The sequence below is a fragment of the Mesocricetus auratus genome, unplaced genomic scaffold (genome assembly GCF_017639785.1).
Source record: "Mesocricetus auratus isolate SY011 unplaced genomic scaffold, BCM_Maur_2.0 Super-Scaffold_4256, whole genome shotgun sequence".
Classification (NCBI taxonomy): domain Eukaryota; kingdom Metazoa; phylum Chordata; class Mammalia; order Rodentia; family Cricetidae; genus Mesocricetus; species Mesocricetus auratus.
The window spans coordinates 109213629-109285717 of record NW_024429182.1 but is presented as its reverse complement, the minus strand read 5'-3'; the positions used below and the strand labels follow the sequence as shown (position 1 = coordinate 109285717).

Sequence of the window (72089 nt, the reverse complement as noted above, 5' to 3'; positions counted from 1 at the left end):
TGATCCCTGACCTTTTGTTCTGGAACTAATAAAAATTTCAGTAAGCAGGTATCTCTTTATATATATTCTAATTCTAATATTCTAATTTAAATTAGAAACAAGGTTGCTTCACATGTCAATTCCAGGTCCCTCTCCCTTTCTCTCCCCTCCTTCTCTCCCCTCCCACCAACCCCTCTAATTTCCCCTCATTTCCCCAGGGAGGGTGAGGCCCTCCATGGGGTTGTCCATAATCTGTCATTTCACCCAGGGCAGGGCCTAGACCCTCCCCCAGGAGTGAGAGTGCATCTCTCATTGTTGGATGGGTGCCTAAAGTCCATTTGTACACCCAGGATAAATACTGATCTACTACCCAATGCTCAGTAGATTACCTAGGCCTCCTCACTGACACCCACATTCAGGGGGTCTTGATCAATCCCATGCTGGATTCCCAGGCAGCAGTCTGGGATTTAAGAGCTACCCCTTGTCAGGTCAGCTGTTTCTGGGGGTTAAACCAGCCCAGTCTTAAACCCTTTGCTAATCAGTCCTCCCTCTCTGTCACTGGATTCCTTGAGTTCAGCTCAGTGCTTAGCTGTAGGAGTCTCCCTCTGCTTCCATCAGCCATTGAATGAAGGTTCTGTTTCCCAGACTCTCTGGCCATGGGATTATAGGCTGCCACTCCCCAGATCTATGTCTAAAATCCATATATGAGAGAGTACATGCCATGTTTCTCTTTTTGTGACTGGGTTACCTCACTCAGGATGGTTTCTTCTAGTGCCATCCATTTGCCTGCAAATTCCAGGATTCCATTGTTTTTTTTCCTGCTGAATGGTACTCCATTGTGTAAATGTACCACATTTTCTCTATCCACTCTTTGGTTGAAGGGCATCTAGGTTGCTTCCAATTTCTGGCTATTACAAATAATGCTCCTATGAACATAGTAGAACAGACATCCTTGTTGTATGAATGGGTATCTTTCGGATATATGCCTAAGAGTGGAGTTGCTGGGGCTTGTGGTAGGTTTATTCCCATTTTTCTGAGGAAATTCCATACTGGTTTCCAAAGCAGCTTGTACAACTTGGCACTCCCACCAGCAGTGGAGGAATGTTCCCCTTTCACCACAACCTCTCCAGCATAAATTGTCGTTGGTGTTTTTGATTTTAGCCATTCTGACAGGAGTGAGATGGTTTTGGTTTGCATTTTCTGGATGGATAAGGATGTTGAGCACTATCTCAAGTGCCTCTCAGCCATTTTAGACTCCTTTATTGAGAATTCTCTATTTAGTTCTGTAGACCACTTTTTAATTGGATCATTTGGTATTTTGGAGACTTGGATCAAAGACCTCAACATAAATCTAGCCACACTGAATCTCTTAGAAAAGAAAGTTGGTGCTACCCTTGAAAGAATTGGTACAGGAGACAGCTTCCTGAACATAACACCAGTAGCACAGACAGTGAGGTCAACAATTAATAAATGTGACCTCCTGAAACTGAGAAGCTTCTGTAAGGCAAAGGACACAGTCAGCCAGACAAAAAGGCAGCCCACAGAATGGGAAAAGATATTCACTAACCCCATATCTGACAGAGGGCTAATCTCCAAAATTTACAAGGCCCCTATCTCTTAGAGATACCTGTTGACAGGCCATAAACAATTACGTTTGACTCAATAACAAACTACTTTTTTCTGGAATGCTATACGTATGTATATGTTCCTCTGTGGCCACGTGTGCATTTAGGGGGTCTTCAGTTAATACTATTTTCCTCAATCTGTTTCCACATTATAATTAAGACAGGGTCTCCCCTGAAGCTGGAGCTCCCCAATTTGGCTGGTTTGGCTGGCCAGTAGGTTTTAAGAATCTGTTTGTCTCTGCCTTCCCAGCCCAAGAATTACAGGCTTGTATCAACACGCTCAGCTAAAACGATGATTGCCAGAGACTTAATATTGGATCTTCATGCTTATGTAACATGCACCTTACCAACCTAGCCATCTCTCATTCCAGGAACACACTGTCTCTCATTGCCTTTCAGTTGAAATCTGTACTTGCAATTGCCATACTTAACATAGAATCTAGAATTCAACAAATATTTGTGGAAATAATAAATTAGGATAATGAACACTCTGTCATTTACCTTCTATATCTTTTGCCTGCCACCTTAGACAACCATGAGCATTGGAGGTTAGGATTGGGGTTAAATTCTGGGACAGGCATCTCTGCCACTTACCACCTGAACAGTTTGCTAAAGGACCTTTGTGACCTCTCTGTTCCCTGGGTTACTCGATGATAATAATTGAACTAATTTGAACACACAAAACATGTTTAAAGGTGTGTGGAACATCATAACCACCTGATAACTGATAGCTATTGTTACACTGACTCATAAAGCAGTTATGGGTTTTAGGCCTCTACACAATCAGATCATCAAGTGCTCTCCAGTTATATAAATGGTAAATATTTCTTAGAAATTCTCCTCCCCTTTTCACCTGTGGCTTTTCTTCCCCGTCTTTCTCAGTTCAGCCTAGATTGCCTTTCATGCATCTAAAAATGTTCCTTGCTTACACTCCACAGTAGCTATACCTACCTTCTGCCAGTGCCTATAGAATAAAACTGTTCCTCCAAGCTTCTGAACCTTTACATACATTCTTTCCTTCATCTTTACTCCCTCTGCTAAGCCAACGCAACATCCATAAAAGTCTTCCCTGACCTTTAAAAATAAATTAATTGCTCTTGTTATACATGGTTAGGCTATGTCTTTGTGATCCTTTCTGCTCTATAGAAGTGATACACCTAAAATGGCTTCCTGTTATCCATCACTTGGAAAGCACTATCCATGGTACATTTTACTGCTCATATTGTAAGTTCAGTCAGAGCATTCCTTTTTTGCTATTTGCAAGCTGTACATACTGTAACAAATTTCTTTGGAAGTATTTTTTCCTTTTCTGGTTTTTTTTGATGAGTTTAAAATGGATTGAATTATTCTTTTCAATGCTTCATACAATTTGCCTGAAGCTATAAAATCTTGTGCTTTCCTTTGTCAGGATTTATTTAAGACATTCTATTTGTTTATGGTTTTACTAGGGTGTGGTGTCATTGTGGGCTTGTAGAGCTCAGAAGATAACTTGGGAGCCAGTTTTCTCCCTCCACCATGTAGGTACCAAAAGAACAACCTCATTTCATTAGGCTGGGTAACATCCAGCCCCACCAACACCATTCAGGCCATCCTACCAACCCAAATAATGAGTTCATTTTGGATACTTTTGGTTTCACATATTTTTAAACAGGATATTTTTTTCTGTGGTTCTGGGGATTGAACAAGGCAGACAAAGTATTTTGCCTCTGAGTGCTGTACACTCAGCCTGTTAGACTTTTGAATGCTGATTTGATTTAACTTCTTGGGATTGGTGTGTTCACCTTTCTATTTTCATAATTCAGTATTGACAAATTATGTTTCCTGGGTATTTATCTGTATCTTATCCAAAAATTGAAGCTCAGCAAGAGATGACTACCATTAAATCATGAGGAATACTCATTATTCAGATTCACGAAGGACCATAAATATGCCCCCAATAGTAACCAGCCTTACAGATTTTACATTTAGAAATGTTTGATACATCAGTAGTAGAGAGTTTTGTGAAATGCTTGGGAGTTCCGAGCCTTACTGGCCCCATGAGTAAAACGTGGAAGATACAGGCTTAAGGAAGCTGTGCTCCAGTTTAATTGTTGCTTCACAAGTGTAGCACCACCATCCATTAAGTGTGCTAGCTGAGCAGCAGAACTGCTGAAGAAAATAGACCCAAGACTTACAGTTCCTCAGGTGCAGCTGACACTTTTTCTTGCTCACTTACCCAACCAGAGAACTGAATAGATGCTTGTGTTTCATGCAGACATCAGTGAACAAGAACAAAGGAAGTAATTCCTGGAACAACCCAAAGGGATCATGACTCTGAAATCCTCAACTGCATGACTCCAAAGTCTTTTTGCATACTGTTTCCATTCAAGCAGCTCTAATAAGAAGAGACACAAAGACCTGTAGAACATACATATTTTGCTAAAAACTATGTAATTCATATATAGTTAAAATGGAGCTTATACTTTCTGCAGAATTCCTACGTTCCATTCTGCTAAGTAAAACTTAAATTCAGACCCATGTGTTTATTAAAAATAAGTTATGAAATGTAGTTCAACCATTTTCTAAAAAGGAAATATAAGTTTTGCAAGAAATTATAGAAAATAGTGCTTCTTGGGTTTATTATACATTGAAATATGCTCAAGTATTAGTGTAAAAGTCAAAACAGTTAGATACAGTTGGATGTGTCTATGATTGTAGCACTCAAGAGAACAAGGCAAGAGGTTTACTGTGATTTGGAGGCTCAACTGGGCTACACAGAAAAAACCTAACCAGATAAATTCATAGCAGACCTGCCTCAAAATTAATTAATTAGTTAGTTAGTTAGTTAGTTAGTTAAAACAAAAACAAGTCTGATGGGGGATGTCCTTCTGTGTGCTGTTTCTATTATTGGTTAGTGAATAAAGCTGTTCGGCCAATGGATATGCAGGTATGCAGGATGTAGCTAGCCAGGAAGTACAGACAGTGCTACTAGACAAGGAGAATTCTGGGAAGAAGAAGGCATAAGTGAGGCTCCAAGAGATGCCATGTAGCTACGGAGGAAGCTGGAAGTCCAGACATCAGCGGTAAGAGAAGACCACATGAAAATGCATAGATTAATAGTTATGGTTTAGTAATTAAGAGAGAGCTAGCCACTTAGAAGCCTAAGTCATGGGCCAAACTGTTTATAATTAATATAAACCTCAGTGTGTTTATTTGGGACTAAACAGCTGCAGGTCCAGACAGGACAGAAACTTCTGTCTATATAAGTCAGACAGAGCAGTTCCAAATCCTTCGGAATCTTGGTCCTCAGAACCTTCTAGAACCATGTTAACAGTACTTTGCTGCAGATAATAGCACAAACACACTTTGAGTAATTTGGCCATCAAACTATCAGGGGACTAATCAAGCAGTGTGAGACTGGAATTCCAGGTAAGTCTGCTAGACTTTTCATCACCATAGAAAAGTAATCACATTTTCCCAGACTGTTGGCTGGACTGACCTAGAGCATCAAACTTAAGAGCAAAAGTCAGACATCCAGCAAAACAAGTTCAGCACAAGTTCTTCCACTTAGAACAAGTCTGTGGTAGAATACAAAAGTAAAATAGCAAAATGACAGTGAAACCATGACAATGCTGGCATCATTAATCAAAGTCAGACAGCACCAAGTCAGCCTTCTTCCTCTGTGCTTTGTCCAACCTCCAGGGCAAGCAGCAAATCCATGTAGACTCTAATTAGCTGTCACTTAGGAGTGATTTAACCAAAAAAAAGCTAACTATCTTCATGGGCAGTTTATAGAGCTCCAGAACAATTTTTAGAAATTCTCTTGTAATGGCCTTAATTCCAGAAATCATTGATATTCATTTTGGAAGCTGGCACCCATAACTCACAGTGCTGATAATAAAATTGACAGTGTGTTAGAGTGGAATTCACGCAGGTATAATTAACTTCCACAGAATTGATTACAACAAGATCACTGTCAGAGCTGCTGAGGTAACAATTGATTTTTCCAGCTTATGAGAGAACTCCCTGCTTCCTTATTTTCATTTCACCAAAGACATTTTTCCTTTTGCTCGAAGGTTTATGGAAGCCTTTCTTCCTTCTTGCTTTCTCATTTCAATTTGTAAATTGTGTACTTGCAAGCACAATATTTGGGGAGGAATAGAAATGCAACTTAGTAGCTTCAAAACAACTCATCCGTGCTCAGAAATTTGGCAGCTGTAGAAGATGCTTAAATAAGCACCGAGAAAGGACATGTTGGCTGTGAGCAAGTTGTGCTGTCTCAACTGAGTGTGCCCACTGTTAGGCATGGAGTTTGTCTACCACCCAAATATTTCACTTAATCTTTGCCAAAAGGTCAAGAAGCTATATCCCACCTCCCAAATTTTTATGCTGACCTTTAACCTCCAACGTGAACTTATTTGGAGGTGAAAATCACAAGAGTGGCCTCTAATCCAATACAGCTAATGTCCTCGGTAGGGAAGGGACAAGGTGTGAGGTGTGCACAGCCATAGAGAAAAGGCCAGTGCAGACTTAGAGAGAGAGCAACCATCTACAAACCAAGGAGAGGGATCATAGCCCAAACCTAACCTGCAAACACCTTAACCTCAGACTTTTTTGCCTGGAGCTGTGAGAGTGAGCAGGCATTCTGTAACAACCTGAGCTTATCAATGTGTGCACCTGCCCAGTGCCTTGTCTGGAGTCGGGTGCGAGTGTTTTGTAAAAGGACTGAACAGAATACTACACATCTTGCATCAGAACAAGCTGAATCTGGGCACCAAGATGCTTGTTGTAGGCATGCACACATGCTTCCTACAACCTGTCCTTTGCACGTGCCTCCCTTCCTGCACACACTCCTTTGAGGGGGGGTGCATGCAGAAACAGGTTTGAAAGGGAAGGATGGAATTGGCAGCTATGATCTTGCTGTCTGGAGTCCTAAACTTTCTAGTGTCTTGTACTTGGGCTCTGTAACATTTGGCAGTGAGGCTCCTTAGACACTAGTGTTATTGTCTGCAAAACACAAATAACTGAGGGTTGTCCAAAGGATCCAACACAGTAATATATATGAATCGCCGAAAGAGCAGCTGACAACAAATACAGCAGGTTCTGATAACAGATTATAAAATGCACTCTATTTATTACCTTATACAAAATGTCAGCAGTTCATTTGAATCTGCTGAACATCTCAAGTAAAAAAAAAAAGAAACATGAAAACAAATCTGTCCTTCTACTAACTAGAAGTTATACTTATTTGTATAAAAACAGTGAAATAATGATAATGTGACAAGATGAATAAACATAGACTCAAGAGATACTGTGCATATACAAATGTCATAATAAAGCCAATTACTTTGCATAATTAATATATGCAATAATAAAGATAACTCATGAAGAAATATAAGAATATTCTCTAAAGTAGTGCTATGGGCTCAAGAAAGCCTAAGTCTGAACCTTGTTTTTTTTCTCCTTACAAAGTGTTTATTATAAGCAAGTTACTCAGTCTTTCCAACCCATTGAAGTCTGTCAAGGATTAAACAAAATAATGTGTGTACATATGAATGTAATGATGCTTTCTTTGTATAAGAAATGGATGTTACCTCTTCAAGTCCCGGTTTCACCAATAATTCATTGCATGACCTTGATTTGCTCTTTCTGAACCATTGTGTTCTCACCTGAAAGCCAGAACTTCCTGGCTATGATTTTAAAATAATGAACATGGTGGCTCCCTTACAAGGCTGATAAATAATTCAGGTTTCTTACATAACTGTGAAATAAAACTTACAAGTCAAGACTGAAAAATGTGAATTGAAAACATCTCACCATAAAAATATTATACAGGATCATAAATGGAAAAAGAATCATGTCTCCTGGATCTTTTCCTTTCAAACTGTTTGGTCAATCAAAAAATGTTTACAGCCAGGGAAACAGACTATCTAGTCAATTTGTTCACTGCCACATCTGAGAACAGATCAGCCTCTGGAACCTACAGGGTAGAAGGAGAGAACCAGCTCCTGCAAGTTGTTCTCTGACTACATACCAACACACCCACAAAGACACACACACGTGCATACAGAGCAAATAAATAAAGAAACAAAAATAGTCTACTGTTTATATAGTCTGAACAAAGTTGGTGGACTAGGCAACAGTGGAGAACATGTATGGTAGAATTTCAAAGAGCTGAAAATGTTAACTGTTGTATAGGAGAGGGGACTGAAATATCACTGGTAAACTAAGTAAAGTGTGGAGGGCAGGTTACAGGCTGAATACTACATGTTGGCATCTGCTTGCAGTATCAGGACCAAGTCTCAAAGGACTCATCTCCACTCTACTCTTACCTGTAATTGTAAGAAATGGAGCCAAAGCCAGATACTGGTGACAGGCACGTATTCCTAAATCAAAGACACAGAAAGTTATAAGCTTGTCTTAGGCTGAGAATGGGAATCAGTAGTAGAGCACTTGCCTAGCATGCAGAAGCCCTAGGATCAAGTGCACACACACACTTTGAAGTTACTACAAGGACAGGACACCAGAGTCAATGAAATTAACCCCTTTGAATTTATTTTATCTCATCTATGAAATGAGATACATTGCAGGTTTGTTTGGGTTTTTGGTTTCCTAAAAACAAAATTAGGTGGCATATACTAAACCTCTGTTTGACATTACACAAGCATGAACTCTCTTTGCTGCCACAATTTGACTCAAAGGGGTCTGTACAAAGTGAGAACCCCTTTCGGTAGGTTTTATAGCAAATGGATGCTGTAAATATCAATAGCAGCAATTTTTCTACTCATTCTTCAAAGTCTGCTTAGTGTTCATTATCACTTTCATTGACACAGCCCAGCTGTGGCCACCAGCCCAGCTCCATCATTCTGTCGTGGAGACTCTGCTGGGTAATTTGTGGTTTACAAAAGAGGCAAAGTGCTGGGACAAACACAGGAGATGGCACATTGGTTCTCTTTGAGATGGGAACTCAGACAAAAGGCTCCCTCCAATCCTGGGAGCAGGAAGGTTAATCCTTCTGCTGATTGTCTGTCAATGTGAGAGGAGATCTTAAGCAGAGCAGTCATTGCTCCTCACAGATGGGCAGACTCAGAGATGATGTTATACATAGGATTTGCAATAAGAATTATGCCGTATACTGCAGGAAGCTGTGTGGGTGGACTCTATCGATGTTTTACAGATGCCCTTGGTTTGAATGCTGGTTTTTAATTATCAAATATAAGAAAATGGGTTCTGTTGACCCACACATCCTGCCCTTATAACCTCCCTGTCATTCTCTGTCATCCCCAGATTATTTGAATCCATTTCAGGTTTGACTAAGGCAGACACAGGTGGCAGCTGACAGGGCAGGGCACAGGTGGCAAAACAACTCGTGTTATCTAGCGGCTAGCTGGCCCACCAACACTAAGCATTCATGAGCATGGTCGGGAATGCAGGAAACTCCAAATGTAGGTAAGGAGGCCTGGCATACACCCTTGTAGGAGAATCCTCTCTGCTGCATTCCCGACTGGATGCTTTGCCATTGTGAAGAGTAGACCTACCAGGTGGTCTCATGCACAGAAATGTTCCCAAGACCAGAGCAGTGTGACAGGTCCAGCACTGGCCTTTCTGTTGAGGATGCAAACAGATAGACAAAGCCAGGTTTGCCATTCCTAGTTACATAGCTATGTGGCCTTGAGAATTTTACTGAGCCCATCTCTGCCTCCATTTCTCCCTCTGTAAAATGTTTCACTTTTGGGGATACTGTATTTCATAAATATATAACTTAAGATGTATGTAAATGTAAAATATAAACACATAAGGCAAAAAGTTTTACATAAAATGTGTGCCATATGAAACGTACGTGTATATACACACAAGCACAGGGTACCATGAGGACAACTTGGGAATAAGAAGGGAGAGGAGAGAAACAGAGAAGGAAGTGAGGGCCGAGTGACTAAGAGCATTATTATACATGTATAAAATTGTAAAATAATTACAAACAGAAAACTCATTAATTACCAGGTTCTTTATTGTCCCTGATGGTCATTAGACTTCACAATCTGTCAGCTGACTGCTCCTCCAGGGGACTGCAGAAGAAAGTCTGTTCCTTTATTTTTTCCAGCTTCTAGATGTCCCTCCATGCCTTGGCTCATGGCCTCTATCTTGCATTATTTCAGTCTCCAATTCCAGCACTCCATCTCTGTTTATCTTCTTTCATAAAGACTCTTGTGATTACATCAGACTAAACAGAATTACCATTAATATTCTTCACATCTTGAGATCCTAGACTTAATCACATCTGCAAAGACCCTTTTGTCTTGTAGGGTGATATCTTGACAGGTTCTGGTGGTAAATATATTGGTAACTGAGACTCAGAGGAGCTATGAAAAGCTTAATATGTTAGATAGGAGATACAAATTTCAGTTAAAATTATAAAACCTATGTAATTTTTACCAACGGCCTTGAAGATATAGAAATAGAGGCTAAGGACCTTCCTTCTCAGCTCTGCTATAAAACTACGCCCCCCACAAGATGTTCCAGTAAGAAGATGACTATAACATGTCTTTAAATGACATTTCATAGGTCTAATGCATCCTTGCCCCATCTATGGGTGTCCAAATGAAGAAAACAGGGTTGGGGAGTGAAAAGGCTTGTTGAAGTAATGCACTAATTAAATAATAGAAGAAGACTTCACTGAAGGTCTGCTTGGCTTGAGAATGATAATATGTTTATTTGGTGAACGGATTAAAGTGTCCCTGTAAAAGAAACATAGTAAACTTGAAGATGAATCTGTAAGATATAACCTTTTACCAATCTCAGGCACATAACCTTTCAAGTAAAGAATGCAAAGAGCATCTGTTCAGTCTTGTACTTACTTTGTAAACTGCAGTCTTTATACAATCTAAATTAACAGGAATTGGGTTGGAAACCTTAGACTGACATGTGAGGACACAAGAAAAGGTTATAGTTCTTCAGTAAGGCAAGGAAAGGTCAGCTAAGATCATGTATAAAATCTTCAGTACTGTAACTATCATGCTCAAACAGAATCCTCATAGCTTCCACAGTTCTGACAGAAAAAGACAAATAGACCCTTTAGGTGAGTAAGAGGAATGGGTTTATGGCCAGCCAAAGTGGAGCTTTTCCAAGGAAACGTAGTATGTGGCAGGTTTAATGACTGCATTTTCCTTTGGCAGGGGATGCTGCATAGTGAAAATATAAATATATCCTAAGGAAGGAGGATGGACAAAATGGATGTGTACTGTTAGTGAGCTGCTAAGACAATCTGATCACTTGCCTCTGGCATCAGCAGAATCTGGAAGGTGATAGTTTAGAGCATGTATCATAGACCTTAGAAACAAGACCAAATCTCCACATTACTGATTTGCTGCTCTTGGGTAGTTCATAGTCTCTCTATCCTAACTTCTTAATTTCATTAGAGCTATGTTGCATGCACCTCATCAATTGTTGGGAACAGTAAATGGAAAGTCACACATAAGCCATTTATCACATATCCTACTATTCATAGAAGTTATAAAAGCTTGTATTAATTGACATCCTCTTACATTATGAGCTGAGGGTACTTGGGACTAACCCCTCCATTCCTATTACAAGAGGTCAATCCTGTAAAGTAAAATTTGAGTGTTTTTCTTTAACACCACTGGGGTAACAGAACAAAAGTGAGATAAATAAGAATCATAGCTTATTAAACATATGTGGTGTTTCAGATATCATGTTATGTTTTCATAAATTACCGACTTAATCTGTACACAATCCTAAAGGCAGACTTAGTGTTTTAACTCATATGGAAAGTAGCAGAACTAAAGAACAGAGTGCTTGCCCCAGGTTCATATCACCACAGCAGGGGGATTAGCTCAAGAAGTGTGGTAACCAAAGAAAACTATGCAATTGAGCATTCAAACCATGACACTTCAGAACAAAGAAAATGAACAGAAAGCCCAACTGTTCCCAAACAAACCAAGATATATGATCAGCTTAGTTTTATTCCCTTTATGATATTTAAATGTAAAAGTCACTCATAGAAATTATTCTCCGACTAGATAAGTAAATTGATGTATTTCCATCCAAAACTATCTGTTGATGATATACTCCCAGACTCCTTAGCACAACCTTCAAGGTCCTGCAGACTAGCCCTACCTATTTTTCAGTCTCCTGGCCCCATTGTCACACTCACTGTCACCCTCTTCCTTTTAATAATGCACTGGTTTATCTGCCAATCCCTAGATGTCCAAACATCAATCAGGCCAGACTCTTCATAAGTGTCCTTTCTTGTGCCAAGTAACAGTATTTTTTGCTTCCCCATTTTGTCGATTTTTAGTTCTTGCTTTCTTAACAGATAGATAACTAGGAAGGTATATATCCTTAGGATGCAGAAAACTTTAGTTCACAATTATACTTTTACTTATTGTTTTGTAACCTGTTCCCAGAAAAGACTCATCACACTGAAAAGAACCTAAGTTCACAAGGCTAATGTATCTTTGGGGAGACTGACATATCAATGACATATGCACAGTGTATTATATTTCACTTCCTGAATACGACTGAAGCAGAGGCTTCCAATTTTCATTTACCTATTGTACCCAAATGAAGTATATCCTCTCCTACTATTGTTTGTGCCACAAAATCACATGACATAATCATTTGTGAGCATAGACTGCTTTCCAGGCACTTCTTCCTGAATCATGCTCCCAGAGCTCTCTGCTCATATATGTGTTCAACTTTCAGAGCAAAGGAAACTTTTGTCATAACCACACTTGTATCAAGAGGAGAAGGAAGTCCTGTTCATAAGCATTTGCTGTGATCAGTGTGCCAGAGAAACCCTGCACTGGAATGTACTTATGTGTGTGTTCAGAAGCTGACAGAACTGGCACTTGTGATGGTTAATCTTTGTCAAGTTGACTGGACTTGGAATCTCCAAGGAGACGCACCTCTGTGGGCATCCCTGGAGTCTCAGGTGGTTCAATTGAGACAGGAAGATACACCCTTAATGTGGTAGACACCGCCCTATGGGCTGATGTCCCAGGATGAATATGAAAGAAAAAGTTAGTAGAACGTTAACTCTCATCCCCCTCAAGTTCCTGACTATGGATCAATGTGGCCATCTTCCTCATGCACCTGTTGCGATGTCACCCCTGTCATGATTCCTTATGTGATCAACCAAAACAAAATCTCTCTTAAGTTGCTTTTGTCAAGAATTTTGTCACAGCAACAAGAATAATAAGTAATGTAACACCATTTCCCATTCAGGTACTGCTTCTTATAAGCACAGATCTGTCAGTAGAAAAGCCCAAAGGAGTAGATGAAGTACACTCTCCATTCATCTTAGACACCAGGATCAGAGTTATTTGGTTCAGCGTTCAAGGTAAAGGTTGCAGAATTCCACTATGCCTATGTCTTCAGATAATATTCATTCATTATATTGCTCCTGTCAGCTCTTATTCTAAATTGTGATCATGTATTATCTTGAAAATATTTCATCAGTGTTTTACTTCCTCGATTCTGTAACCTATTGAGAAGATGACAACATCTTTCCTCCCACCTGTTTTGCATTCACAGATGACACTTCTGTAACAAAAGAGAGCTGAAAAAATCACACAACTTAATTTAATATATGACTTAAATACCATGGGATTCTTTGCTAAGACATGAAAGTAAATGAAACAGTTGACTCACTATTTTTAAAGCAAGCTCCGTGAAGAGTAGATAGTAGTGAAGGACTATGATAGGACTGACATGATGTAACACTAATAATCTTGGGAAAGCTGGCAAGGCCTGTTTAGTGATGTCTTCTCTACACCCTGTCTTCTCACAAACCAGTCTTCTTGCTGGTTTAGGGGGGAAAGCCTCTCCTGAGGTTTTTATGACCTACTTAAGGGAATGTTTAGGTAAGTTCAAGGTGACTTTTCTGCTTCTTCTATTTTTCAACTCATTCAGCTCAAAATATTTAATATGCAAAGGTGTGTTGGCATGTTAGATATCTCCATAAGTGCATTCTGAACCCTGTAAACTTCATAGAAGTGAGACAGTGTTTCTTTGCTTGGTCATGTATCTCTGGCTCCCACATGTTAAGTGCTTCACAATCACATGTGGAATGGATGGGTTTATTAATGCATGGGCTGACTAGCTTGTCAGAAAACTGAAATATAATTTTCTACTATATTTATACTATAATTACTGAGCCTGGCAATGTCTGAACTGAAGTCACCTGAGAATTTTCCTAGAATTTCTTTCATTTGAAAGATAGCTCACTACTAACAGGTCCAAGATTAATTCAAGAGGTTAAAACAACTTTGTGAAGTGAATAGAGGAGTGGTCAGAAGAAAACACCAAGTGATTGGATAAACTCTGGAAATACTTTCTTCCTAGGAAAAAAGACAACAACTGACCTCCAGCTGCAGTGCAGTCCCTACCAGCCTGAAAATAGGAGAGAGAGCTATGCCTGCAACCCCCACCATGCACTGGACGCTGTCCTTCCAAAATCCACTCTGCTGTCCAGCCCCATACACCTGAACATTCTCCCCATGGCCAGCCTTCCCACACAACCCCAGGAGACTACATAGACACAAGCACTAACCACACCAGTTGAAAAAACAGCAGAATAGCTGGAAGAAAAGGTATGGGCATAAACCACACCAGTTGGAAGAAAAGATGAGGAAATGCTGGTGTAAGAATATATTCAACAACTGAAAGAGAAATATGGCACCACCAGAACCCAGTGATCCTACAACGGCAAGACCTGAACATTTCAGTGCAGCTGAAACACAAGAAAATGAACTTCAAAATTACTTTATGACGATTACAGAGGTTCTTATAGAGGAAACAAAAAACTCCCTTAAAGATTTTGAAGAAAAGACAAACCAAAAATTGGAAGATATCAAAAAGAAAACCTAGAAAAAACAGTTGAAGGTAATGGTTCAAGACTTAATAACTGAAATAAAAACAAGGGAATTCTGGAAATGGGAAATCTGAGGAGGGGAACAGTAACTATAGATGCAAGCATCACCAAGAGAATACAAGAGATGGAAGATAAAATCTCACTGAAGATACGATAGATGAAATAGTTTCATCAGTCAAAGAAAATGTTAAATCCAATATGTAGCATGAGTTCTAATTGGTCTTAATAATAAAAACCTAGAGTCAGATATAGGGGTAAATACTGAAAAATCAGAGAGATAAAGGAGCAAGTCATAGCAACACCTTACCTCAATAACTTCTCAGGCAAAAGGAGAGCGAACTTCTATCTCCCTGCACCTTGTATCCTGATGAGTTCAAAAGGTTATATCTAATTCACTTTCTATTCTAAGTTGCATTACCAAACTGTCTTGTAATGTCTTTTAACCTTATACATGCTACACCTCTTTAGTGAATTTTTTCTCAAGCTAGTAAAAAGGAAAACTGTAAATGTAAGAATAAAGTCTTCAACTCCATCAGAGACCTGAGAAGGAAATGATACTACTTGAGTAAACAGCAAGTGAAAGCTAGTGACTTACAAAATATGTGAGAATGACAGAAACAGTTGGCTTCCTGAAAAGTCACCCAAGGTTCCTCTGCAACATTGGGGCATCAATCCTTGGTCTACAGGCCTAGCATCTCTGACAGACTTTTCTGTGAAGCAGGATATTCTGTAGGGCTGTGCTTGTCTTAGTAAAGTTCAGCAGTCATTTCTTTTGTGTCTGTTTGTCCAAATTGGACATCATACTGTCAGAAATCAAGGCAAGAGGACTTTCTTTTCCAGTGGCTTATTTTTGTCACAAAGAAATTAAACTCAGTGTGGAGTTTCTTCAGTGCCCATCATCTTCTCTAAAGTAGATTCCTGCTGCCAGGAACAGACACGTCTTGTCATAAAAAAAGAAAAGATCTGCCACATTCTGCAGATCTCTGAAGTGTTTGAAGACAACTTTTCTATCTAAAATGTAACTTTGTTTGACCTTGTGCATACCTAATGTAACTACAATTTCGATTTTAATAGGTGATTAATTGTTAACCTGCATTTTCTTATTATCCTAAATAGTTGGCATTAATTTACACTAAATCGTTGGCTAAAATTTTACACTACATTGTTAAATGAGTTACATAGGTACAATATCTTGAGCAATATTGGAAATGTATGTACAGTATATTCTAACAAAAATGATCTTAAATGTATATCAATATACAAAAATCTATATTAACATAAAATATTTAAGACTAGTACTTGTTCTTTTGGTTTAAAAGTAGGCTCAATAACATAACTTTTTATCAATTTCTATAACCCCCTTTTTCTTTTCAGAGTAGATTCAATAATCTACCCTTATATCCTATCATATCTACACCCCTTTTTTCTTTTCAAAACAAGAACTCTGAACTTAATCTATTTTGTTCAACTTTTTCTTGACCATTGCCAATAGCAATTCGTAATCAACTCCCCAATGACAAATACCATTGAACAACCAAAAACCACCCACCCCACCTCTTGGGAATGTGGGTGTCATGTTCTTAAATTTACTTCCTGTTGTCTTGGGGCAACAGTATCTTTAGGGGATTCTGAAAGGAAAATGTCGGTTAATTGTCAAGTTCTGGGAAAGATAGCTATATCATTTATTGTTCAGTCTCTGAATATTGGGAAAGTGCAGAACTTTCCTGGTTAGAGGTGTTTTTGTCCTGGTGATGTTTTTCAATTTAGTGGTGTTTTTCAGCTTAGTGGTTTTACCATAGTCCTGGTGGAATCATTATTGTGGAGCTCCATCATCCTTTTGGAGACTTCAAAGATCCCTTTTAGGCAAGGTCATGATTCACTGCAGTAACTTAAACATTTTAAATGTCATATGCCACAGATCTCAAAGAGGATAAAAGATAAATATTTGTGATATATATATATATATATATGTATATCCAGAGTACAAAAACTTAATTCCTAGTTACCTGATAACGACTAAAACCCAAAAATCATGTACAGAAAGCTAGATGACGCCTTTTTTATATACTCTATATGACCACTACTATCATGACAAAAACTTTAAATTACATATATTAATCATATAAGTTTTAAGAATATTTATACATTAAGAAAAACTTTAAACAGTCAAAATAAAACCAAAGGATTATGAAATTAGTGGCAATGCAATAGTTTGTTAATTTTTGTTTTTCTTCTGTCCCATATCAGGTGGCTTTTCTGACATGAGTCAGAAATTTTGGATTTTACTAACAAACATTCTTGGGTTTAGAGAAGGAGAGAACCACACTATAATTCCAAATCCAGCTTTAATTTTTAATTGGACTGGGCCTACAAAAACACCATTTGCATTGTAATCTGTATAGAAAAGCAGAAATAAACATTTGGGAATACTAATAGGTCAAATTACTCTTTTTCTTGGAACACCTTTTTTCTGGACAACTTGTAATTTTTCTTCACCTGTCTTATTTGTCCAATGGTCTTCATATTACTTAGCTGGATGCCTTCATCCCCCTCCCAAAAAAAAGCCCTTCCCCAACCTTAATCTTGGAGAAGTTTCCTTATGGCAAATTATATCTGATCAAATGAAAAGCATTTGTTAGTTTTAGTGTTAGTTTAAATTGAACAGCCATACTGTTTGATGAACTATCACCTCTTCTAATCAAGTGGTATCTCTTGATCAAACCCACTCCATAACTTTTCTTCTCCTATGGAAACAAAATCAAAACCAAATTCCCCAACTTAATAAATATTCTGGTTTCAATTCTAAGGTCAGCACTTCTTTAAAGTATACTGGCTGATTTAATTCTGTAGTTTTTTTCTATTATCCAATGTCTCTCGGCTGCTGCTTTTCCTTTCCCATTAACATTTAGAAAATTCAAAGTTAATAAAACATTATTCAGCCTATTTCTGGGGGTCTTTATTATCCCTTTTTGTTTATTTAGTGTGTCTTTTAGAGTTTGATTTGATCTTCCTGTAACTGCTTACCCTGTAGGATTGTGTATTATATTTGTAATATTCTTTATATTGTAATAAACAAAAGACTGCTTCATTTTACTAGAGAGATATGCTAAAGCATTGTCAGTCTTAATTTGTACAGGTATACCCATGATGGACATGGCTTCTAGCAAATGTATAATTACCAAATCAGCCCTTTCTGAACTCAAAGAAGTTGCTTATTAAATCTTGAATAGGTATCAATGGTGTGGTGTACATATTTTAATTTTACAAATTGTACAAAATGAAACACATCCATGTGTCAGGTTTCATTCCTTTGAATACCCTTTGGGTTATTTCCTTCAGGTAGTAGAGTTTGGTTATATAAAGAACAAGTAGGACATTTCTTTATAATATCCTTGACTTGTTGCCAAGGATGGAAAAGTCTTTTTTCAAACATTTGCTATTAACATAGTTTGTTTTTTTATGAAATTCTGAGGCCTCTAGCACATTTCCTATCAATAGTTGATCAATTTCATCATTACCTTTTGCTCTAGTGCCTGGCAGACTCGTATGGGATCTGATGTGTGTTTGTATATATGGGATGATTCAATTGTTGATTATGTCTTGTAACTGAAAAAATAATTATGTCAATTCTGCAGTTTCAATATACAAAATAACTCTTTCTGTATATTGCAAATAAGTAACTATGCTGAGAGGTTCTGTAAAATCCACTTATAACAGGTTAATAATATATAATTCTGATTTTTGGACAGAATCATAAAAGCTTTGAGCCACTTTACTTTTGTGATTTGTAACCTGCCTTTCCTGATTTATTTGCATCTGTATAGAATGTAGGTGCTCCAGATATTGGTGTTCCCCATACAATGACAGGAAGGATCAAGTAAGTTATCTTTGTAACTTGAATTCTCTTGCTTTGGAACATTTGTTGTTAACCTCTTCCAAAAGAATTACCTCAAGCTCTTTGCCAGGGTTCACTTTATTCCCATAATTTGTGAATTTCACCATTAGTAAAAGGTACTACAATTTCTGCTGGGTCTACTCCTACTATTTGACAAAGTCTCAATTTTCCCTTTAGAGTCAACAAAGAGACCTTTAAACATAAGTTTTTTTAACTCTGTTTATGTGGTAAAAAGATCTATTCTAAGATAATGCCTTCCTTCGACATTTTTCCTTAAAGGATAAAATAACCAGAATGAAATCAAGCTTTGGATTCAAATGATTCACATGTGCCTCCTGTAACTTATTTCCCACCAAAGCCAATTGTCTTTCAGCTTGAGCTGATGATTCCCTTGCACTATTAAGTTTTTTTCACCATCTAAGGTTTTGAACAAATTACTCATTTCATCACTGTATACCCCAATAGTGAGTCATAGATAGGAAATATGTCCTAGCAATATTTGAAAGTCATTAAGAGTCAACAATCGACCTCTCCTAATTTGCACCTTTTAGATCTAGTTTTTTGTAAACCTATTTTATACCCTAAGTAATTACAAGAATCTCCTCTTTGTATATTTTCAGGAGCAATTTGCAATCCCCAACAAGGCAAAATTCTCTTTACCATTTCAAGCATTCTCTCTAAAGTATCAACATTTGAATAAGATAGTAAGATGTCATCCATGTAATGGTAAACTATAGATTGAGTACATTGTTTGCATATCATTTCCAACAACTATTATACAAAATATTGTCATAGAGTTGGGCTATTTAGCATCCCCTGTGGGACATCCTTCTATTGATATCTCTTAGAAGGCTAAGAATTGTTGTTAAGGAGACACCACGAAGGCAAATTTTTCTCTGTCTTCTTGTAAAGGTATAGTGAAGAAATATGCTTTTAAATCAATAACTATAACAGGCCTTCTTTTAGGTAATAAAGAAAGCAAAGTAATTCCAGAGTGTAGAAAGCTCATTGGCTGAATCACCTTATTAACAGCTCTTAGATATGTTACCATTGTCATTTTGCAGATTTCTTTTTAATAACAAATCCAGAAGAATTCCAAGGGCTGCTTGATTCTTCAATATGCAGAGCATTTATCTGCTCCTGTACCAGCCATTCTAAAGCCTGCAGTTTCTGTTGTTAAAGACCATTGCTCAACTCATACAGGTTTGTTCATCAACAGTTTTAAAGGTAAGGCTGTTGGTGCCTTTGAAAGATCAGCAGTTGTGCCCTGTTCTTTTACAGCTTGAATTGCCAGTGACTGCCCTTTATAATACTTTCCAATATTTTTCCCAGAAACATATGTTAATTTTTGATTTGTTTCTAAAGTTGGAATGATGTTAATCTGAGTATGCCATTGCTGTAACAAATCATGTCCCCATAAATTCATTGCTATGCTTGCCACGTATGGCTTTAATTTTCCTCTCTGTCCTTATGGCCCTATACATTCAACCCATTACGTGCTCTTGTATTAGCTGAGACAAAGTTACAATGCCAAAAAGCTCAACATTTATGTATTGAGGAGGCCAATTTAGATGCCAAGATTCTCATGCAATTATTGTTTCATCGACGTGTGTCTACAAGACCTTCAACGACAAGGTCATTTGTATTTTTTAAATTTTGGTCTTTATTCACTTATAGAAGTTTGCCAAAGTATTTGCATTATGGTGTCTCCCAAATTTTTGTTCTCTCTTCTATAGCAAATCAAAAGACTCTAAGGTACCATCTAACACCAGTCAGAATGGCTAAGATCCAAAACACTAGTGATAGCCTATGTAGGAGAGGCTGTGGAGTAAGGTGAACAATCCTCTACTGTTGGTGGGAATGCAAACTTGTACAGCCACTTTGGAAATCAGTATGGTGATTTCTCAGAAAATTGAGAATCAATTTACCTCAAGACCCAGTGATACCACTCTTTGGCATAAACAGAAAACATGCTCAAACATTCCACAGGACATTAGCTCAACTATGATCATAGCAGCATTATTCTTAATAGCCAGAACCTGGAAACAATATAGAGACCCTTCAACCAAGAATGGATAAAGAAAATGTGGTACATCTACACAATGAAGTATTACTCAATGGAAATAAACAATGACATCATGAAATTTGCAGATAAATAGATGGTATTAGAAAAAATCATCCTGAGTGAGCTAACCCAGACACAGAAAGACAAACATAACCAGGCTACAATACTCAGTCCTAGAGAAGCTAGGTAGCAAGAAGATCCCTAAGAAGGATGCATGGATCTCCTTGGAAAGGGACAATACATGAGGTGTCCTGGGTAAACTGGGGACAGGAGGTAAAAGGGAAGAGATTAGGGGTGGAAATGTGAGGGATCAGGATAGTTGGGTTGGGGGCAGAACCAAAGGGAGAGTAATGGAAGATATATATTCATGGTGGTGCATTATGGGGTTAGGGAGAAGTCTGGTTCAAGGGAATTTCCCAGGAACCCACAAGATTGTCCCCAGGTAAGATTCCTGCAGTAATAGAGAGGGTGGCTGAACTGGCCTTCCCCTGTAATCAGATTGGTGTCTACCCTAATTGTCATCACAGAGCCTTCATCCAGTAACCAATAGAAGCAGATACAGAGATCCACAGCCAAACACTGGGCTGAACTCTAGGAGTCCAGCTGACAAGAGGGAGGAAAGATAAGTAAGGGGTGTCAAGATCATGACTGGGAAAACCATAGAGATAGCTGACCTGAGCTTATGTGAGCTCAAGGACTCTAGACCAACAGCAAATGAGTTGGCATGGGACCGATCTGGGTCCTCTGCATGTGGGTGACAGTTGTGTAGCTTGGTCTTTTGTGACTGGAACCCCTAGCAGGACCAGGACCTGTCCCTGATGCATGAGGTGGCTCTTTGGAACCTATTGTCTATGATGGGATACCTTTCCCAGGCTTGATTCAAGGGGGGAGGAGCTTGTTCCTACTTTACCTTATTATGCTATGCTTTGTTTACTCCCATGGGAGGCCTCACTCCTTCTGAATGAAGATAGAAGAGGAGTGGGTGGAGGGATAAAGTGGAGAAGGAACAGGAAGAAGAAAAGAATCATGTCTGGTCCCTCAACATTCAACATTACTCTGTTATGGTGAGGAATGTATTAAAACATTTTTACTCGTGTATTATCAGCAGAAAACTTTGGGAAATAAAATGACACCTAATTAATAAAACACTATTCCCCAGTCAGTTTATATACATGATGTTTTATTGCACCCTTATATGTAGATATTATTATAACCAATTTATAAAAGAGGAACTAAAACATGGTTAACAGTTCACACGACTTGGAATTAAAGTCAGAAGTTGTTAGTTTACTAACTCATGCCCTTGACTATTCTGATGTGTTGTCTCTTATGGTTTATATAAAAGCATAAATTTTGTTATGATAAATATCCTATCAAAAGCTATATTCAAAGGAGAAGAAAGAAGAAAAAGTACACTGAAGAAGGGGAGAGCCTCCAAGAAAGGAAAATAGAGTTAATGAGTGGAAAGAAGTTACCAACTATTTGGGTTAGTTTTGGAGAGAAAAAAAATGACATGGTAAGAGATTGGGAACAGGAAAACTAGGGGAAGAACTGTGCTTAGTTGTAGCAATTTAAGAGTTTCAATAAAAAATATCATCAAGACCTTCTCCATGTTTGGAAGATATACTTTACTACAACCTGAAGTCTTAGAGGTCAATTTTGAGGTATAAAGAAAAATGTTTGAATTTATTTAAACTGTTTTACAATGCAGGTTCATATAAATTGGCAGTCATCTAACTAGTCTATTTCCTTTGGGTTTCATATCACTTTCCCAGTTTTATTCACACAGTAGAACTATGGGGTAAATACTACTGTCTTCATGTTGTAGACAAGAAGATTTTGAAACAGAAAACCTAGTAATGTGATAAAATTCACACAAAAATTAGATACCAAAGCTGGGATTGAACTTGGGTCTGAGAACTCTGCTCTCAGTAGGTATGTTAAATGCATAGAAATTAGCATACAGTTCCTCCGACAAGAATAAATTCACATAAATAAGGGTCTGGAACACCAGCCTCCCAAGTTTACTTCTTGTCACCTCACAATTTTCTTAGTGATACTTTTTGTAAATGAATATTAAATGCATTTTTAGGATATTTGACAACAGTAAGAGAAAGAAGAGAGATTCATGAAGTGGTAGTTTTCCTATTAGTTTATTTATAATGTTACTGAAACTGAGCATGAACCTGGCATTCTTCAGAAACAAGGATATATGTATGCAAAGAGATGCATGCATTTCTTTTAGACATTCTTTGAACTTGTCATAGAATGGAAAGCCATACACTATAATTGATTAACAGCCTTAACTTAGAAGGAAGCAACTTAGGTACAAGATCCTGCCTCCTTCTCAGCCTTTGTATGATCACTAATACCTAATGCCACCACTATGACCTTCAATTTTATTGTTTGTGATATTTCTTCCTAACTGGTGTATACTGAGAAGTTAATCATGCAATAATTTAACACAGTCTTGAGATTATGTGACTACAAAAGAAAAAAATTAATTCCGTTTCTTATAGGTTAGCTTCCAGAACTTTTCTTTCATCAATAAAAGCACCATCCATTTTAACAGCATGATTAAATAAAGCATTTCCCTCTTTGGATCTTTTTGTTTTTAATATATAGTAGAATATGATCATAGGCCAACAAAATGCCTCAGTGAGTAAACACGCTTGCTGACAAACCTAGTGATCAGAGTTCAATTCCCTGAACCCTCACAAAGGTAGATGGAGAATATTGACTCTACAGATTTGTCTTTTGAATGTCATATGCATTCCATGGCATGCACATTAACATATTATTCATGTATTCATTACACACTAAATAATAAACATTTTAGAAATATAATTGTTAATTTAGCATTGTGTGCTATGTACACATTTAACATGTCAGTTACCACCCATAGTGAATGTTAACATCACCCTCTCTTGTCCTGATCACAGAGCCCTTCATGAGGAATCCTGAATACAGTTGTTGACAGGAAATATTCTATCTAAGTGAGTAATTAGGGGTCTGTTAAAAGTTGAAACATCGGCATTTTACTAAGATGAAACACTTCAGTCTACATCCTGAGAGAAGGAGAACTATTTCTAATCTGGGAAAACAATTAGACTTACCTCTGATTTCCTCCACTGAGAAGCTACTAAAGAAGTGGTAGAGCAATTAGGTAAAGCCTGCTCTGGGGATAAAGATACACACTAATTATCCTTAGGGTTGTTCCAGACACTGTAACATAGTCCAAAAATACTTCAACTGAGTGACCACAATGTTTAATAACATAAAGCACAAAAGCTTCATACATAAGTGATTGACAAGATCATTAATTTATCTATGAAGTAAATTCCTGCAGTGAATGTTACCAACAATCTTGATGAATATATATATAAACATATATATATATATATATCAGAAATCAAAGTATAATTTTCTTCTAAGTCTGAATAAAGACTCAGAAGGCCCGCTGTTAGAAGTGTTTACCCCGCAGTCACAAAATAAAACCAACCTCTTCAGTGGATCACAGTTGAATCAATAAGTAGTGGAGCTTTAAGACATCCCAGAAGCTTTTACAAACATGACCTCAGTTTAAAAACACAAAGCCAAACTTTTCCTGTTTGACATGATTATTCAAGGATATTAATGAAGGAAATTTAACTTATTTGTTTGGAGATTAATTCCTTCTCTTATAAACTGTAAAGGAAACTGAGACCTTTTGTTTGACGAGTACATTTTTATTAGACATACATCTTTCAGAACAATGCATGTATGGGATCATGATGAAATAATACAAAATAAAAATACTTACTGTGCATAGTCAAAGAACTTGAGAAACACTAGGATTAGGTTGGATTCTTCATGCAGGACTACTCGGAGCCTTTATTCTAAACTTTTTGTCAGATTACTTAAGTTTTTGGTGTGATAAAATACCCATCCCAAAAAAAGCAAGATAGGAAGAAAGGATTTGTTTGAGCTTACAGTTCCAGAGGCAATATAGTCCATTACAACTGTGAAGGCATGACAGCAAGAGCATGAGTTTGGCATGCCAGTCAGCAGACTGAGAGCATTTCATCTGTACTCAAGAAGTAAACAGAGAGAATAGGCACTGAGGTCAGGCTATAACACCTCAAAGATGCCCCCATGTCTGCCAACAAATTTCTTCAGTCAATGTTCTACCTATTAATAATTCAGACCCTTCTTAAGCAGTACCCAGCAAGGGACTCAGGTATTTAACTACATAGGCCTGCAGGGTTAGTTCTTCTTCAAACCACAACATGTGTCAATGTGCAAAGTACTTCAAATATGTTAACTCATTTTTCATCTAATTTGTGTGATAGATATGATAATCAGTTGAATCTTTCTAAAGGAGAAATGCAGATATAGATAACTTAGTCAGGATCATGATTCCAATGAGCAATGAACCCAAACTTTCTTGAGTCAAGAGTCTGTGCTCTTATTCGCTGTCTCATCCTCTTCAAACATGGTGACTCCCTGGCAATGGGACACACTATTCACTAGTTCCTGGATATGCTTGAGGACTAACATTCTTTTGAACATCCTTTTTGTTGTCCTAGTATTCAACAAATGTTTCTTCTGTACTATACCATGGCATTCTGACACTGTGTTTTGTAGATTCAGAACAAAAACAAGCAAAGGAAATACTATTGGGCGATTTTAAATTGTGGTGCCACTATATGAAAATGAGTAATGTAGGGACAGAAAGTAAGAGTAAACAGTGTTACTTATAGTGTGGGAAAGTTCATTTCTGTTCCAGGAGCATCACAAACCATAAGTATAAGCTTGCATATGTTATTTCATTTCAGCCTTATCTGCAAGTAACTATGGTACATAAAAACATCTTTTAGTTCCTTAGTGATGGAGTGAATCTGCCATGGACATCTCTTTACATCTCTTGTTGTGTAGGTAAAATTACAAACTATGAGCCACTTTCTTCTATGAAAGAACAAGTCATTGGTTGGCCCCTCCCACAAGTTCTGTACCACAATTTTCTCAACACATCTTGAAAGCAAGACAGATAGTGGATAGAAGATTTTGTGCCTGGGTTGATGTCCCAGTTCCCTTGCAATAGCCTTGCCTGGCATTGAAGATGGTCAGCTCTGGCTCCATATCCTCCATTACTAGGAGAATTTAGAAGCATCACTTTTATATATTCCAGAGGGTTTCCATTCCACTAAGTTTCCAAGTCACACACCAAATGCCCCCCAATTCCTGTCATCTCTCCTAGTACTCTTGTCCTCCATCCTTCCCACCTCCTGTCTGATCCTAGCTGTTTGTATCCCCACTGTCCTCAGTCTACTCACAAAATCTATTCTATTTACCCTTCCCAGGGAGATCTGGGTGTCCCTCTATGAGCCCTCCTTGTCACTTAGCCTCTCTGGATTTATGTATTGTAGCATGATTATTCCTTACTTAACTGTTAATGTTCCCTTATAAATAAGTATATGCCATTTGTGTCTTTCTGGGTCTGGATTACCTCACTAAAGATGATCTTTTCTAGTTCCATCAACTTGCCTGCAAATTTCATGATGTCATTTCTTAACAACTGAGTAATAATCTGTTGTGTAAATGTGCCACTTTTTCTTTATTCTTTGGTTGAGGGACACCTAGGTTGTTCCCAGTTGTGGTTATTATAAATAAAGCTAAAATGTATATGGTTGAGCAAGTTTCCTTGTGGTAGGATGAAATCTCCTTTGGTTATATGCTTAAGAGTTAGGTATAGCTTGGTCTTGATGCAAATCAATTCCCAATTTTCTGAGGAACAGCCATATTGATTCTTTAGTGAAACCTACATATAACTCAAAGTAGCCATTATATGCTCTGTGTATTTCTAGTCTACTTTCCTTCCTCTTCCCAAGGATACTGCACAACCCAGAGGAGGCCAAATTCAAGGAAAATACTTCATATAAAAACACATATAAAAAAGAATCTAGTTTAACATACATACAATGTCAGTGTCTTTCCTCTTCTATAAATTAACTGAACTTTATGCAAATTTTCAAAATTGAATTTCACTTTGTTGTTATGTAAGCCTATTTAGGAACACACTTATTATTTAGCAATTGCTTAGCTCCGTATTATATAAGAGTTTGCTTTTTATAAATACCTTGCTTAAAACCTATTGGGGTTTAATATCTGACAAAATCATTGACTCAACATGTGCTTTCTGTGAGAGTTAATAAGAAAATAATATAAGAGAACAATTACATTGCATACTTCTTGTTTCTCATTATTCTACTGAATTTAGACAGTATCAGTTGATTCCTTAAGATACCTATTATAATTTTAACCTATTTAAATGGGTGTGATAGTGTACAACAAGTATAGAAGTAACAGGACTTTGTAAGCCAACAAGCTAGTTTTTAATAGTTTCTTGGGTTCTAACAGAAGATGCAAGACTGCTGCGTCAGAAATGACATGTCTTATACAGTAGAAAATCACTAGCCCCAGTGTCAGCATAGCTATAGTGTTCTAGAAGGCCTGCATCGTAGGACAACAAAAAGGACCAGGTGGAATCTGTACGTTCAGGGGGTATACCACAAAAGAGGAGCCCTTGCCTTTTAGCAAGCATCATCTTGGTTTGTGAATGGAAAGAAAGCACATCACGGTACAGGCCTATGGACCATATTCACCGTGAGTTACTAGACATGATACTTTAAACTAGTTACTCTATCTGGACAGATTCTATAAAATGGTGATAAACACAGGTTCACATCCCATGCAATCTGATTTTAAAAATCCAGCTCTTTATTTACCACCTTCCTACCCAGAAAAGCTCAACACTTATAAAATTTTTAGAGAAGGGTGCCTACAAAGCAATCCATCTTTTGCCATTTTTACATCAAATGCATTCATTAGTATTTGCTTCCTTTGTTACTGTGCTAAAAAAGGCTCCTGTTGACCACAGTCACAAATAAGGATAAGAAGAACATCTGGTTCTATCTTACTATATATAGAAAGCATTAAACATCACTCTCAGAAAATTTTAGCACTTTCTATACATCATGCCCTTAGGAAATAATATTATCAATGTAGGCTGATCTCAACTGGATACAACAGTGAAGAGGCTGTATTAAGTGTAGTAGAGTCATCAAACTTCCCGTTGGTCTCTCTAAAAATGGAGAATGATTACTAACATCAAGAGTTATAACCAAGTGATCCTGGCAGAATATGATATTATCCACAGATATGCTGCCGCTGCTTCATCTGCCTCCTGTTGATCCTACATCCTTTTCTTGTCATCCCTCTTCATGCTTCACTTTCACTTTCACTCAGACACCTTCCCAAATTGTGCTTTGTTCAGCTGTCAGCAAAGAACTCAGAATTGCTCCAGACAAAAATATATGTGGATGGTGACTCTGAATATATAACCCAGCATGAGAATATTCACCGGCTGACAAAGCCAAAAAAAATCACTATGCTAGAAGAAAATCCTTCCTCTGGGATTTTCAGAATGAGGGTAAGGACTGATACTTAGCCAACTCATCTCCTTGAGGCAACCCACACATATCCAAACCAGGAAAAAAGCTGTATAATCAAACATCTCATTATTCAAAAGTAAACTCATCCAGGCATCAAGTTCCAATCCAATGAAATCAGGTCCTCAAAGCTTAAGTAAGCATTATATGCCTTTGTTCCCAAAAAGCTATTATGGAGAAGTGACCTGCAGTATCTTCAGGAAGCCAATTGAGTGTGCTCTGTTCTCAGCTGGTTAGCAGTGCTTCCGTCAACAAGAGCAGAGCAAGTGTCCAGTCAGCCAAGCAGGTGGCAAATAGCTTTCCACAGCTGGTCACAGAAACAACAACCCACAGTGTAATGGCATTTATTGCTTCGAAAACAAAAGTCATCACTGCAGTTAAATTCAGTGGTCCTTAAATAGTGATTGTGTAACCTGAATCAAAGCAGCCTGGCACATCCTTTGCCTTATTGGCTTTTTTATTCCCTCTAATGATTAGGCATGCTTTACTTGGCACAGATCTGCAACTAAAACACTACAGTCCCTGTTAGATATTTGCATGCTCTAAAGTGAAACAAAAAGCCAAAAGAGAAAATTAACAAGCAGTATTGAAGGGACGCAGCAGCTCTCATTTTGAGGCCCGAAGATGCAAAAGCTGCTGAGTTGTTTCATGAAAGCACATAATCCATTTATGTCAAACCAACCACAGCCACAGTAGCATACATGTTTCGCACCCATTCCTGACATGCAAGTGATAAGTCAAGCATTCTTATTTTTGATCCAGATTAGAACACACCAATGCAACGTTGTCACATGAAATAGGATCCCTTATTCTTGACACCATGGCTAGTTAGTAACATCACAACAGCTTCAAAATAATTTAACATAAGCAAAGGGTAGTGCAACTGGAATGTGTCTCTTTCCTTTGTCAGTATAATAGCACTGTGGGACTCATTCTTGGGAAGAGAGAAGCTGATAAGTTTGAAGACAGAGGGGAATAAGAAACAAGACTAACCAAAACAGAGACTTAAGATTGTCATCTGCAAGTGAATTAATGAGAACACAAGGAAATGCATACACAGCCTTCTGCAGTCAATGTGATTACTATTATGGTATGATTTAGGATGATCTAGGTATTTAGGGAAGCTGTGGAGGAAGATACTAACTCGAACCACTCTGCCCTCTCTCACTGTGCTCCTGTAATGCATTCTTTTTGCCCTTTGGAAATCATTGATTTTCAGTGAAGATATCTTATAAACAAAATTGTCTCTGAAATAATATAATGTCAAAACCCAAAGTGGTCAATTCATCTGGACTTTGAAGTGATGGTATCTTTGAGAACTACTCACTAGAAAGCCACTGCATTTTGAATACATCTCAAATCCACAGAATTGCTGGCAAGAAGTTGTTCTAAATAAATAATATCCTTCTAATCAGTTTAGACAACAACAAAAAGTGTTCAAGTGTCTAGTTTAAAATATGGTATTTTATTTTATTCATTGTTCCCAACCTGAGGTCTTTAGGAAACCCAGTTCAATAGGAAAGTGTTATTGGTAGACAAATAAGGGAATTACAGCTCCAGTTTTCACAGATGCCTGTAGCACCACTTTACCAAAAGATCCACAAATCCTACACAGGACTCAGGTGGAGTACCCATGTCTGCCAAGAGTTACAGTGGGTCAGAACAAAGGTGAGGATGGTGACATTCCTATGCCTTCAACCAAGAGGGATAGTCTGGGTGGAGCAAGTTAACGTGTTCCATGGCATTTGTGGTTGGCTGATACATGTTCTTTTGTGATGCCTAAAAGAAAGAATGCTTAATATTACTGAAGCACACTATAAGCAAAGCAGTATCAAATTACTTAGGTAGTTCAAGACAACTTGGTATTATGCCCTCAGTTAATATTGTGTCTGCATTGCCAGAGAAAATTCAAAAAACATTTGAAATGAATGAATGGCTTCTCAAATAAGGTTTCCAAAGCCAAACTAGGCTCTGAGATGGCCCTTTTTATGCCAATTAATACATTGATTAAAATAAAATGTTTCTTTATTCACAGACTTAGAGTAGGTAAATTCTTTATAATAAATTCTTTGTTATGGTTCATTTTCCAAATATGTATATGCAGTATGTAAGGCTAAAATAGAACCTAAATTGTGAATCCAAAAGGTGAAAAGCATGAAATATAACACAAATTTTGCTATTTAGATTTTTTGAACTTTTTCCCATGAAACTAAAGCCACTAATGAATGGGTAGTGTCTGAGAGTCAGTTGCATGTAGCTATGAATTAAAGTGGAAGTAGAAACAAGAGAGAGTCTAGGCCATCCACATGTCTGCTCATAGTTCAACCCACACCCTCTGCAATGCAGTGTGTGTTCTTTGTCTTCCCATGAGATTACCATCTGTGAAGAGAATGTCATTTTGTTAGACACTGCATCTACATCCTATATTGGGAATTTTCTGGGTCCACTGCTCCTTAAGTGTTTTCTGGAAATTGCTGAATTCATTTTATACCTCAGTTAATGGTTTAATGAAATCTCAGTTAAAACTTATCACTTGTATGTGGTTGAAACCATCTCTGTGTCCCTTTTTCCCTCCTGTCATTTCTTCTATTTTATAGCTGCCATAAAGACACAAATGATAAAAGGCTTGCAGCCCCAAGGCATGAAGGATTAGGACAAGTAATAAGCAGTAATTCCAGAAGAAGTTTTTTATTGTGGCCCCATCACTGAGCCTTCACAATATTCTCTATTATTGTCAAAAAGGCTTTGAGCTTAAAGAGTCACCTTCAAGGTCATGTTTCTCTTGTATTTCTGCTCAAAAATATCAGATCCTAATAAAATTTAAGATGAAGTGATTTGAGTCTTGACAACAAACATCTTCATCTTTCTTCTACCCATGGTCTATCTGAACATTAGCATCATTATAAATACTATTTATATGTGTGCATCCTTTCCTCCATATATATTATTTTATCAAAAACCTTTCTATAAGACCTAGAACTCTGAAGCTGCCAGAAGAAGACAAAGATTTAAAGACACATCAGGTTAAAAGAAAGGATTTTTAAAAAATGACTCCAGTACTCTTGGAAATTGACAAATGGGATTCCATGAGTTAAAAGGTTTCTATACAGCACAGGAATAATTAGTAAGAGTATGTGTTGGTTATACATCCAACAAGGTATTAGTATCTAAAATCTATGAGGAAGTCAAAAGGCTAACCACCAAAAAATCCTGAATCCTCAAACCAATATATGGACTAATAAATTTAATAAACATATGAAAAAGTGTCCACCATCTTTATTTACCAAAGATAACACAAATTTAAACTCTTCGTGATTCTATGTCACTTCATTCAAAATGAGTACCATCAAGAAAACAAAGCATAGGAAATGCTAGGAGGATGTAGAGATAGTACACTTGGACACTATTTGTGCGGGTGTAAACTGGTACAACCCCTTTGCAAATCAATGTAGAGTTCTCAAAATGCTGAAACTAGAATTACTGTGTGATCCAGACATAGTTTCCTTGGTATTTACACAAAGGACACCAATTTATAGTATCACAGGGATAGTGGCAGCAAATCCATGATTATTGCTTCATTATCTGCAATACCTAAGATATGTAACCAAGCCAAAGATTCATCAACAGAAATATGGACAAAATGTGACACATATGCACAATGGAATTTTATTCAGCTTTAAAAGAAAAATGAAATAATGGCATTTGCAATAACATGAGTGGAAATGAGAAAAATTGTTAAGTGAAAAACCCAAACACACACAAAAAATCATATTTTCTCTTGTGCATAGAATCTATATTTAAACTCATATATGCATGGGTGCATGAAGATATAGAAATTGATAAATACATATATACATAGATCAATAGATAGATCACATTATATGGTATTACTGTGGACAGGTGACTATGAGAATAGAGGGTGAGGTCGGAAAGGAGTAATAAAAAAAGTAATGTACTAGATACAAAATAAAAGGAAGAGCTTTTGAGGCATATAACAGGACTACTGAGGGTGGGAAGAAATTCAAGAGAGGGTGAGGTATGTAAGAACACAGTACAATGATGTACGTTTTTGGTTTGTACATTTTTCTCACATTCAGCATATACCTTTCCTATATTAAGAATTCTCAGGAGACTTAGTGTGTACATGCTGGAATACTTCACCAATTTTGTCATATTCTGGGCAGTAACTATATAGGTGAAATTTTGTGTCTGTCAGACATGGTTTTCCTTGATGCAACCTTTATCACCCACAAGCAATCATTAGAAACTGATATTTCTTCAAATTTTAACTCGTGCATCCCTCCATGCTCACTACTGTGAGAAGTGGAGAAGTGTGAGAAAAAGAAAATCAGAACACGGATGTTGGCATTATAGAGGATCTAACACATGACGATTTAAAGTTAAATATGACAGAATACTTGCCATGCTAAAAACACATAAACACATACACATATAAGTCAGGTTTTTTAATGAAAGAACATACTTATGCTGGTGAGTTAACAAAATCTGGCTGAAATTTTGCATAAGCTTCTAAGTAAGTATGGTGGTTTGAATGAAAATAATTCCCATAGATTGATAGAGAGTAGCACCATTAGGAGATGTGGCCTTGTTGGAGTAGATATGGGCTTGTCAGAAGAAGTTCGTTACTTAGGATTGGGCTTTAAGGTTTACAGATACTCAAGCCATACTCTCTTTCAGCTACCTGCTTGTCAACATGTAGAACTCTAAGTTACTTCTTGAGCATCATGTCTGCCTGCACACTGCCATGTTTCCCACCATGGCAATAATGAATAAGCCTCTGAACTTTAAGCCAGCCCCAATTAAATATTTTCCTTTATGAGAGTTGCCATGGTCATGGTGCTTCTTCACAGCAATAGAAGCCTAACCAAGACAGGAGTTTGTACCAGAGACTGGGGTATTGCTGTATTAGTCTGGACCATGTTTTTCTGTTTGGAGGAATGTGAGCTTTGGAACTTTGGGTAAGGAAAGCAGTGGAATGCTTTAAGTGCAGCCTAATGAGTCATACTAGTAGGGCCATAGAACATAGTGTTTCTGAGGGTGATTTGAACTGTGGAGAGTGGAATGTGGTGTTTTGAAAGAAAATAGTCCCAGTAGACTCCAAGGGAGTGGCACTAGTAGGAGGTGTGTCCTTGTTGGAGTAAGTATGCTGATATTGGAGAAAGTTAGTCTTGATCTCTTCCTGTTGCACCCAGGAAGATCCAGATATACAATTGTCAGCTACCTCTCCAGAACCATCCTGAATACTGCTGTGCTTCCCACCATGATGATAATGAGGTAAATCTTTGAACTATAAGCCAGCTCCAAATAAATATTTACCTTTATAAGAGTTGCAATTATCATAGAGTCGCTTCACAGCAATAGGAACACTAAGACACCGTGTCTTGCTGCATTTTCTCCACATCATATATTGCCTACAACATTTTATTCTACTTGTTTTATCATGATCTACCTGTTCCACACAACAAAAAGGCAGGCCATTTTGACTGTTTTCTTCACTGAACATTCTTTTCAGCCTCTAGAGATAGCCTAAGGAATACTTAGTACATACATACAGGAGAGGGTCAGTGAACATCTGTTGATTGAATAACTGGGTTGGTTATTAATTGTGTGCTGCAGGTGAGGGTTTGTGAATCATCTTATGTATCTGCCTTAGTTTGCTCTCTATGGCAGTGATAATCACCACGATCAAAAGCAACTTGTGGAGAAAGGGGTTTATTTAGCTTATATACCCCATCATAGTCTAACATTGAGGGAAGTCAAGGAAGGAACTAAAGCTAGGTAGCAGCCTGGAGGTAGGAACTTAAGTAAAGGCCATGGAGAAACATTAATTAGTGACTTTCTATGACCTGCTCAGCCTGATTTCTTACACAACTTTGTTATACAAATCACAGAGTGGACTGAGCCCTCCTACATCAATCTTTAATCAAGAGAATGTCCCCACAGATTTGCCTACGGGCCAGTTTGGTGGAGGCATTATCTCAATTGACATTCCCTCTCCTCAGATAACTCCAACTTATATCACATTGACATAAAAACCAATCATTAAATATCCGTGCTGTTATTAAATGAAACAAAATCAATATAAATGTAAAAGAAAACTTGTTATGTTATTAAATCTTTGGGAGAGTGTTTGCTTAAGGGTTACATTAAGACATTCAAATGAATATTAGTAGATTTGTACTAAGAACTAAGAGCCAGGAGAACAAGAGTAGAAGGACATGAGAAGTAAGGAAAACCACAGTAGTCCACAAAGAAAGAAGCCTGAGGTAGTATATCCTTTCAGGAGAACATAAAAAAGATGAGCATCCCAACTGTAATTTTGAAATACTTAGTCCAGTGCTTGCAATAGTACAGTTACTGTTATTGACAGTCATAACCCAGATATATTTGCTTTGGAATGTGATGAAGTAATAAGAACTAAATTTACTCTCCCATTTTTAGAAAGGTAAACAAATAGGTAAATTATATAAAGCTTCAGACATTGGATAAGAAGTTCACTAGGACTTTTGTCCCTGAGAGTAGGAAACCTGGTAAATAATCTGTATGGCAATACCATTTACTATCAGGCAAGAGACTGTAGCCTATATCACAGTAGCCTGTATACTAAACAGTTCTCCATCCTTCCTGAGTTGAGAAGACATCACGGGGTCCAATACTCAAGAGACAAAAGTGAATTGGCATCCCTGTGAAGCAGAGTTTCAGAAAGAACTCTGGCAATTTTCAGGCAAAACCGTCCAGGATGCATCAAGCAGAACAGTGAGGTAAGTATCTCTTCAGGAGAGTGAAGGGGGCTCAATTAAGAGGAGAGAAAATCTCCTAAGTCATCTAGAACTTTTGTCTTCAGGGAGACAAATTTTCTTAGACTGCAGCCTAAGCAAATTCCATGATTCTGTGTATAAAGACAACTACTGATTATTAAGAGTAAATTTAATAGGCATACAGAGGAAGAATGACCAATGGGGTGGTATATAGGAAGTATGCTGGATCCATGCAACTGTCATCAAACAACATGGGAGTGTGATAATTACTTTGGTTCATAACTGCAGATCAAGTTGACAATGCCAAGTGAAAATATTTGGGAGAGAAAGGAATAATTAACATGAGGAAACATCCACATTGCTCACCAGCAAACAAACAAACAAAAAAGCATATTGTTTGATTCTTGATTTCAACAGACAAAACTAACAGATATCTTTAAGTACTAAACTAATGGTTTTTTTCAGGTCACTACATAATAAAATTAAACATATAGACATCAAAGGACACTGAAAACACTTTATTAGTATAAAAATTTGGTGACAGCTAAACCTTAGCTGTGGCAATCAGTAAAATCAAATGAGAATTTTTAATTATGCAAAAGAAAAATATATATTTACTTTTCTCCCTAAAAGACAGAAAATCAAAGTATACTTGAATTTTTTTTATCTTAAAGCAGTTATTGCCCAAGAGCCTGGAATTTCTTTTATTCAGATTTCTCTGCAGAGATCTCTTGAAACAGTTGTGTTTGGCTCTGTGTTGCCCAAAGGTGGAGAAACTTGAATGACTTTCCAAAGTTTTTCCATCTGTGACTGAAGCAAAGTAAAAGGAACACAAACAATTAAAATCAGATACAGCAATACTTCTGGGACAGAGCGTCATAATCTCAGAAAACAAATCAAAGTAGGGATATGCTTATTAAAGATTTATTGTACTGAAGAAAATATCTATCACATATAAGGACAAGACATCCATCAGAAATAAACATTAAATGAATTACAACAGCTAACTAAAGAGCACAATAATAAATAATACTGATGGTGTTACATTCCAAATATTTGCACAATTGTAGGAAATGTTTACCAAGAAAAAAGAAAACAATTTTCCCTCAAATAAATCATCAACTGGTAAGCTCTTTAATAGAAATACAAAGAGTAGAAATCTCTAGTGCAGTTTACAAACTTACTAACAAAGCAAGTTTTTAAATCCAGCTGTTTTATTGTGCAACTTCACATGATGATAGACTGAACCGCTGAAATTGTAAGTATGTTCCTTCAATTAAATGTTTTCCCTACAGGAGTTTCCATGATCATGGTGTCTCCTTACAGCAATAGAAACCTAAGACAGTATACATTAACAGTGCAAAATAATAGGTCTGATTATGAGTTTTCATAAATTTATATCATAAACTTAAAAAACTTCTAGATTATGCATATGAGAAATCATTCAATATTTGTAAATTAATCCATACACTGTGAAAATTAATATGGAGGTACTCAATAAAAACCAAACCAGTAACTACCCTTGATCCTGCTATCACATTTCTAGAATCATACCCAGAGAAATCAAATCAGCCTACAAAGAAGATACCAGCATAGCTATGTTTACTGTGGTACTGTAACAACAGCAGCTTTCTAGAATCAGCTTTCCATCAGCAGGTGATGGAAAAAAGAAACTTGGCATAAACACACAGTGCAGAACAATGCAACTATAACAAGAATGAAATTAATTCATTTGTAGAAAACAAAATGGACGGAATTGATGTAGGAAAAAAGATCCAGCCAAAGACACACACCCTGAGCCGAGCCACCTCATGTTGAGAGAAATCAATAAGACTCAGAAAGACAAATTTAAAAATGATGCATATGAGTATCTAGCTGCATTTATGTATGTGCACCACATGATTCCTTCTATAAGAAGAGACCAAAAAATTTTTAGAGTTCATGGAAGTGATGGACAAATATGAACCACTACATGAGAACCATATGCTAGGAACTAATCCAGATGCACTGCAAGAGCAGAAAATACTTTTACCTGCTGAGCCATCTCTCCCTCTCAACTAATATAAATTTTTAAATAAGGCCCTCTGCCTTCTAAACAGTGTCCCATATATAAAGCAAGGCAGAAAAATGTTAAGAGTTTTATTTCATTACTTGATACAGGCTAAAAAATACAGTGATTTAAAGATTTTGTTGGTTTCAGCCGGGCGTTGGTGGCGCACGCCTTTAATCCCAGCACTCGGGAGGCAGAGGCAGGCGGATCTCTGTGAGTTCGAGGCCAGCCTGGTCTACAAGTGAGTTCCAGGACAGCTTCCAAAGCCACAGAGAAACCCTGTCTCGAAAAACAAAAAAAAAAAGATTTTGTTGGTTTCTTCTTGATTGTGGCTAATTGTTTGAACACAGTTCCTCAGTGGTCTGCTTTTCTGACTTTTATATGCAGGCAAAAGGAAACTGAGGATGATATGGGGTAAAAATAGGCTAAAGAGAATAAGGCTTGCCTAGCCAAATGAGATGTACTAGAATATTAATTACTTTTCCCTCATCATTTTATAGAAACTTTAGCAGGAAATGCCATTGATCTTATAAGGAATAATTGTAGTGGACAGCAATAGAGAGAGTAAGGAAGCAAGGCTAAGCCAGGAGCAAGCAGGCTGTCCAACAAGGCAAAGCACAGAAATCAATCAAGTGGGAATCTCCCTTCCAAGAGAAATTACAAGAACCCAATTATTGAACATCTGAGCCACAAATGTAATGTTATTGTGAACATACCTGAGGTGATGAAGAAAGAACAGAAAGGACCATCTGAGGATTCTGAAATTCTTCATGGAATCTTGGAAGGAACAGTTCTACTTGACCATGAGTTTGTCATGTCCAAAATAATAATAATAATAATAATAATAATAATAATAATAATAATAATAATAATAATAATAAAGCTGTACCACCAAAGATACCCTGCGACTCTCCTTTAGGTTACTTCAAGGTGCCCATGTGTCATAGTTAGGATTTACATTGCTGTGGAAAGACACCATAACCACAGCAGCTCTTATAAAGTAAACATTATTTAGGGTGGGTAACTTACAGTATCAGAAGTTCAGTCCATTATCATCATGTCAGGGAGCATGGCCATGTTTAGACTGATGTGGTACTGGATCTAAGAGTGCTACATCTTGCAGGCAGAAAGAAGTTGACTGACTGTCACACTCAAGGAAGCTTGAGAAAAAGGACCTCATGGCCCATCCCCACAGTGACACCCTTCCTTCAGCAAGGCCACAACTCCTAATAGTGCCACCCCTTTGGGGGCCATTTTCTCTGAAACCACCACACCATGTAATTTAAGCATCAGTCCATCAGTCTCCTGGAACTCTGTCATAGATATTTGAGTTTAAGAGATGTCTCCCACTGTGCCAGAGTTTTAGAGATGTCTGTGGATCTTCTCAGTAATAATCAACCTCGCCATGAAAATGAATCACTAGACACAGTTTAATGAAATATGGTTTGCATTGCACATAGCAGTGACGGGACCAACAATTCTAGTTTCCAAATCAACTATTCCCCTATTTTTCTGAAAGTTAATTATCTTAATGGATGTTGAGTTTTATCATCTCTAATATGAGTATAAAATGTGTCTCCCTTATATTTATTGAGACTAAATGAGAAAATTAATTTATTTTAAAAGTACCATAGTGCTAAGAATAAATGTTACTGGTAATAATGATGACTTTGAAAGTGAAGTAGTTAGACCCAATATTAAGTATTAAAGAGAATAGGTAGAATATTTTAAACATTTTGGTTGTATTAATTGCTTGGTGTTAGAAGGTACTTCCTGCCTGTTGGATTTTGCAATATGGTGACACTGATAATATTCGAACATTTTCTAATGAGTTTTGAAAGATATAAAATAAAAATTTCTGAACGAGTATAATCCTTCAGTTGTCCTTAATCCCAGCAATTAGGAGGCAGAGGCAGGTGGCTCTCAGTGAGACCCAGGATAGTTAGGGCTACACAAAAAAACTCTGTCTTGAAAAAAAAAAACAAATCTAAAAATGAATACTTTGTGTCTATAAAATGGCATTTATCAACTAAAATGCCAGTCAAAGTCTGAAATATTAATAGATATAAAGGAAAGGTCTAATTCATAATTTATTATACATATAATCTCTATTTACAAAACTTTGTATTCAGAAATCATAGATCTGTGTTTCAGAGATCTGATTTCCTCTTTAGTTTACCCAGAAGTCCTGTGAACCTTCCTCAGGGTCATTACAAACAAATAATTACTCTTGTCCTCACTATTTAACTAAGTGGATATTAGACTATATCAATATGTATGAAGATTTTTATACCACTCCCAAATACTCCCTCACCAAGTAATTATCTCACAAAAAAGTAAAGCCCATTCTGTATTTTAGAGATGTCTCAGTATGGTGAGAACCACCTAAGAAAGCAGTCTGGTACTCAGCTCTTCACACAGATGACCCACAAGGTCTCTGCCTCTTGTAAAGCTAGGCAAGCTACGTCCTACTTAATTCATTTTTTTAGAAAAACGAAGAGCAAATCATATTTTATGGAAAATATACATTGTCTATTCCAGAGGAAGACAATTCAGACCATTTGCTCTGTCCTTTCCTTGTCTTTGTGATATCTGGAAACTTCAAACCTCAAGGAACTGAGAGTGAGGCAAGATAACTCTTGGGCTGAGATGACAGTACAGCTGATAAAATGCAGCCTTGCTGAATTGGTGAGTTCCAGATGGAGTAAGGGAACTTGTATTCAAACATTAAGGTGAAAAACTATTGAAGAAGACACCTGGCATCCACTTCTGGCATACACACACACACACACACACACACACACACACACACACACACACACAAAGTGAGAGAGAGAGATTATTTTTGTCTCTAGACAAAACTCTGCTCAATACTCAATTGCCTTTTACTTTATGAAATAGTTTTCTGTCGTTTCTAAATCTATTTAAATAATTTGTATATGTGTACAATCTCCACATGTATAGAAGACATATTCTTAAAATGCTCTATTATTTTCTACATCTGCCTAGATCTCTCACTACTTAAACAAGAGCTTTACTACATATTCCTTTTTTGTCTGAATGAGTATAACTCATTTACTCTTTTTTGTAAGTGTCTTTAATGCATGGGAGTCACCTAAGTCTTTGGTGAATAAATTTACATACAATCTGAGCTTTAACGAAATAAGTCTATTGGTATGCTTCTCCTGTGAAAGGCCACCATCTATGGTTACCAGAGCATCATATGTGGTATACATAAGTTAACTTCTGATGACTGATATATAGGCAGAACAGTTGTAAAACCCCAACATAAATAATGTATTCTTCTCACTTAAATAACTTCCCTTTATTACCAAAGCAGTCATCAGAATTGTGACTCTTCAATGTCCTTTCTTATATTAAATACAGAAGAAATAGAACCGTTAGCCTAGTGATTTGAGTTAATTTTCCCCTTCCCTAATGATTTAGATTTTTATCATTATTTCTAGGAGCTGGTTGCATCAATGCTCCACCGACAACATCTTGTTCCTATTACTGTCATTCATGGACCTTGTGTTCCTTTTCATTTGTCAGTCAGGTTTTAAGATGACAGTCTCTGTCTTATAGAAACAGACAGAAACACCAACATGACCATCGATTTCTTTCTTCAAGTAGAAAATAAGAGCTATGTTACAAATTTTTTAGAACCTTACATAGTGAGAAAGAAAGTCAATGGCCGGCACAGATAATTTAGTAGAAAGCATCAGATATAAATCTTGCACCCCAAAATTGAATCTGCATTCTTGGACAGGAGAGCAAATCATTGCTTACATAAGAAACCTGTTGTGACCCTTAGAAAGGCATATTAATAATGCCCAAGTCTTCCCTGAAACCACTCAAACGCTAGTGAAGAAGGACGATTTTTACTGACCATGCTATAAATGCAGCTGATAGAAGAGGATCTTTATTGCCTCTAAATAACAGTGTGCCTCAGCATGGATGGGTTGTTCCCACAAACAGAGGGAATTAAATCCATTGCTCTATAAGTTCCCAGGAGCTCAAAGTATGTCCATCTGAGGGTTCACAATTGATGTGGGCAGTCCAATATTTTCAGCTGCAAGCAAAAATATTTAAACATATTTGTTTATTTAAATTAAACAATGTGATGGTTGCAATGACAACTAGATGGAGATTAAAAACTCAAAACCAGCCAGGCGGCAGTGCCACATGCCTTTAATCCCAGTAATTGTGAGGCAGAGGCAGACAGATCTCTGTGAGTTTGAGATCAGCCTGGTTTACAAGAGCTAGTTACAGGACAACTTCCAAAGTCACAGAGAAACCCTGTCTCAAAAAACAAAAACAAAAACTCAAAACCAAATTTTACCTTCAGAGGTCACAGAATTGCCTTGAACATAAACAACCTATAGAAAACAAGAATACTGGGAAAAACAAGACAGGCAAAAAAAATATGATCGGGAAGTGGGAGATGACAATTAGTTATGGGATTTTTAGGCTTTCAGTGGGAGTGGAATTTAAGCTGGGCCATGAAGAATGAGTGTACGTTGGCAGTGTAGAGGACAAGCTGAGCATTACAAAACCATGGCACAGCACGTGATGACAGATGGAAGGATATTCAGTCAGAAGAGAAATAATCTCTACATCTCTAAATTCTTAACAGATATATTAGTGAACAATGTGAAGAATAAGGTTGGGAAGTTTAGTAGGGGACAAATGGCATCCCCTACCATCTCCTCATCCTATACATTGCACATATAGATTTTCTTCTCAGACTGCTCCTCACTGATAAGGATCTGCAAACTGAGAATTGTATTGAGGGATAGAGCTTGTACACTTAAAACTCTGTGTGTGTGTGTGTGTGTGTGTCTGTGTGTGTGTGTGTAGAGGAAGAGATCTTGAGAGATGAGTAAAGAGAGGAGAATGGAATACACATGAAAATAAATCAGAATCGGAGGATTTTGTCAAGGGGAAGGAAGCCAGGCAGCAAAGGTCAATGGTGGAGGGGAACAAATGAAACAAAAAGTATAATGACACACACATTGAAAAATGTTGTAATGAAATGTATTTTGTTGTAATGAAACATATTTCCTTGAATTTTCACCATAAAAATCAATTTTAAATTTATGTAATTAAGATCCAGCAGGAGTGGTACACATCTCTAATCCCAGCAACCAGGCCAGAGCAGGTAAATATCTGTGAGTTTGAGTTCAGTCTGGTCTATATAGAGTTCCAGAACATCCAAGGCTACACAGAGACACCCTATAACAAAGACAAGTAAACAAACAAATGTGTGTGTGTGTGTGTGTGTGTGTGTGTGTGTGTGTGTGTGTGTGTGTGTAGCAAGAAAGACAACAAGTTGGGGCAACCATTGGAAATGATAGAGGTTCATTTTAAAATTTTAGAATATCAATTATTTCCAAACATTAAAAATGGAAGATTTAATTTAAACCAAGTAGTGTATTGAATCCTAAAATCAAAATGAAGATGTTCTGGAGTGAAAGCCTAGAGCTTCTGACATTCTCAGCCATCTCACCAGGAGAGTAGCTTCTGTGGGGCCAGGAGGGGACGATGACATATACAAGGATGATCTCAAGTAAGAATCTAAGCAATAGTGGAGAGGCTACCTTAAATTCCCTTCCTCTATGAGATTGATGACTACCTAAAATGCCATCCTAGAGCCTTCATCCAGTAGCTGATAGAATTAGAAACAGACACCCATACCTAAGCTCTGAGCCGAACTGGAATCCAGTTGTAGAGAAGGAGGAATAATGAGCAAAGGGGTCAATACCATGCTGGGGAAACCCACAGAAACAGCTGACCTGACCAAGTAAGAACACATGGCCCCCAGTGGTAAAACTGGATAACCAACATTGGACCGATCAAATCCCTCTGAATGTGGATGTCAGTAAGGAGGCCTGGGCGGTCTATGGGACGTTTGACAGTGGAACTACTATTTACCCTTAGTGCACAAGTGGACTTTGGGAGCCAATTCCCCATGAAGAGATGCTCTCTCAGCCCAGACATGTAGAATAGGGCCTAGGCCCTCTTCCAAATGATGTGACAGACTTTGATGATCCCCCATGGAAATCCTCACCCTTCCTGGGGAGTGGATGAAGGGTAGGATGGGGAGTTGGTGGAATCATGGGGGGATAGAAGAGAGAGGGAGATGGGATTGATATATAAAATAAGATTGTTGCTAAGTTAAATAAATTAAAATAATATATTATATATACATTTCTAATTGTTATCTAAAATGCAGTTCTATGAAGCTCTACTTTGAAGGGGGTGTGCAATAGAGTTGCAGGAAAAAAGAGATTTCATTAAGCCCCACTCCTTATACTGCCTATAGCCACTTCCCCAGGTAAGACGGCTTCTCCTGCACTCTGCATTCTTTAATCATCTATATTTCTATGTGTAGGGTTCAAGACCTGTACTCCTTCCCCATACTTTACATGCCAGCCCTGAAAAAACATACATGTAAGTAACATTATAGAGAAAGAGCATGTTATATTTAGGAATATGTATGAATACATATGTGCATATATGCCTCTAATAACTATTAGTGAAAGCAGAAGCCATGAATTTGAATTCAAGCAAGGGGGATATATGGGAGGTTTGGGAGTGAGGAAAGGGAAGAGTGAAATGATGTAATTAATTTCAGAAATAAAACAAATGCATTTCTTAAAGAAAAATAATATTCTACCATCTCAAGCATGGTGTGAATTTCTTTATGCTTACTCTGGTGGGCTGGGTTTGTAACATAAAAGATTGAATGACAGGGCTGTATGGCTTGGGCTTTCTGACACCAACCTTAGATTTATTAATGTGCCCCAGAAGCAGTTTCTGAGACTTAGGGAAACTCTCAGATTTTGGCATTTAGGTATCCCCATTATGAATTAAACATTTTCTTTGATGGAAAACCCCCAATAATAGACCAAATGGGAGAAAGACCTAAAATAACATTTTAATTCAATATATTGTATCATCATTTCATTCCAAATTCTCAAAGCTGAGATTCTGAGTGTTGATGATATAATCTCCTGATCGGCAAAGAAAAAATAATCACAAAATAATAGTTTTCATTGGTAAGTAATTTTACCAATATGACTGTCAAAAGTAAGAAAAAATCCACAGCGTGTGACATGGAATGCATTAGGAAGACATGGAGATTTTCTTGAGTCATAGCCTCCATAATGATAAACTGCACTTATTGGTTTCTCATTTCTTTTTGGTAAGATTTGCTTCATTACCCAGGTAGCATCTATTTATTGGGGATTAAAGTAAAACAGATTTTTAAGAGAAAGAAGTCAGGAAGCTTCATTCCTTGCTTCCTAACTGTTCTGCAGAGATATGAACTAATAACACCTTTAAATGGACTGAGAAAATAGTCATTACCCACCATGGTTATATACTAGATTGGACTCAGCAGGTCCTAGAGATTTTGGGAGATCTGCCAATCTTTCTTCTGAAGAATAGAATAATGGAAGCTAAAAGTGATTTTTTATTCCGTTCATGCAGAGAAATGTTTCCTCTCTTTCTAAGCCACAGGAACTTGAGAAATTGAAGAAAAACAATAGACGATAAAATGCTAACCCAGTTTATATAGCAGTTGGAAAGCAGTACATGAAAAGCACAGGATTCAGAGTCCTTACCTAGAGAAATAAATGTTAGCACTGTGACATGATTTACATTGGAATTTGGAAGGAAGACATTTAAGTAGTGAGAAGGAAAGCACAGACAGACCCCAATGTTAACCAAAATGATCAGACTCTTCCCTGATGTATTACACTGAGATGCCACTATCAGATAAGAAATTATCCCAAACTCTTTCTGTATACTAGGAACAATAGCAAGATTTCATTTAAAGCCAATTCATTTTCTATACCCTGAATAGTTTAAAGAACAAAAGAAATAAGCATATATATTATATTAAAAGATATACATTTTCAGCCCTATTGTCTCAACTTCTGGGAAGAAAGTAAACTATATAAAATTCTTGACCCTCTGTGGCTTATATTTCATATTATTAAAAAGTACTATACAAGCATCCAGCTTCGATGCCAATGAACTATAGCATTGATCAGCATGACAAGAAGTTCTTAAAGATGCTATACTGGTACTCATATATTGGTAGTAACCAAAATTTGTCTACTTGGACTAAAGGGCCACTCAGTGTGAGAGAAGTAATGGCTGGTACTAAAAACCTATTCAACTGCCTAGGGATAGTGATCCTAGAGGAGAGCCTGCTGCTCTCTGTTTACTGGACCAGCACAGTTCTAGCTATATTCTAAAACATAATTATACCCATAGATAAATGCAGATCACTCTTTATCAAAGAGGCCATAATATAACTACTGTAATGATATATTATTTGTGATTTATTAAACCTTGCCTGAGGATTCAGAAAGCAAAGTCAGCTATAAGCCATAGAAGCCAGGTACACACCTTCAGTCCCAGCAGCCAGAAGCTAGGAAGTGGTAATACATACCTTTAATCCTAGGACTCAGGAATATGAGGTAGATGGATCTCTATGAGTTCAAGGTCAACCAAATCTATACATGATTGATCTAGTCCTAAGGAGAAACAGCTCACACAAAGATGATCTTAGCACTTGGGATCACACACCTTTAATCCCAGCATTAGGGAGGTATATATGACAGAAGCAAGGTCTCAGTATCAAGTGTTCATTCTCCAGCCACACTGAACATAGGAAGACATTCAGTCTCAGGATTCTCCAGCCACACTGAGGAAAGGCAGCAGCCTGAGGTAGTGGTAAGAGCTAGTGGCCCTCTAATATGCTTCTCTGAGTCCCAATACCAGTCTCTGGGACCTTTTATTTTTTTTGTTTTACAAACTACTGTACCTAAGGCTCATGGAACATCTCAAAAGAGAGGAACAGAAAAATTGAAACAGACAGAAGAAGAGGAACACTTCTCTGAAGTTGTGTTTCCTAGAAATGATAGGAAAGATTCATCCATAATAACTCATCAATAGGCTGCCTGAAAAAGATCTGAACAATGACAATATCAATAGGCATGCCAGCACAGAAATGGGAAATCTCTTGGGTTCCCACCTACAGGAAAAGAACTACAAGCAACTAATGACTGCTAATAGAGGGAGAATTAACCTCTCCCAGAGATGAGCCCCTAACTGATTATCCAAAACAAAGTGGTCAACCCTGAAACCTTGTCTCCACCTACACAAGCCACATCATTCAACAGGTTATATTTGTGTATTTATACATACATACATATACACGCATTATAATAAAAAGATGTCGTCAGTTTTAGAAGAAGTGAGGGGGAACATGGAAGATTTATAGAGAAGACAGGGAAAGGGAAGAGATGTAATTATATGTGAAGTTTTAAAAATTAACAAAAATTTAGAAATTCAAAAGAGCTATATATGAAGTATAACAAGGTTATAGAAAGATGAAAAAGTGAAGTAAAGAGGAGAGAAAAGGTATATGAAGATACAAACAGTCTAGAATTATGTAATAGAGAGATTACTTCATTCATCAATGTTAACATTATTACACATGTGCCTATTTTCTACCTTTGTCAGCCACTGTACCACCTTCTTCCTCAAAAAGTCTCACTCTGGACAACAAAGTGAATAGTTACATAATTTTCGTCACAAAATAAAGATCAACAAGTAGAATTCATAGCAGACATGGGCTGTTTAGTTAGCTAAAATTTCTTTCTTTTGTGCACTAGGAATAACGCTTTCAGACTAGATACACAGGGAAGGGCCTAGACTTTGCCCCAAATGATATGACAGACTTTGATAATGCCCCAATGGAAGACCTTACCCTCCCTGGGGAGTGGATTGGGGGGCTGGTGGGGGGGTAATAGGAAGAATGGGAGGGAGAGGGAACTGGGATTGATATGTAAAATAAGCGGAAGTTCTGGCTTCAGCAGCACATATACTAAAATTGGAACAATACAGAAAAGATTAACATGGCTCCTGTGCAAGGATAACATTAAAATTCATGAAGCGCTCCATATTTTTTAAGGTCCTGGATAGATATTCTATCAAAACAAAGAGACCACAGATGCCAGGCCAGACTACTATAATGAACAAAGCTTTCAATCACTATAGATGGAGAAAACAAGATATTTCATGAAAAATCAGATTTAAACAATATATATCCAATAATCCAGTTCTACAGAAAGTGCTGAAAGAAAAACTCCAACAGAAGGAAATTCACTACACCCACAAAAATACAAGTAATATATAATCCCTCTTTGCCAATGGCCAAAAAGAAAAAAGGAGTGGAAATCCACATACAATACCACCACCAACAACAAATTCAAACAAACAAGAATGAACAACCTATGATCATGAATATCTCTCAATATTAATGGTCTTTACTCACCACACAAAAACACAGGCTAATAGAATGGATACCAACACAGAATTAATCATTCTGTTACATACAAGACACACACCTCAAATTCACAGACAGACAGTTCCTCAGAGTTAAGGGTTGGGAAAAGATTTTCCAATCAAAGGACCCAAGAAACAAGTGAGTGTAGCAATCCTAGTATCTAACAAACACAACTTTAAAATCCATCAAAAGAGATGAAGGAGGGTACTTCATATTCATCACAGAAGAAATCCATTAACATGAAATCTCAATTGTGAATATCTATGCCCCAAATACAAAGGCATCCACTTTTGTAAAAGAAACATTACTAAAACTCAAATGACACATAAAGCCTCACACAGTCATAGTAGGAGACTTCAACACCCCACTCTCACCACTAGACAGGTCCACCAGACAGAAACTTAACCAAGAAACAAAGGAACTAAAAGAAGTTATGATCCAACTGGGATTAACAGGCATCTATAGAACATTCCATCCAAACACAAAAGAATATACCTTCTTCTCAGCGCCACATGGAACCTTCTCTAAACTTGACTACATACTAGGCAACAAATCAAACCTCAACAGCTACAAGAAAATTGGAATAACTCCATGTATCCTATCAGATCACCATGCTTTAAAGTTAGAATTCAACAACAACACAAATTGCAGAAACCCTACAATCTTGTGGAAACTGAACAATGCACAATTGCACTATTCCTGGGTCAAGGAAGAAATAAAAAGGAAATTAAAGAGTTCATAAAATTCAACGAGAATGACGACAAACATACACAAACTTATGGGACACTTTGAAAGCAGTGCTAAGAGGAAAATTCATAGCACTAAGTGCCAACATGAAGAAACTGGAAAATAGTCACACTAGAGAATTAGCAGCACAACTGAAAGTTGTAGAACAAAGAGAAGCAAACTCTGGAAGAGTAGTTGCAAAGAAATAATAAAATTGAGGACTGAGGGCTAGAGAGATAGCTCAGAGGTTAAGTACACTAGCTGCTCTTTTAGAGTTACTGAGTTCAATTCCCAGCACCAACATGGTGGCTCACAACCATCTGTAATGAGATCTGGTGCCTGCTTCTCACCTGCAAGGATACATGCAGGAGGAACAATGTATACATAATAAACTATTCTTTAAAAGAATTGAGGACTGAAATCGATAAACTAGAAACTAGGAAAACAATACAAAGAATCCAAGTAACAAAGAGTTGGTTCTTTGAGAAAATCAAGGTAGACAAACCTTTATCCAAACTTACCAAAATGCACAGAAAGAGAACATGCAAATTAACAAAATCAGAAATGAAAAGGGGGCATAACAACAGACACTGAGGAAACCCAGATAATCATCAGGCCATACTTCGGAAACCTATATTCCACAAAATTCGAAAATGTAAAGAAAATGAGCAATTTTCTGGATAGATATCACTTACCAAGATTAAATCAAGATCAGATAAGCAATATAAATAGACCTATAATCCCTAATGAAATAGAAGCAGTCATCAAAACTCTCCCAAACAAAAAAAAGTCAAGGGTAAGATTGTTTCAGGGCAGGAATCTACAAGAATTCAAAGAAGAGCTAATACCAATACTCTTCAGAGTATTCCACACAATAGAAGCAGAGAGGTCATGGCCAAACTTTAATTATCTTGGTAGCCAAGCCACACAAAGACACAACTAAGAAAGAGAACTTTAGGCCAAAATCCCTCGTGAACATTGATGAAAAAACATTCAATAAATTACTGGAAAATCGAATCCAAAAACACATGAAAAAAAATCATCTACCATGATCAAGTAGTCTTCATCCCAGGAATGCAAGGATGGTTCAACATATGAAAATTCAACAATGTAATCCACCATATAAACAAACTGAAATTGAAAAAAATCATATGATCATCATCTCACTAGATTCTAAAACAGCCTTTGACAAAATCCAATACCCCTTCATGATACAGGTCTTAGAGAGATTAGGGATAAGAGGAATATACCTAAGCATAATAAAAGCAATATACAGCAAACCAACAGTGAACATCAAACTAAATGGAAAGAAACTCAATGGGATTCCTCTAAAATCAGGAACAAGACAAAGCTGTCCACTCTCCATACCTCATCAATATTGTGCTTGAAGTTCTAGCTAGAGCAATAAGACGACAAAAAGAGATCAAGGGGATAAAAATTGAAAAAGAAGTCAAACTTTCACTATTTGTAGATGATATGATAGTTTACATCAGTGACCTGAAAAACTCTACACAGAAACTCCTACAGCTGATAAACACCTTCAGCAAAGTGACAGGATACAAGATTAACTCAAAAAAAATCTCAGTAACCCTACTATATACAGAATATAAATTGGCTGAGAAAGAAATCAGAGACACATCGCACTTTACAATTGCCACAAACAGCATTAAATACCTTGGGATAATGATAACCAAACAAGTGAAAGATCTGTATAACAAGAACTTCGAGTCATTAAAGTAGGAAATTTTAAAAGATACCAGAAAATGGAAAGATCTCCCATGCTCTTGGATAGGTAGGATCAATGTTGTAAAAATGGCAATCTTGTCAAAAGCAATATACAGATATAATGCAATCCCCATCAAAATCCCAGGACAATTCTTTACAGACCTTGAAAGAACAATACTCAATGTTACATGAAAAACAAATGACCCGGAATACCCAAAACAATACTGTACAGTAAATGAACTTCCAGAGGCATTACCATCCCTGACTTCAAGCTCTATTATAGAGCAGTAGTCCTGAAAACAGCTTGGTATCAGCATGAAGATAGACAGGTATATCAATGGAATTGAATTGAAAAACTGATATGGTCCCACACATATATGAACACCTGATTTTTGACAAAGAAGCTAAAATTATACAATGGAAAAAAGAAAGCATCTTCAACAAAAGGTCCTGGCATAACTGGATGCAGACATGTAGAAGACTGCAGATAGGTTCATGTGTATCATGTGAGGTGCACTCTCACCCTGAACTCTTGGGGAAGGTCTAGGCCCTGCCCTATATGAAATGACAGACTGTGGACACCCCCCATGGAGGGCCTCACCCTCCATGGGGAAATGAGGGGGTAACGGGGAGGGGGGATTGGGGGGGAGGGCACGGGAGGAGGGGAGGGAATGGGAGAGGGACCTGGAACTGACTTGTGAAGCAACCTCGTTTCTTATCTAAATTTAAACTGGAAAATAAAATATAAAAAAAAATCTTAAATCCAAATGGATCAAAGAACTCAACATAAATCCAGCCACTCTGAACCGCTTAGAAGGGAAAGTAGGAGGTACCCTCAAACAAATTGGTACAGGAGACAGCTTCCTGAACATACCACCAGTAGCAAATACACTGAGATTAACAATTAATAAATGGGACCTCCTGAAACTGAGAAGCTTCTGTAAGGAAAAGGACACAGTCAACAGGACAAAATGGCAGCCCACAGAATGGGAAAATATTTTCACCAAGCCCACATCTGACAGAGGGCTGATTTCCAAAATATTTTTTAAAAACTCAAGAAACCAGTCACCAAAACTACAATTAATCATTTTTAAAAGTGGGGTACAGAACTAAATAGAGAATTCTCAATAGAGGAATCTAAAATGGCTGAAACACACTTAAGAAAGTGCTCAACATCCTTAGCCATCAGGGAAATGCAAATCAAAACAAATCTGAGATACCATCTTGTTCCTGTTAGATGGCTAAAATAAAAAACACCAATGACAGCCAGGCGGTGGTGGCACACTCGGGAGGCAGAGGCAGGCAGATTTCTGTGAGTTCAAGGCTGGGCTGGACCAACAGCCTCCAAAACAATGCAGAGAAACCCTGTCTTGTAAAAAACAAAAAACAAAAACAAACAAACAAAAAAAAAACACCAATGACAGTTTATGTTGGAGAGGGGAACACTCCTTCACTGCTGGTGAGAGTCCAAACATATACAGCCACTTTGGATATCAGTATGGCAGATCCTCAGGAAAATGAGAGTCAGTTTACCACAAGATGCAGCAATTTCATTCTTAGGAATATACCCAAAAGATGCACATTCATACAACAAGGACATCTGTTCAACTATGTTCACAGAAGCATTATTTGTAATAGCCAGAACCTGGAAGCAACCTAGATGCCCCTCAACTGAAGAATGGATAAAGAAAATATGTTAAATTTAACAATGGAGTACTACTCAGAAGAAAAAAAAACAATGGAATCTTGAAATTTGCAAGCAAATGTATGGAACTAGAACAAACCATCCTGAGTGAGGTAACCCACTCAAAAAAAAAAAAGACAAACATGGCATGTACTCACTCATATACGGATTTTAGACATGAATAAGGGGAGTGCCAACCTACAGTTCCACTGTTAGAGAGTATGGCAAACAGAATCAAGCGACTGATGGAAGCAGAGGCAGATACCCACAGCTAAACACTGAGCTGAACTCCTGGAACCCAGTGACAGAGAGGGAGGACTGATGAGCAAAGGGGTCAAGACTGGGCTTGTTTAACCCACAGAAACAGCTGACCTGAACAAGAAGTAGCTCTTGAATCCCAAACTGATGGCTAGGAATTCAACATGGGACTGATCAAGACCTCCTGAATGTGGGTGTCAGTGAGGAGGCCTAGGCAATCTATGGGGCCTTGGGTAGTAGATCAGTATTTATTCCTGGCATACAAATGAACTTTGGGTGTCCATCTCACAATGAGGAATGCTCTCTGAACTTAGACTCTCGGAAGAGGGCCTAGGCCCTGCCCTGAACAAAATGACAGATGTTAAGAGAAGCTTTTCTTTGTCAGCCGCTTTGGTTTATCACCCGCCAGTCGCCTAGGCTCTGCCACATTGTAGTCCCCAAATAAAAACACAAGACGCTGTATTAATTATGAAGCTGTTGGCCTTGCTTGCTTCTTACTAGCTAGCTCTGACTTAAGTAATCACCCCATAATTGTTAATCTAAGTATGTTTCTTACCGGACAATATTTCCAGGCTTCCTACCCCCATGGCGTTACATGTTGACTCTCTGTGTTTCTCCTTGCCAGAATCCTCCTGGACTCCTAGCCCCACCTATCTAGATTCCTATTGGCCAGCAGTAATTTATTGACATATACACAGGACTTCCCCAACACCTCCTCTTTTCTGTTTAAATAAAAAGAAAAGTCTTAACTTTAACATAGTCAAATTGTATATGACAGAACAGTTATCATGTAAGAACACAGTTACAACATTTTGTCTATTAACATTTAGCAAGATCTAAAGAAAATATCATCTATCTCATTCTTGTGAGTCCAAAGTCCTATATGTAGCTTATCTTTTATCATAACTAAGGAAAACTATAACTATCTGTCTTCAACTCCATCAAAGACCACAGAAGGATAATATATAAACACTAGGATTGACAGAGACATCTTACTGCCTGGACAGTCACCCGAAGTTCCTCTGTAACGTTGGGGCATCCATCTTCAGCCCATAGGCCACAATGTGTCCAGAAGATTTCTCAGCAAAGCAGGAAATTTCAAACTGTCCATCTGCATTGGCAGTCTGTCAGTCATTTCTCTGTGTAATGCAGAACGTTTCCTAGACTCTTCCATGAAGCAGGAACCCTGTAAGACTGAGTTCAACAGTCACTTTCCTGTGGGTCCTGCGTGTCCAGATTATACAACAACAGTCAAGCAGTACAGGCAAGAGCAGTTTCTTGCCCAAATGGCTAATCTTGCCATGTTGAAAGCAAACTCCATAACAAGTTTCTTCGATGCCCATCTTCCTCTCAGACGTAATTGGTGCTGCCAGGAGCAGACATTTCTCATTGTCAAGAAAAGCCCTAAACCATTTTAAATGCCATTTTCTGAAGGTCTTTGAGAGGTTTGAAGACTGTTTATCTATCTCAAATATTTTTCTGTATATCTAGAAAACCTAACTAACCTAACTATAAGTTCTGACTATTACAAGTAACTATCTATAGTCTGTATTCAATTATGCATTACGTTTTAAAAGATCAGTATAAGCACAATACTTAATCAAGAGGAGAAATATACATATCACAAAATTGACCTTGAATTTGTATTAATAAATGAAAAACAATACCCATACCATAATTCCCCTTTTTTCCATTAACAAGAGATCGGCTGTGATCATTAGCCAATTATAAACAATCCCATTTAAATGAAAACAAAGATTTATAAACAAGATGGGAATTGGGACGTCGCTCATTCCAAACTGCTTCCTGCTGGAAGGGGGTGCTGTTCATACCATGGGGATCATGACAAAACTCAGAAACCTGTATAAATCCATATTTTCAGGGTCTGTAAAGCTGCATCATCTTAGCTGTCTCAATAGTTGGAACACCTGGTCCACTGCTTCCGGGGGTCTTGGTTCGTCAAACCACAGAAGTCTGGAAGAAATCCTCAGCTTTTTATGTTCTGTGGAAACATAAATTAAAACTCCTTTTCCGAGTAACATATCCTTATACTTAAATTTTGAGGTCAAGGCATTTTCAAAAGATATAAGTTGAATTAATTCAGAAGCATTTATAATCAAGTGTACTTTAGCATTTCCTTCCTGAGTAATCAAAAAACTGAAAAACACAATAGTATACAGTATCCAGACTCTCTGTGTATTTTCCATCTTTGCGTGGCTTATTTATTTATCTATTATTACTTTATTTCTTTCACTTTTATTTCTTTTTCTCTGAGACAGGGTTTCTCTTTGGAAATCCTCCTGCCTCTGCCTCTGGAGTAAATCCTACCGGCATGCGCCACCACAACGCCGGCTTTTGTATTTATTTACCGCTTTGTCGTTTCATTTTCTCTCTCAATCTCACGTATATTTTTAAACACACTGTAAACCTTTAGAGATTTTCTTCATCCAAGTCTGACTTTACTGTAAATCTTTATGTTTTTCTGACCACGTGTCTTATCTGTAAAACCGCGGCTGTTTTAAACTGCCAGTTTTTTTTTTCTCAAGATGGCGGGCGTAAGCGTGACTCCAGCTTACCGCCTCAGTCCATGCTGACATCCAGCAAAAGCTGCCACTTCCAGCTGTATGTATACCCCTTTAAATCATTAGCAGAGTCTCTTAAAACAACCTTGCTGGTTTTTTTTTCTTTTTATTCCGAGTCAGGAAGACTCCGGTAAGCGAGCCACGTGAATCTCGGCTTGTTGCTAGCAAAACAGAGCACACCTGAGAAAATGCTGCTACCAAAATCTGTGCTTCTCTCTGTTCTTCTGTTTCTAAAATTCCTTTAAAGCTTTTGTTATTTTGCATGGAAATTCGATCCCGCTCCTGACAACCATTCTGTTAAGAGAAGCTTTTCTTTGTCAGCCGCTTTGGTTTATCCCCAGCCAGTCGCCTGGGCTCTGCCACAGACAGACTTTGAGTATCCTCCATGGAGGGCCTCACCCTCCCTGGGGAATGGAGTGGTGATGGGGGGAGGGGCTGGAGTGTTGGTGGTAGGGCATGGGAGGAGGGGAGAGAGAGGGAACTGGGATTGATATGTGAAGCAACCTTGTTTCTAATTTAAACTTAAAAATAATAAAATAAAGTAAGACAAAAACAAATAAACCTCCCTCATTCGAGGCTGATGGCCTGCTGCTGCCCCTGCAGAAATGCTTCCATTACCCACAGTCCTTCCCCAGATGAGACCAATGTCCTGGGTGCTGGCTCCTCATTCTCACTCGGGTCTATGCCAAAGATACAAAATTTGGTGTGGATGCTCAAGCCTTAAGGCTTCAAGGTGTATACCTTTTAGCTGATACTAGGTGTAGACCTTTTAGCCCATGCTGTAGCTATTATAATGGGGTCAAAGGGAAGAACGGTGATTATTGAACAGAGTTGGGGAAGTCCCAAAGTAACAAAACATTGGGTCGCTGTTGCAAAATCATTGATTTAAAGGATAAATACAAAAATATTGGAGCTAAACCTGTTCAAGATGTTGCCAATAGCACAAATGAAGAGGCTGGGGATGACACTACCACAACTACTGTTCTGACATGTTCTATTGCCAATGAAGGCTTTGAGAAGATCAGCCAAGAGGCTAATCCAGTAGAAATCCAAAGAAGTGTGATGCTGTAATTGCTGAACTAAAAAAAAAATAATCTAGCTGGGCGATGGTGGCATATGTCTTTAATCCCAGCACTAGGGAGGCAGAGACAGGCAGATGTTTGTGTGTTCAAGACCAGCCTGGTCTACAAGAGCGAGTTCCAGGACAGTCTCCAAAGCCATAAAGAAACCCTGTCTCGAAAAACCCAAAATAAATAAATAAACAAATAAATAAAGAAAGAAAGAATCTAAACCTGTGACAACTCCTGAAGAAATTGCTCAGGCTGCTACACTTTCTGCAAATGGAGACAAAGACATTGGAAACATCATTTCTGATGCAATGCAAATGGTTGGAGGTAAGGGCATCATCACAGTGAATGATGGAAAAACCCTGAATGATGAATTGGAAATCATTGAAGGCATGAAGTTTGACAGAGAATTTATTTCCCTATATTTCATTAACACATCAAAAGGTCAAGATGTGAATTCCAAAATGCCTATGTTCTATTGAGTAAAAAGAAAATTTCTAGTGTCCAGTCCATCATACCAGTTCTTGAAATTGCTAATGCTCATCAGAAGCCCTTGGTCATAATTGCTGAAGATGTTAATGGAGAAGCTCTAAGCACACTGGTTTTAAACATGTTAGAAGTTGGTCTTCAGGTAGTAGCAGTCAAAGCTCCAGGTTTGGAGGACAATAGGAAGAACCAGATTAAAGATATGGCTATTGCTACTGGTGGTGCGGTATTTGGAGAATAGGGTCAAAATTCTAAATATTGAAGATGTTCAAGCTCATGACTTAGGAAAATTTGGAGAGGTCATTTTCACCAAAAATGGCACCATGCTTTTGAAATGAAAGGGTGACAAAGCTCAAATTGACAAATGCATTCAAGAAATTAATGAGCAGCTAGATATCACAACTAGTGAGTATGAAAAGGAAGAGCTGAACGAGAGACTCGCTAAACTTGCAGGTGGAGTAGCTGTGTTGAAGGTTGGAGGAACGAGTGATGTTGAAGTGGATGAGAAGAAAGACAGAGTTACCGATACTCTCAATGCTACAAGGGCAGCTGTTAAAGAAGGCATTGTTCTAGGAGAGGGCTGCGCTCTGCTTCAGTGCATCCCAGTCTTGGATTGATTAAAGCCTTCTAATAACAATCAGAAAATAAGTATAGAAATTACTAAAATAGCACTCAAAATTCCTGCAATGACAGTTGCAAAGAAAATTCTTCAGAGTTCCTTGGAAGTTGGTTGTGATGCTATGCTCAGAACTTTCTGAACTTGGTGGAAAGGGGAGTCATTGATCCAACAAAGGTTGTAAGAACTTCTTTACTGGATGCTGCTGCGGTGGCCTCCTTGCTAACTTCAGTAGAAGCTGTAATGACCAAAATTCCTAAAGAAGAAAGGGACCCTGGAATGGATGCAATAGGTGGAATGGGAGGGGGTATGGGAGTGGCATGTTCCAACTCTTAGAATGGTGCTTTGCCCTTATCAATGAACTGTGACAGGAAACTCAAGGCATGTTCCTCGGCGATAACTACAGAGAAGTCACGTGAAGAAAATGATGAAGAGAAGGTTGACTGATCACTATAACCATCAGCTACTGGTTTCCACTGACAATACATAATGGTTTACTGCTGTCATTGGCCATGCCTACAGATAATTTATTTTGTATTTTTAATAAAGAAATTTGTACATTCCAGACACTGGGTGCAAGAGCCATATACCAGTGTCCTGCTTTCAGCTTAAATCCCTGAGGCAGTACTACTGTTCTGTTACAGATGAGAAGTTCAGAAGCAGCCTTTCTGTGGAGAGTGAGAATAATTGTATACAAAGTAGAAAGTAACCAATTATGTGACAACTTTTGTGTAATAAAATTTTGTTTAAAGTTAAAAAAAATACAAGAACTGGGACCTGGAGAAGGATTTGCTGCTGTGCTTCCCTAGGGCCTGAGTTCAGTTTCCAGCACCCATATCAGGAAGCTCACAAGTGGCTGTAACTCCAATTCCAAGGAATCTAATGAACTTTTTAAGTCTCCAAGGGCACTTGCACAAAGATCTCACACATGTGTGTGCACTCACACACACACACACACACACACACACACAGAGGGAGAGAGAGAGAGAGAGAAATATTTTTAAACCAAATCATTGATTACATGGAATGATTGCTAAATGTGAGCATATAACCTATTCCATGAGTATATTTCTTTCCCATTACAGAGTTAATTTATGTCTATTTTTATACAGGAAATAAAAATTCACTCTTACTAATATGGTTCTGTTCTGTTCTGCACTTGATGTTAAAGATTTCAGATGGAGTTGAATGAAGCTTCCTTAAATCAAAGCTGCCATTTCCACCAGTCTCAAGTCCAGGAAAAATACCCTGGAAGGGATCTAGGGAGAAAGTATGTCAGAGTTCAGCAATGGGTCCATAAAGATAGTAGATTACACATGGATTTGGAAACAGAATAATAGAACAAAACTCTGTCCTTAGTAAGCTCAAATTATGGTATATACCTTGAATTGCATAAGGCACAATCCCAAACTAGGATTTGTAAGTGTGAACATGCTATACTAATTTGTAAGAGGAAAATCTGGATCTTTCTCTTCCTAAATGTGTGTGTAGAGGTCTGAAATATCCCAAGGTAGGTATTTCTCAGTGTCTCAGTGACAGTGCCTCTTGTACATATATAATATGGTATACTAAATATAGTTATACATCACATGTGTAGCCTAATAGTTACTAATAAGTTACATGAAACCTCATATTATTCAATAGTTAATGAAGAAATAATACGATATTTAATGCAATGTTTATATCTATCCTTCCACCAAAAAAGTCTCTTTTAACTTATCTTCATGGATTTGGATGTATTATCTAATTTCTCTGCATCTTACTGTTGTGAACAGTTAAATAGATATAATAAAGCTATATAGCTAAGTGCTTGTGAAGAAAAATATGTTCAGAGTGCCAGTTAGCAGACATAGGCATTATTATTCTTTGTTATGCCACTTTCATAATATCATTAGTAATAAAATTTCATTTGCTAACATTTATGATCCCCAATTCTTCAAGTGTTCAACCTTTCTAGTTCCAGGCACTATAATAACCAATGCAATGTAAGCAACAAAGGAAAAATGGTTATCAGAAATGCAGCTAGTTTACTCAATGGAGAGAGAAGGAGGGGGTGGATGGAACTTTGGATAGAGTGTGGAGTTAAAGAAGAGACTACAGTCTTTACAACATGTTCCCAAGACAGGATGCATTGCTGCTTTTCTGCATCCTCTGGGTAGATGGTACAGCACAGCTGGACACAGAATTCAGAAAAAAAAGTAACTTCTGATCACCATTGGACTCATGACCATGACACTCTCCTTGCTTGCTTGACCTCTCTCTTGAGAAAGTGTTGTGTTCTAGTCAAGCAAGTTTTGCTGCATACCTTCCCTTCTCTCTTTTACCATGTATGTTCAGTTAAGATTGATATCCTTACTGGAGTTCTCACCAAGTCAAAGAAAAATCACTCCCTGGGAGCAACGAAGCATGCCACTATCACATGCTGTGGGCAAATAGCAGCTAAATGACACACTATACTGCTCTCTATATATATATTATTGTTTCAGTTAGGTGTATTTCAGATGATAGTCAAGATGACACTGAGCTAAATTACAGCCATAGCCTGTGCAATCAAGACTATTCTTATTATTAAAAAATGGAAGTCCTCAAATCATTTCACACTGTACTTTGTTCACTGTTATTTTCTCTAAGAACAAGGAAAATGTATTCTTATTTAGACTTATTTGAATTAACAAGATTTACTTCCTTCTTGATAATTTATGTGTAATTAATCTTTTGACAGAACTGAGAAAAATATTAGATGAACCACTTAATCATGAGTCTTGTCAGCGCCCAAGTCCAGCCTAGACTTGCTAATGGGAAACTGTTAAACCCAAGACGCTGTGGATAGCACTGAGGCTCTGCCTCAGAGACACTGACAAAGACCTTCCTTGGAACACTTCAAATATCTGAACACACATGCAATGAGTCTAGGAGTTCTTGTTACAAACTAATACAGCATTCACATTCACAAACCCTGGTGGGGCACCCATGCAATTCAAGGTGCATCTTATAGAAAAATGATTTTGAAAAAGAAGATGACATTAAAATTTCAACATGGATTTACTCACCAAAAATAAAATACTAATAAAACTTGAATTAAAGAACTGAATTTTTTTGGTTTTACAAGACAGGGTTTCTCTGTATTGTTTTGGAGGCTGTCGGTCCAGCCCGGCCTCGAACTCACAGAGATCCGCCTGCCTCTGCCTCCGGAGTGCTGGGATTAAAGGCGTGCACCACCACCGCCCGGCTAAGAACTGAATTTTTTACAAATATTGCTTAAGTGATATTTAAACAACTATTAGCATCACAAAATTCTGCTTATGTAATTTCTCAATCTATTTCTATAATATTTCTTTCATATATTTTGCTGATAATTCTTGAATTAATAATTCTCCATGATAATTCTGTATGAAAAAAGGATAGCCTATCTGCCACATAATCAAATAGCATTTCATCTCATGAAAATTTTGAATGAGCATTGTGAGAAATGCATTCTCTATTACATTGCTGTGTGTCTGAATCATTTGAACATTCCACAAACAAGCTTCCAGTTTATTCTGTTAAGATCTGACATAAGAAGACACTTTTGCACTGCAGAGTGGCATCTAGCCCTACATTATTTTTTGTGTCATGGTGTCTGTCTTAGTAAGTGCTTAGAAGGCAGGCCTCTAATAGGTTGGTTGACAGATACGTGTGTGTCACACAAACATCCTCTCTCCTGAAAGACTTATTCTCATGCTTCAGAGCATTAGTAGTAAATACTGGGATAGACCCTTCACCTAGTGGACCATGCTTCCTGTTTCCTCCTAAGTATGTAAGCAGTTTTTGTTGGCCTCCATGTTGAAATTTAGATTCTTAACCTTCTTTATTGATATTTGTGGCTTCTTATATACATTCTCGAAATCCTTCCTAATTTGAGAAATCCAGCAATGAGTAAAGACTCTTTCCATGCCTGGCATTATTGCATCATATAACAGGATTTTCTTCTGGTCCACATTCATATTAAAGGGGGCATTTCTAACAATTACCAAGAACACCTGAAATTTTTAGAAACTATCTCATGTCAGAACTCCTTCAAATTAAAATTTTAAAAAGGGGGAAAAGTATACTATTTTTAGTGTGTATATATGTGCACCACATAAGAACCTGGTGCTTACAGAGGCCAGAAGAGAGTAGTACAACCTTGGAACTGGAGTGACACCTGGAGTTGTGAGCCTAAAGATGGATGCTGAGAACTGAACCCAGATCTGCCACAAAAGCATCAAGTGCTCTTAGTCACTGAGCCATCTCTCTAGCCTCTAAAGAAATATATTCTCAAAGTTAATGCGATATTTGGGCTGTGAACTCAGCTAAAACAAGTTCCTGTGTTATTGGTCCTATATTAAAACTGGTATTAAAGACTTATCTATCATTGTTGGCATGACATCCTGGGATTGCAATGAAATTATATAAAAGCAATATTCCTCAAACTATGATATAATCATTCCACAACTTGAAGCCTTTTTCTTCCTTTTCTCAAAGTCCCTCGATGGTTTTGTAACCTTAAACCATGATAGATTTGAAACAAAAGACATGTTTAGCACTTGCATGGAATTTCTGAATGTCATATCCTCTAACAAGCTCAGTGAGAAATGAAAAGCTGAAGGAAGAAACATTTCTTATGAGCTTCCTCCAAGCAAAGCAAGAAAATAGATGTAATAGACTTCAAGCATTAGTGAACACTATCTTACCCCAGATTCCTCAGAATCAAATGAAAAGGGCCATCTATTTCTGATAATTCCTTTTTATGCCCCAGAAAACTGAACAGTATTCTGCAGTACCACAAAGAATTCCTCTTGCCTCAAAGAGACCATTTTATAGAGGTCAGGACTACATACTACCCAAAATAGTCCATGCAAAAGAAAGGGAGAATCACATATGGGGAAGTAGATCTTCTCTTAAGTAAACTGCTCAGAAACTCTGTGTTAGCTTGAATTCCTCAGTTAACTGGAGGGCAATGGTATATCCATACAGGAGACATGCCACTCAGGACTCTTGTCATAGGACTATGACTCTACCTTCTTTTTATGACCTCAGCCCGCTTTTGAACATAAAGATCTCCTCCCATGCCTAGAACTCCTGCTTCAGCATTTTATGTCCATAAACCTTACTCTCTTCTCTATAAAAAACCCTGAGAGATGAGCAGAGCTGATTAGACAAGAAGATACCTTCAGTTTTTCTGCCATGGCTTACATCATACACATAAAGTTTTCATAGCATTTAATTTAAGATTTTGTTTTAAGTATTTTTATATATCTCCTGGATGGTCTTTGTGGGCTGGGGGCATTTTCTATGTCCCCTTTCCCAAGGGGAAAAACACTGTTTTAAGATGAATGATTTCAATTTTCTGCCTTAGTAAATAGGATGGAAAGAACATAATTGAATTACCATTATGTGCTTAGGTTTTAATTGTGCCTCAAGCTTTGGATGATAAAGTAGATCTCCAATGTACAGCATCATTGTTATAAATTCACAAGGTAAGCAAACTTGACTGAAAAGTAAACCACTAAATTTGGATATGCTTCAAGGTATCCCTCTGCTATTCTTTAATAGGGAACTCAACTACCCTATTGTTCAGAATTTCAACTGTAAAGAGCTTTGGTGAAGTATAATGCAGCTCATCAATGATGATTTCCCTTTGTAACACCTAGCAGTCCAGAGGAAAGAAGCTCTTGTCATTTTCATCGCTGTTTCAAAGTACTCCTGTGTTTGGAGACATTCAGCCAATTTCCCACAATGGTGATTGTTCAGGCTCTGCATATTACTGTCATAATTCTTACATGCTCTTAGAAATTAATCCCTCATGCAATATTCATGCTTTAGTGGCCTTCTACAGCATGACCTCTACTCTCACATCTCCGGAGGCAAATACTATGCTAACACCTAGATTCTGACTTCCAATTTTAGGAGATATTGAGTTCAAGAGAAAAAAAATAGAAGAGTCATGAAGTGTCTTATTTTCATTTCACCTTCTCATGGCCCCTTCGGGTTTTTACCTTGTAATTAAGAGAGGACACTGAGGTGAAATTGTACCATGTCATCCAAGTGATAATCTGCTTTATTTGTGGTTGGTGGGGGCTGGGCTTCTGAAATGTTAACAGTTAGATATTTAAATATTAATCATAGTGTTTATAAATGCACCCCTCCCTTGATTTCTTTGTCAATATGTGCAAAAAAAACTACAGTCATAGAGTAAGACTGACAGAGTGGGTGATAAATCTTAAAATAGAAATCTGTTCATGGAAACAAGAAGAGCAATTACTCTGTATATAAAACAGACAATATCTTTTAAAGGCAATAGTTTGGGGAGAACAGGTGATCCTATAACCCACCAAAAGGTTTATTTCTCATTATTACAGAAAAGAGACCATAGTGAATAATATATAATATCCTCTGTCTGCAGATAACAAACTAAAATACTTCCATAGCTATATACAGAGTATATAAGGCAGCAATGAGTATCAGCTTCCTGTAAGGGACTATGACAGGGAATTAAGGAATGAAATTAAAAATACTCATGACTGCTTCAGTATCATGAACCTCACTTTTGACAATAACTGCAATCAGTTAAAACCTGATGCTTCTTAAAAGAAAAAAAATTGACACAGTGGCACTAAAGAAGTTCAGTCAAGCCTGTTATTAAGAAACTATTACAGTGGTCCCCAAGGCAGTAAACAGTAAAAGCAAAGGGAGAGGTGGAAGTAAATGAAAAGTGAGTGTACACTATTAGAGACCCAGTGTGAATCTGAGGATGGCCACCACTGAGAAAGCAAATAACAGCAAATGCTAGGAAAACAGGAACCTTTAAATACCACTGGTAGAACCCATAGAACAATGTGAGGTGCACTCTCACCCTGAACTCTTGGGGAAGGGTCTAGGCCCTGCCCTATATGAAATGACAGACTATGGACACCCCCATGGAGGGCCTCACCCTCCCTGGGGGAATGAGGGGATAACGGGGGGGATGGGGGGAGGGCACGGGAGGAGGGAGGGAAAGGGAGAGGGACCTCGTACTGACTTGTGAAGCAACCTTGTTTCTTATCTAAATTTAAAATGGAAAATAAAAAAATATTAATAAAAAAAAGAATTGTAAACTATTCCAGCCATTGTGGAACTTACTGTGCAGCTTCTCAAAAATAAAAATAAAAATAAATCTTCCATTTCACCAACCTGTAACATTCCTGGATATTTACCCAAAGGACTCTAAGTCAACATGCTACAGAGACACCAGCACATCAGTGTTCATTGCAGCACTGTTCACATTAGCTAAACGAGTCCAACCTAGATATCCAATAACAGAGGAGTGGATAGGAAAAATGTGGAATATATACACAATGGATTTTTTCAGCCATAAATAAGAGAGAATTCACACTATCTGGAGGAAAATGGAAACAACTTGAGCTCATCATATTCAGTGAATTAAAACAATCTTAGAAAGGCAAATAGTATATGATTTTTCTCTTTTGTGGTTTCTAGATCTTAAATATATGCATAAAATCACAGCTGCATGTATGAAAAGAAAGTAGAGGAACTGTTTGAGGATGTGGGATTCAACCAAGGGCTTACATGAAGAATAGCTCAAGAATGGGAAAAGAATTTGACTTTTCTACATATCAAAATAATCCACTTTAGAAGTGCAAAAAGGCACTACTGGGAATTGGCACGAGGGAATGACAAGAGCAGAGGCCCTGGAGATGAACAGGCTGGGCTCTAGAGCAGACTTTTTTCAGCCTCATTAAAAAAAGGATCTCAACAAGAATTCCATAGGTGAGGGCCAGAATTTTATTATGACTAATATTAGTATCACTGTTTCTGAATGACAGAGTCATGGTACCTTGGATGCTCTACTGATATGGCTGTTCTCATAAGACAAAGATGGATGCATGAGCATTGAGAACTGACACTGCGAAGTCATCCGTAAAGCCCTCCTTCTACTGTAATTCAGAACCTAACACACTCACATCTATAAAAACAAATAGCTGAGAATTGTTAAGAAATTACTAAGAATTATTAAGAATAATCTATTTTGCCTTTTCATCTGAGGATTGTCTAGATGCTTTAAATCCATTGCATAGAACTCCATGCTATTATAACAAAAAGTTTTACAAAGCAACTTACTATAAAATATATACAATGCAAGCACAGTAGATGTCTATTAGTGCAGCACACTTTGTTTCAAACTAGTCTTCCTTTATGGGAGCTGCCAGAGGGAGTTTACATTCATATTCACATATCTGTCCTTCTGCCCAACAAGAAATAAGCAGAAGAGACAAAATAGGAGAACAAATCTTTCTAGACAGTTTGGTTTCATCAATGCAACTACAAAGCTAGGTTTGCTAGAACCATCTGCTAATGTAGTGATCACTAATCAACAATTTTACACAATGTCAAACACAATAACACTTTAGGACCAGTGTGGCCTGGTAATTCGTGTCCACACTTGTCAGGTTTTCAACGTTTTAGATCTGGCTTATAAATCTCTGCTGAAGTTACTAGTCCTGTTTCATCAATAAGTTATTTCCCATAATTTAAGAAGCATAATTCAGTCCTTTTCTGGTTTCTTGGAGTTTTCAACCTCAGTTACCCAAAGTGTCATGGAAACAGAAATTCCTCACTTTACTGAGACAGGCATTTTTATCGTGTATCCTATCACAAATTTCTCTCCAGGGCAACTTTATCAAGCCTTCCATGTTAAGTGCCTTGTTAAATAAATGTCTAAAAGAAAATGGACTATTCAAGTTCAGCTCATAACCAAGAGACAGACACCTAATCAGAAGACTTGACTTTTCCATATCTTCCTTTCATATTAACAAAAAAATAGTCTTTTAAACAATCAACCAAGACCGTATGAATCACAAAGAGGAAGATTTATTGTCCTGCTAGTGCAGTGTCTAGTATTTGTTCTGAGATATCATTTTGCTGATTACTGAGAAACAATAACATGCATGTCCTGTGTGTGTGTGTGTGTGTGTGTGTGTGTGTGTGTGTGTGTGTGTGTGTGTGAGATTGGTGGTGGGTGGGGTCAAACTTAGAACCTGGCATGTACATGGCTGGATCTAGTTTGATATCTGTCCAATTTGAATAAAACCAAGAAATATGTCAGATTATAGAAAATAAATTTATAATACACTATAATAGGGATATTATATAGTTTGGACAAACCAGTCTCTAGACATTTTATTAAGAATTCTAGTAAGACCATATTGGACAAGTCTTCGGGAAAGGATAGAATCATTTCAAAGGAAATGTCAAAAAAGATACAGTATGTACTTTCCAGTAAACATAATTTCATATTTTAAAAGGAAGAAATATGATTAGCAATAAAAACAACCTCATCTCACCCTGCCCTACATTAATACTTACCTACTCATAGAGACAGGTGACATCACAGAATAGCTGGGGGATCTACAAAAGACAACCACAGAAATCATCCCCAGTGTTACATAGCTAGTTAACTAGAGAGACAGACCTCTAGTCTTCAGTCTGCTACTCTGACATCTGAGGACTTTCTTTCCACTACCCCTCAAACTGATATTTTGTCATTATTTATTACATAAATACCAAGTATCTTGGACAGTTCCAGATCCTCAACTCCTGCTCCTCTACCATTTCATTAAAAAACTATTTAATTTCCCTCTTTTTACAAATATTTTCATCATACCTTGCGTTTTATGTTTCAGTTATGGACCTTTAGCAAAAGCAAGACTGTAATGTACCTACATGAAGAGAGCATCACAAAAAATCCTACTTTAGAAGTAATTAAATCTAGTCTTTTTTTACCTTAATGGAAAATTCAAAGCCCCACCCATTATACATCCTGAACCAACAACTTTCTCTGTGTACAACATTGTATCTTCAAAGAACATGGGAATGACCCATGGCTTTCCTGTTTGTCATGAATATCTGACCTAACAAAGTCATTAAAAAGTAAAAATACCTATATTATCTGTTCTTTCCTAACTGTTCTCAGCCTTGTCTGAATATGCAAGGCTTAGTTAAAACAGTCTCCTACTTCATCAGACTTACTTGAGACTGAGTCCCTGGAGAAGATCAATTTTATGTGCATTATAAGAGTCTACATACCCTTAGCGACATGTCTGACGTACCTAAGACACTGAATGTGTGTGCAATTGTTATTACAGAATGGGTAGAGTCTAGAAACCGAAAAAAAAGGTTACAATCACTGTTTGGGAAGAAATAAAAATTAATAGGTACACAGCATAGAAAAGAAAAAGGTAATGAGGTAATGAGGTCCAAATGGTAGCTTAGTAACCAGAAATGTTTGCAACATCTCTAATTATCATGCTGCTTCATTTAATCTTAAAAGGAGTTTCCATACAAATATTTCTATACAGGTATAAAACTTAATAGGATTAGTAAGACTTTTTAAAGGTTTTAAATATTTCTTACTTGTACCAGGAAATCTATTTTATTCTTTAGTTTTAAACACTTTTTCACTGAATTCGCCTCGCACAGATCTGTTTTTGGTCAATAAAGTAAAAATCACATTATTGAAGACACCACACACTTTGGCTGCAGGACATAGAAATCTCAGTCTCAAACTGTCCTGGAAACTTCCTTCCTGCTGGCTAGATTTCACAATGCTGGAAAGAACTATAGAGGTGGCTGGGGAAGAAAAGACATCAATGGTCTTAGTCAGTACTGTAGCCAGCATGTTACAATAATCACATGCCGAGAGAATTGCAACTACTGGTACCATAGTGGGAAAACTTGTGAGCTAACTCACTGCTTTCTGATTGGATTTGAGGCTTGCTCCACAGGAAAGATTAACATGCCTAGTGCTGTAACTCTGGTAAAAAGTTCATGGCTGGGAGGTCATAGGTCCTGGGATAGAACCCACTGTTACTGTTTTGCTAAATGGTCATGCTGTCAAATTGCCTTCAAAATATTTATGTTTCTACCAATATGCTTGGGATTTTCTTAACTTTGGTTAGAGAAACTTCTTTTTGCAGCAGGTAGTAATCAAGCAAAATTTAATATTTTAACAGATTGTGAATTAAGAAGCTGGGGAGATGACCCAACAGATAAGAGTATATACTGCTCTTCGAGAGATTCAGAGGTCAATTCCCATCACGCACCTTTTGGTTTACAACTGCTTGCAACTCCAACTCTCTGTCTCTCTCTCTCCCTCATGTATAGTTTCCCTGAAAGATTTCAAGACCAGCACCAATTATCTTATCCATCTGTAATATTTTTCTTCATTTACAATAATTACTAGGTAAGTTCTACTTTAATGTCCACTTAATCTTCATGAATTTTGTTGTTCTAAATTTCTGATGGACAGCTGAGACTTGTGGCCTCTATTTGTCCTATAAAATACCCCTGACAAGATCATTTATTGAAGATGGTAATTGGATGCAATAGGATGGCAAATAGACAAATAAATATTCTAGGAGTGATAGTTGTTTTCAGCTTTGTATTAACACTGGATTGACAGCAGCCAAGATGGTTCAGGGTCTTTAAGTTCATCTTTGTTACCAGGAATTATTTCTTTGAATAACAGATTTAAAACTACCTCCCTCTTCGCAAAATACAATATGAATCTACTTGTAGAATTTTACATAGAAGCCAGGTGGTGTTGGCGCACACCTTTAATCCCAGCACTTGGGAGGCAGAGGCAGGTGGATCTTTGTGAGTTCGAGGCCAGCCCAGTCTACAAGAGGTAGCTCCAGGACGGCCTCCAAAGCCACAGAGAAACCCTGTCTCGAAAAACCAAAAAAAAAAAAAAAAAAAAAGAATTTTACAAAGAATTTTGCCACTTTGCCCTATAAAACGTTTCTGCACTGAATTTGACCCAAGTTTTAAAAATTTTAAAAATTGCCCCATTATAACCAAACCAATAAACACTAGCTTGTATCTTATCTCTTGTGGAAAATGAAATACATATTTTGCTAAAGCTCATTTACAGAACAGAAGATGCCTGTCCCTAATGTCTTCTACAGTGACTAAACAAGATGATACATCTTGTGGAACTCAAAATACCTCATGAGTTCCTGACACAAGCAACATCCTTTGTGGCTGTATCATAGTTAGCTTCAACTGTCAATCGACCATAACCTACAGTCACATTGGAAGAGTGTCTCAGTTGAGGAATTACCCAGAGAAGACTGGCCTGTGGGCATGCCTATAATGGGTTGTCTTAATTGATAATTGATGTAGGAGGGCCCAGTCCACTATAAGCAATGCTGTTCCCTTGCCAGGTGGTCCTGTGCTGTATGAGAACGCTGACTAAAGATGAGCCATTGAGTGAGAAATCAAGCATCATGAATGGTTTCTGCATTAATGCCATGCTTGAGTTCCTGTCCAGATTTCCCCCATTGATGGGTAGCAGCCCGGAAGTATAATCCAAATAAGTCCTTTCCTTCCATAAGTGGTCTTTGGTCAGAGAATTTATGCACAACAGAAAAGAAACTAGAGCAGGCTGTTATTGATAAATTTGTCTGTCATTGCCTTCTTTGTATACCACTCCTCCTCTTAACTTTCTATAACACTATTGTGCCCAGTTACATGCAAATAAGCCTAAAAGAAAAAAATGATAAAGAAGCCAGAAACTAGAGACTTTAATCAGTAACATTCAATAATCATGTTTTTAAGGCAGTAGCCACAAGTCTAAAATCTACCAACTGTTTAGAAAAGTTGTAAAATGTTTTCTGTTTCTCTTCAGAATTATGTTGATGCTCCCAAAAACTCATTTACAAATCTGTCCCCATAATTATGTTGAAGTAAATGGTTTAAAATTTTAATGCTTCCCTCCTGATGTGTTAGCTATGCTTTAGCACCAAGGGCAAATCTGGACTTCTCTCTAGGATTCCATCTGTTCCCTTTGGGCTTATATTAAGCCATGATCTACTTAGTCTATGTGAGAAAATGTTCCTATTACGTTAAACTGAGATGGTGCATATTTTGATGTCCTGTTTTTCTGGGCAATAACTTAATAGTTGGTAAAATTCAACTTCAGGAATATGTATTTGGAGCTGTGAGTTGTGAAAATGGTTTGTTCATGGAGATCAGTCAAAGCCTCATCTAAGTCAGGAAAGATTCATGATTCAAAGAACCTATACATGAAGGAATTAGAAAGCAGGAGCTCTGATGGGCAGTAGTACCTAGCAACAATCAAGAGGTTCAAAAGGCAAGAGGTCAGATACTTGTGTGTAAGAGATCATAAGAGACTGTCAGGACATGGTAGATGAGGCATTTGATGCCAGAAAGTCCTATCATGAGTAACAAGAATGACCTGAAATTTGCATTTGACACAGGTGTCCAGCGGAAGGTTCTGAAATTGGCCAAACAACTAGTATGCTGATGATGACACAGACAGCCATGGTTTTGTGGTTCAATTGACAATAGAAGGTATGAGTTCTGTTTTTTGAGAGTTGGCTTTAAATCCTGTGAATGTGTAGTTGATTATTTCTAGAACATTCATGGCGCTATTGCACTGGTGGGTACAGCTTGCCAAACCAGTTACTACAGATGGGTATGACTGATGATTACTTTTCTTCCCCAGAGGGTGCATAGAATCTTCCATAATATGAAAGCTAGCCAGTGGAAATCAAACTTCAAGATCAGTACCAGTTTTTCTCCAAGTTCTATACCTCTAGCATGTGGTATCTTCAGAAACAGAGACTTAACATTAGCTTCTGTCATGTAACCAAGAGCAATGGCTATAGGGTCTAATGCTTAGGGGATTCCATGGAACTCCACTGACCAACAACTAGAATAGAGGTAACCAATACCTGGAAGAGGGCTTTTTATTGGATAATCTATAGGCATCATTCTCCATTATAGGGTAACTCCCCTTATGTTCCATATGTGTACGTATGTATGTACATATGTATGTATTGATGTATGTATGTATATGTGTGTGCATATCTTAAGAAATTTCCATAGTAGTATTCTTCCATATGACTTATTGACTTATGCAGTAGTATATTTCCATACTTTTTCAGGGAACTTTAGTGTTAGTAATCCCTCCTCAGCTTTCTTCTCTGCCCTGCCCTCCAAACCCCATCCCATTTTACCATCCTGTCTTTTTATTAATTTTACCCACTAATATCACTTTTGTTCTGTCTCTTCTCCCACGGGAAATTTCTCAATGGCCCTGATTACTTTCCAGACCTTTAAGAGTACTTGAATTTAAACCCATATGGCCAAAGATTTAAAGTGAGCCTCAACTTCTGAGTAGTAATAACCTACTTGGAAGATCTTACCTTTAGATCCATGAATTAGTTCACCTTTCAAGCCTCATGAGAGAAACTACTTTCTACAGTAGATGGTGATTAATATAAAAACTCACATATGCTGAGAACAGATGGAAGACTCAGTTCTGAATGGAACTGTTATATGACATTCCCTCCCCTGTAGACTCAGGGATCATTGTGGGGAAAGGAGCTAAAGACCAGAAAGAAGTAGTGGACTCTGAAGTGAAAGAGCATTGGCTGAAAAAACATGATGGCTGAGAAGGTCCTGAGGCATCTTTAACTCATAACAACTTCTTCGTTGTGTACCAGTGATCTCACTGGTACACAACAATAAAAGCCCTCACTAAGACAATAGGAATAGAAGAAAGATAAGAATCCCAATTCAAAAACAGAGAAAATATATTGAACAAAATTCTAGAAGCTGGGTTTCAACAACAACAGAAACAACATGTAGCCTACAAATTCATGGAAAATGAATAACTGTCTAATAAGTTACCACTGGGTCAATAAAGAAATTAAGAAAGAAATTAAAGACTTCCTAGAATTCAATGAAAATGAATGCACAACATACCCAAACTTATAGAACATAAAAGGTGCTAAGAGGAAAGTCCATAGCACCAAGTGTCTGCATGAAGAAATCTGAGAATTCTCATATCAGTGACTTAACAAAACACCTGAAGCTCTAGAACAAAAACAGGCAGACACACCCAAGAGAAGTAGAAAGCAGTAAATAAACTCAGGACTGAAATCAATAAAATAGAAACAAAGAGAACAATACAAAGAATAGATAAAACAGAGCGTTTCTTTTTTAAAAAATCAAGAAAATCAACAAAATAGATAAACCCTTATCCAAACTAAAAAAAACCGAGAATATTCAAATAAAACTAGGGAAAAGAAGAGGAACATAACAATAGACACCTAGGAAATCTACAGAATCATTAGGTCATACTTCAGAAATCTGTACTCCAGCAGGGCAGTGGTGGTACATGCCTTTAATCCCAGCACTTGTGGGAGGCAGAGGCAGGCAGATCTCTGTGAGTTCGAGGCCAGGCTAGACAGCCTCCAAAACAATGCAGAGAAACCTTGTCTCGTAAAACCAAAAAAAAAAAAATCTGTACTCCATAAAATTGGAAAACCTAAATCTAAAAGAAATGGGCAAATTTCTTGTTAGATACAACTTACCAAAGTTAAATCAAGATTACATAAACAATTTAAATAGATCTATACCCTGTAACATAATAGAAGCAGCCATTAAAAGTCTCTCAACCTGCCGGGCGGTGGTGGCACACGCCTTTAATCCCAGCACTCGGGAGGCAGAGGCAGGCGGATCTCTGCGAGTTCGAGGCCAGGCTGGACTGATAGCCTCTGAAACAATACAGAGAAACCCTGTCTCGTAAAAACCAAAAAATAAATAAATAAATAAGTCTCTCAACCAAAAAGCTAAAGGCCAGATGGTTTTAGAGCAAAATTCTAATAGACTTACAAAGAAGAGTTAATACCAATACTCCTCAAATTATTCATGAAATAGAAATAGAAAGAACATTGTTAAATTTATTTTGGGAGGCCATAGTCACCATGATACCCA

General features: G+C 37.6%; 1 non-coding gene and 1 pseudogene across 1 annotated transcript; both read left to right on the top strand.

Moving 5' to 3' along the window:
• Window positions 1-46634: 46634 nt before the first annotated feature.
• Window positions 46635-46741, top strand: LOC121135756. The gene has a single exon (XR_005872871.1). It is a non-coding gene; the product is annotated as a U6 spliceosomal RNA (small nuclear RNA).
• A 7959-nt stretch (window positions 46742-54700) lies between these two features.
• LOC101843543 lies at window positions 54701-56600 on the top strand (annotated as a pseudogene).
• Window positions 56601-72089: the final 15489 nt, after the last annotated feature.